Raw genomic sequence first — 72,089 nt, 5'->3', positions numbered from 1 at the left:
GGTAAAATCCGCAACGTGTGAACATGGCCAAAAGGCTCCTGGATTCAGAGAGTTCATGGAATTCATAATATTCAGACATGATAGATCCTATCCGCATCGTAGGAAAAATGAGACACCTCCCTTGATGTGTCCTCACTGAGCAATTAAATAGATAAATAAATAAAACAATTAAAACCAACAAAATACAACACAAATAAAATTAAAAACAGGAATAAATGGGGATTTTAATTAAATAATAATAGGGACCCTCCATTTTTTATAGAAATGCATTAAAGCCCAAGGTTTCATTAAGGCCTTGCGGAGCCATAGTGCCTAGTAAATAAATCCATCTACTCTCTTTTTGGGCTAGAGCTTTCCGTGACCATGAGAACCGTGAAAACTAGAAATATCCTGATATCTTTAACCCCTTCACCCGGAAGCCTGTTTTCACCTAAGTGACAGGGCCAATTTTTACAATTCTGACCACTGTCACTTTATCAGGTCATAACTCTGAAACGCTTCAACGGATCCTGGTGATTCTGAGATTGTTTTCTCGTGACGTATTGCACTTTATGATAGTGGTAAAACTTCTTCGATATGACTTGCATTTATTTGTAAAAAAATGGAAATTTGGCGAAAATTGTGAAAATTTTGCAATTTTCAAACTTTCAGTTTTTATGCTCTTAAATTAGAGAGTTATATCACATAATATAGTTAATAAACAACATTTTCCACATGTCTGCTTTACATCAGCACAATTTGGGAAACAATTTTGGGAAACAATTTTTTTTTGTTAGGGAGTTATAAGGGTTAAAAGTTGACCAGCGATTTGTCATTTTTACAACAAAATTTGCAAAACCATTTTTTTAGGGACCACCTCACATTTGAAGTGAATTTGAGGGGCCTGTATGAAAGAAAATGCCCAAAAGTGACACCATTCTAAAAACTGCACCCCTCAGGGTGCTTAAAACCACATTCAAGAAGATTATTAACCCTTCAGGTGCTTCACAGGAATTTTTGGAATGTTAAAAAAAATGAACATTTAACTTTTTCTCACAAAAAATTTACTCCAGATCTAATTTGTTTTATTTTACCAAGGGTATCAGATGAAATTTGACCCAAAAAGTTGTTGTGCAATGTGTCCTGAGTACGCCGATACCCCATATGTGGGGGTAAACCACTGTTTGGGCGCATGTCAGAGCTCGGAAGGGAAGGAGCGCCGTTTGACTTTTCAATGCAAAATTGGCTGGAATTGAGATAGGACACCATGTCGCGTTTGGAGAGCCCCTGATGTGCCTAAACAGTGGAAACCCCCCACAAGTGACAACAATTTGGAAAGTAGACCCCCTAAGGAACTTATCTAGCTGTGTGGTGAGCACTTTGAACCCCCAAGTGCTCCACAAAAGTTTATAATGTAGAGCCAAAAAAATAATAATCATATTTTTTTCACAAAAATGATCTTTTTGCCCCCAATTTTTTATTGCCTAAACAGTGGAAAAAAGTGACACCATTTTGAAAAGTAGACCCCCTAAGGAACTTATCTAGATGTGAGGTGAGCACCGCCAAGTGCTTCACAGAAGTTTATAATGTAGAGCAGTAAAAATAAAAATATTATTTTCACAAAAATGATCTTTTTGCCCCCAATTTTTTATTTTCCCAAGGGTAACAGGAGAAATTGGACCTCAAAAGTTGTTTTGCAATTTGTCCTGAGTATGCTGATAGCCCATATGTGGGGGGCAACCATTGTTTGGGCACATGGCAGAGCTCGGAAGGGAAGGAGTGCCGTTTTGGAATGAAGACTATGATGGAATGGTCTGCGGGCGTCACGTTGCGTTTGCAGAGACCATGATGTACCTAAACAGTAGAAACCCCCCACAAGTGACCCTATATTGGAAATTAGACCCCCCAAGGAACTTATCTAGATATGTTGTGAGAAGTTTGAACCCCCAAGTGTTTCACTAAAGTTTATAACGCAGAGCCGTGAAAATAAAAAATATTTTTTTTTCCACAAAAATGATTTTTAGCCCCCAATTTTTTATTTTCACAAGAGTAACAGAAGAAATTGGACCAAAAAAGTTGTTGTGCAATTTGTTCTGAGTACTCTGATACCTCATATGTGGGGGTAATCCACTGTTTGGGTGCATGGCAGAGCTCGGAAGGGAAGGAGCACCGTTTTACTTTTTCAACGCAGAATTGGCTGGAATTGAGATCGGACACCATGTCACGTTTGGAGAGCCCCTGATGTGCCTAAACAGTGGAAACCTCCCAATTCTAACTCCAACCCTAACTCCAACACACCCCTAAACCCAACCCTAACCACACCCCTAGCCTGAACATGCCCCTAACCCCAATCCTAACCACACTCCTAACCCTGACACACCCCTAACACTAATCCCAACCGTAAATGTAATCCAAACCCTATCTCCAACTCTAGCCCCAACCCTAACCCTAACTTTAGCCCCAACCCTAACCCTAACTTTATCCCCAACCCTAACTTTAGCCCCCACCCTAACCCTAACTTTAGCCCCAACCCTAACTTTAGCCCTAACCCGAATGGGAAAATGGAAACAAATGCATTTTAAATTTTATTGTTTTCCCCTAAGGGGGTGATAAAGGGGGGTTTGATTTATTATTTATAGCGGGTTTTTATATTTGGCTGCTGTCATACACTAAGGCTGGTTTTATACTTGCGTCTGTGTGCGCAGCGTACGATCCGCGTAGATCCGCATGCGTCATGCGTACCTATCTTTAACATGGTGTACGCATGGATATGCGTTCGCATGCTTTTACGTATGAATGCGTTTTTTCACGGTGTGCAGCTGGGCACGGCAAACGCACCATGTTGCATTTTCGGAGGCATCAAAAATCTGTCAAAAATGCGCAGACGTGCATGTGGATGAGTGCGTCAAAAAATGCATTACTGTCTATTGGAACGCTTGCGTATGCATGTGTTTGATGCGCTTGCGTACTTCGGACTGCGGAACTGTTTTGAGACACGCCCATTGAGACACACCCAGCTGGAAATATCGAACACATGCGCATAAAAAGTGCAAACGCATGCAAAAAAGTATGCAAACGCTGCGTTTTTTTGCTGTCATGCGCGGATAAAGAACGCTGCATTAGCATGCATTGCTGATGATAAGCTGCGCACAGACGCAAATGTGAAACTAGCCTAAAAGATGCTTTCTATTGCAAAAAATAGTTTTTGCATCACCACATTTTGAGAGCTATAATTTTTCCAGATTTTGACCCACAGAGTTATGTGAGGTCTTATTTTTTGCGGGACGAATTGACGTTTTTATTGGCACTGATTTCGGGCACATGACATTTTTTGATCGCTTTTAATTCCGATTTTTGGGAGGCAGAATGAACAAAAACCAGCAATTCAGAAATTGCATTTTTTTTTTTTAATACCGTTCCGCGTGTGGTAAAATTGATAAGGCAGCTTTATTCTTCGAGTCAGTATGATTACAGCGATACCTCACTTCTATCTTTTTTTTCATGTTTTGGCGCTTTTACACAAAAACTATTTTATAGAAAAAAGAATTATTTTTGCATCGCTTTATTCTGAGAGCTATAACTTTTTTATTTTTCTGCTGATGGAGCTGTATCGTAGCTTGTTTTTTTGCGGGACAAGATGACGTTTTCAGCGGTACCATCTTTATTTACATCATTGTTTTTGATTGCGTTTTATTGCACTTTTTGTTCGGCGGTATGATGATAAAGCATTGTTTTTTGCCTCTTTTTTTACGGTGTTCACTGAAGGGGTTAACTAGTGGGACAGTTTTATAGAGCGAGTCGTTACGGACACGGCGATACCAAATATGTGTACTTTTATTTTATTTTTTATTTACATAAATAAATGGATTTATTGGAAAAATATATTTATTTTTTTATTATTATTATTTGGGGATTTTAAAAAAAAAATATTTTTACACATTTTATTTTTTTTTTTTACTTTAGAATATTGTCCCAGGGTGGGACATCACTGTATCATGTCAGATCACAGATCTGACACTTTGCATAGCACTGTGTCAGTGCTTAAATGCCGTGTCAGGGGTTAAATGCCCGCGATCGGTGCTAGCACCGATCGCGGGCATTGCGGCGGGGTGTCAGCTGTCACATACAGCTGACACCTGCACCCGATCACCGCGGTGCTCAGCGCGAGACCGCGGTGATCGGTGCGCTGTACTAGTACTGCGGCTGGCACAATTGCAGTTGCCGTAGCGCCATACTAGTACGGCGCATGGCACGAAGGGGTTAATCATAGGAAAACGATTAGGCGACACGAAACATCCAAGGTAATTAACCTATCTAATCATGTCTTAAGTGATACGCAAATAAAATTGTTGGAAAAAGGTTTGACATTCTCCCCCTCCTCACATCTAGATAAATTCCAAATAGTGAAGGATTTACACTTATTTGCACGCAAAAGTATCTTGCAAAAGTTACAGCATAAAAGTGAGGTGGGCCACTCATTCCATACTGCGGTTGAAATGGAATTCCCTTGCCTTGTTTTATTTTTATGTCAAATAAACTGATGTTTTTATAATACATTTATCTGCCTATGCCTCTTTTTCACCTGCAATGGGCATGGTGTATGTGAGAAGTAAAATGTTCAGTTTGCCTGATTTCTTTATAGGTATATTTTTGAGTAAAATTGAAATTGTTCTTTTATTCTATAAACTACTGTCAATATGTCTCCGAAGTTCCAAGCAATACATTTTGTATTTATTTTCTAAAAATGAGAAATGGTCAAAATTTTAAAAAAATTGCTTGCAGACCTCAAATAATGCAAAAAAAAAATTCAAGTTCATAATCATTTAGAAACAACAATACTAATGTTTTAACTCAGGAACAGTTCAGAAATCAATATTTTGTGGAATAACCATGATTTTTAATCACAGCTTTCATGCGTCTTAGCATGCTTTCCCTCAGGCTTTCACACTGCTTTTGAGTGACCTTATGCCACTCCTGGTACAAAAATGTAAGCAGTTCTTCTTTGTTTGATGGCTTGTAACTATCGATCTTCCTCTTGATTACATTCCAGAGGTTTTCAATGGGGTTCAGGTCTGGAGATTGGGCTGCCCATGACAGTGATTTGATGTGGTGATCCTTTATCCACACCTTGATTGACCTATCTGTGTGGCATGGCGCATTGCCCTGCTGGAGAACCCAGTCCTCAGAGTTGGGGAACATTGTGTGAGCAGAAGGAATCAACTGTTTTTCCAGGATAACCTTGTATGCGGTTTGATTCATACGTCTTTCGCAAAGAACAACGTGCCCAACTCCATCCTTTCTGAAGCATCCTTAGATCATCACCGATCCTGCACCAAATTTCACAGTGGGTGCAAGACACTGTGGCTTGTACACCTCTCCAGGTCTCCGTCTAACCATTAGGCGACCAGGTGTTGGGCAAAGCTGAAAATGTCCCCAATATCTGCTGCTTGACCTTGGACTGTCGTCTTAGGAATTTTAAAGATGGAGGCAACATGACACTCACTGTGTACCTCTGCTAGCAAAGTCAGAATTGAGCCCTTCTTTTCCTCACTCAAGACTTTTCTTTTCAACTCCTTTGGCATGGATAACATTTATTTTTTCATTCCTATTACTTTTGGGATATTACTAGCACTTGCTTTGCTATCCAGCGTGTGCTATTGCAAGAGGATTGTGAACACCACAGCAGTGTTTTTTTTACACTTTCCTTCGTTAAATAAGATTTGGTTCAGGTGATCACCTAATCAGAAGCACATAAAGTAGAATGCGGTGTCCTCTGGTTGGAATTCAACTGACTCTGGAATGGAATGGCTGTCAGACATGTAGAGAAGCTGATTTTTATAAAACTGTGCAGTTGTCTCTTAATTTTTGCCAGAGCTGTATGTAAAATGTTATGTATTAACTATTGTATGTGACATAACTCTCTGGTTTAGGGGCATAAAAATTAAAAGTTTGAAAATTGCTAAATTTTCCAAATTTTAGCCAAATTTCTGATATTTTCACAAATAAATGCAAGTCGTTTCAAACAAATTTTACCACTATCATGAAGTACAATATGTTAAAAGAGAACAATCTCAGAATCGCTAGGATCCGTTGAAGCGTTCCAGAGTTATTACCTCATAAATAACACTGCTCAGAATTGTAAAATGTGGCCTGGTCAGGAAGGTGAAAACAGACTTTGAGGTCTGTGTTTATTTCTTTTGACTAGGGTGTTAGTAATAAGGGTGTCTGACAGACATTTCTCCATCACCAACCCCTGAGCTCGATGTCTGCAGACATTACATACCTGACTTCAATCCAGAGGAGTAGCTAGGGTTTTGGTTCAGGGGGGGAGAAACTTCCAGGTACAACTGGGTGACGCACACTAAGGCCCCTTTCACACGTGTCTCCAGTACGTGTGGTGACAGTTCCCACACATACCGGAGACACGTACACACGTAGAGCCATTCAAACGAATAGGTCTGTGCACATGTCAGTGTCTTTACACGGACCGTGTGTCAGTGGCCAAAACACGCAGACATGTCCGTTTTTTGCCGACATCACGGACGGCAAAACGCCCCGCACGCGTCCACACGGAAAACACACATTGATGTTCTCCATGTGACTTGGACGGCTGCCGGGGGAGAAGTGTTACAGTAAGCGCTGTTCTCCGGCGGCGGGTGCTGAAGCCGGCTTTCATTTTCCTCTGCTCTGCTGGCGAGCAGAGAATGATGAGCGTTATATTAAAGTCTGAACGACAGCAGGTAGGGGATTTTGGGACAGTTATCCCCATCATCCACACCTGCGGCCGCTAAGGGTATGTTTCCACTGGCCAGATTACATCCAGATTAGTTGCGGATTGAATGCCGCAGCGTCCAGATGTTACAGCATAGTAGTGGGGATTTTATGAAATCCTGTCTCCACTATGCGTGCGAACACGCATCCGGTGCCCACAACTGCCCAGAAAAGGCGCATCTATTAGATGCGCCTTTTCTGGCTTTCCACTTGCCCTGTAGCAGTGGCAAGTGGGGTAATATTTGTGGGGTTGATGTCATCTTTCAGGTGACATCAAGCCCCCACGGCTTAGTAATGGCGAGGCGTAGGTAAGACACCTATCCATTACTAATCATATAGTTGTAATGTTAAATAAAGACACGGCCAGAATAAAGTCTTTTATTTGAAAAAATTACACGGACACCTTAAAGGGACTCTGTCACCTGAATTTGGAGGGAACAATCTTCAGCCATAGGGGCGTGGTTTTTGGGTGTTTGATTCACCCTTTCCTTACCCGCTGGCTGCAATATTGAAGTTCATTCTCTGTCCTTCATAGTACACGCCTGCGCAAGGCAAGATTGCTTTGTGCAGGCATGTACTACGGAGGACAGAGAATGAACTTCAATCCAATATTGCAGCCAGCGGGTAAGGAAAGGGTGAATCAAACACCCGAAAACCCCGCCCCTATGGCTGAAGATTGTTCCCTCCAAATTCAGGTGACAGAGTCCCTTTAATATTCTAAATTAAACCATACTTACTGCCACACCTAATTCCCCAACGCCATCGATCTCCTGTAATAAAAATGAAATAATAAACCAACACTATACCACACCTGTCCGTCGTTGTGTCCCACGCCGTAATCCATATCTGGCATATAGTTTTCAACCAGGACGGTGCTACGATGTGACCGTTCCGGGTGAAAACCACTGGCGAATGGGCTGCTGAGAGCGCAGCATCATTACCAGCCGCAACATCATCACAGCCGGGCTGAACTGCGGTGACCTCAGGACCGTGGGAAAAGCCGGTGATGATGTCACGTCACTTTCTTTTGAAGGTTTGCAGTCAGGGCAACTACGCCTGTGGACCCAAAGTAACGGTCCAAATGTTACATTGTGGAGTGTGAACACCACGTCTAAGACCCCTTAAATAACTTAAATGCCAACCAGTAAGTAGCAGACACGTAGTTTCTCAGCCAGCACAGCACAGCACACAACTGCGCCCAATATACCGCGTCCAAATACTCCGCGACGTCCGCGTACAACAAATACACCGCGTCACACACACAACCCCACCCCCCTTAGGAACGATGCATTATGGGCAATGTAGTCTCTCAGTGTGCGCGACCGCTACTCTTTGGACTCTTAAAACTACACTTCCCAAAATGCAGTGGTCCGCAGAGTAATGGCCGTCGGCTGATAGCTGGGAATATGCTTAGCTCGTGCTTGCTGCTATAAGGCGGGTGAGTGACGGCCGGGTGACTGCTCGGTGTTGTATGGGGGAGGCTGAATGATCTGATAGAGCAGAGTGGGGCAATAACTGGGGACCATTTCTGCATCAGAGAGCGCTGCTCCGGAGGATCCACATGTAAGTAGTGCAGTCCTGGAAACAGCAGTGGTGAATGGAGGGCTTCGTGCTCCACTGTCAGGAATGGGAAGGCCTGATATGTAAGGAGTTATGGACTTATTGTCCTGCAAGATGCTACAGTCAGTGGTCAAAAAAAATAAAATACCAGGAGAGTGGAAAAGTCCGACACGTAAATATGTGCAATACAGAGGCGAGATACGGGGCTGCGACAGGGAGGCGGGATACGGGGCTGCGACTGGGAGGCGGGATACGGGGCTGCGACTGGGAGGCGGGATACGGGGCTGCGACAGGGAGGCGGGATACGGGGCAGCGACGGGGAGGCGGGATACGGGGCTGCGACAGGGAGGCGGGATAGGGGGCTGCGACAGGGAGGCGGGATACGGGGCTGCGACTGGGAGGCGGGATACGGGGCTGCGACAGGGAGGCGTGATAAGGGTCTGCGACAGGGAGGCGGGATACGGGGCTGCGACAGGGAGGCGGGATACGGGCCTGCGACAGGGAGGCGGGACACGGGGCTGCGACAGGGAGGCGGGATACGGGGCTGCGACAGGGAGGCGGGATACGGGCCTGCGACAGGGAGGCGGGATACGGGCCTGCGACAGGGAGGCGGGATAGGGGGCTGCGACAGGGAGGCGGGATACGGGTCTGCGACAGGGAGGCGGGTTACGGGGCTGCGACAGGGAGGCGGGATACGGGGCTGCGACAGGGAGGCGGGACACGGGGCTGCGACAGGGAGGCGGGATACGGGGCTGCGACAGGGAGGCGGGATACGGGCCTGCGACAGGGAGGCGGGATACGGGGCTGCGACAGGGAGGCGGGATACGGGCCTGCGACAGGGAGGCGTGATAAGGGTCTGCGACAGGGAGGCGGGATATGGGGCTGCGACAGGGAGGCGGGATACGGGCCTGCGACAGGGAGGCGGGATACGGGCCTGCGACAGGGAGGCGGGATACGGGGCTGCGACAGGGAGGCGGGATACGGGTCTGCGACAGGGAGGCGGGATACGGGTCTGCGACAGGGAGGCGGGATACGGGTCTGCGACAGGGAGGCGGGATACGGGTCTGCGACAGGGAGGCGGGATACGGGTCTGCGACAGGGAGGCGGGATACGAGGCTGCGACAGGGAGGCGGGATACGGGCCTGCGACAGGGAGGCGGGATACGGGCCTGCGACAGGGAGGCGGGATACGGGCCTGCGACAGGGAGGCGGGATACGGGCCTGCGACAGGGAGGCGGGATACGGGGCTGCGACAGGGAGGCGGGATACGGGGCTGCGACAGGGAGGCGGGATACGGGGCTGCGACAGGGAGGCGGGATACGGGGCTGCGACAGGGAGGCGGGATGCGGTGCTGTGACAAGGAGGCGGAACACGTGGCTGTGACAGGGAGGCGGGACACGGGGCTGCAACAGGGAGGTGCAACACTGCATATGTGAAAAATGGAAAAAGCAACGTCTGAACGAGGCTTTAAATGGGTTTCGTCCCTGGGACTTGACGAGTATTGTAGCCATTCTTGTTCTAGCCATTCTGTGGTATCTATAAATACATAAAATATGCTGCAGTAGGGATGCCCATACCCTGTAATGTATTTCAGTTGCTGGTTTTCTGTACAGATAAATCATATTTTCTTGGTACCGACTTGTGACTGCTGCAGTGGTGAGGCGTTGTTCGTCTATGCGCGCACAGATGGGCTGCAGCGGTCACATGATATCCCCACAATTAAATAACGTTTGGATAATATAGTCGTAGATCTAACTTAAAAACCTCTGGATGGACTGTTGCCACTTATCAATAATGCGTCACACATTCCAGATTTGGTGCCTCTTTATTTGAATCAAGATTCCTGATTTTATTTTTGTTAGTTTTCTTTCTCATTTTTCTAATTTTTTGTTGCTTTTTCTACAGCTAATTATGCCTCTTTCTTCTTCAAATATTGATTGATGTTCATCATGAAGCCTGTTCAGCTATTCGGTAGAAACTGCAAAAGACTAGTAAATGTCTTGCCCCAACAACTCTACTTGCCGGTTTTCTTGTCCACATCCTGTAGTTTCCTTAGCAGAAAGAAAAAGGTAAATGGCTATGAAGATGTCAGCCAGCAAAAATATGCAGATTTGGTGCGGACAGTAACCACCTCCAAGACTAGTTCTCAGACGCCAGAGAGGATATTTGAAGAAGACCGTTTCTTGTACGGTAAAGTGTTGAAGTCAAAGGATCAATCCCAAGGATCTGAACTGAAGGTCCTTCAGAATCATGTCCCATTGGCCAATCCCAATAAAGTGCTTTCATCTGTGGTGAGCACAGATCCCAACATCCCGGTGAAATTTGGCCTCCCAGGCAAGAGTCAAATAACCAATGGTAGACTACCAAGTGTCACCCGAATCCTTCAGCAGACCATGCCCATGGAGCAGGCATTTTATTTGGAAAGATGGAAACAAAGGATGATCATGGAGCTGGGAGAGGAAGGCTTCATAGAGTACACAGCAGGTACACTTGCGTATATTGGATTATTTTGGGTAATGACACTCTTTAGCTTTAATCGGTCTGGAACAGTGCCTGTAGGTTACATTGTCCTCTGATTTGGTAGAAGGGAGGTTTCTCATGTTGAGTATGTAGTTAAAGGATGTTCCCTGGATTAGAATATTGGTGGCCTATCCTTAGGGCTGTGCACAGACTGGATTGCAATTAAGTTCAATGGACTTTTCTTAAAAAACATAATAGAAAGTGGCCAACCCCTTAAGTTTTGGAGCTGGCATGTATACGTTGCCTGTATCTTAATTATCTATTTAACTCTTTCCAAGCCGTGTTCTCACAGGGAAAGCTCTTCCATGCTCAGATAGAGGATCTGCTTTTGTCCGAGGAACAGTATACCCAGAAAGCGGAGGATACGGACGCCCTGGTGGGTTATATGAACAGTGTGGAGCACTTGCTGTCTGATGTTGGAGGAGTCAGGACTCTGGAAAGCGCCGTCGTTCATTCGGTGCTGCAGTACTCGGGCTTTGTAGACTGTGTGGCTAAATATCGGTGAGACATCTGTTCCATCTTCTTTGCATGTATGTAGATAAGAGGATAACTGATTATTGCTCCATGTACAATCTGCTGAAGGATCATGTAAGGGGCCATGTATGGCTTTTCATCAAGTTTTTTTTAAAAAATTGTTTTTTTATGCAGCAGATATATAGCAGGGTCATGGAAGCCATGACACCAAGCATGTATGTTATCCCACATGGTTTTCTAGAGTCTGATATACAATATATTAGACATTTTTGTCTTGCAGCAGTAGATTTGACGATGAATCCTGCCCTTTTGAGCAAGGCTGTGCCCTTCAGTTATTTAAAAAAAAAACAACAAAACGTTAACTTTCTCTCTTGAGAAAGAATTTGTGCCCAATATTGATCATTGGGGAGAGCCCAGAGGCCTTAACCACATTAGGTTGTTGGCCAGTCGCACCAAAATCAGCAGGTCTGGACTAAATTGTGTATAGACACCTTAAGGCGGGATTTTCGATTTCAGAACACCCCTCTCTCCTAGCGCAGCATGTGTTTTACTTTTTGTTGTTTTTTAAGGTGAGCTTTACTTGCCCTTCTCGGGTCCTCAAATGGTTTCCGCTGCTCCCGGTATCTATTATTGTGTGTAGCAGTGATATCGCATTGACAGCGCTGCAGTTAATCGAAAAGCGCAATGGCCCTGAGAGGCTTGTCCTCCCTACTCCGGCAGACACTGGGCTCACTAATTGTCTGCAGCGCTGCTGATTGATGTTAGCGTTGCCCACAATAACAGACAGAGATTCCGAATTTCAATACAAGTTTTATGGGTGTTTGGGGTCGAAATGCTAAAATGCATCAATGTGGTCTCCTTACTGATTTCACCCTGTACCAGTCATTTACCCGCCTGATTGGCCACTGCTCATTTTAGTAAGCAGCCAGGAGCATTAGGAGGTGCAGGTGCCGGGAAGGGTATAAGATTATTTTTGTTTTTCAAATCCTTTTCAAAAATCTCTTTTAGATAAGTCTGTCCCCGAAAGTGGGGGAGCATATGTGTACATGTGCACCCAGGATCTCAGAGGTGAAGGGTCGTAATGATCCAGAGCAACTATCTGCAGTGTGTAGTTTGCTTAGAGGAAGAAGAACGCTGGTTGCTATCATTTAAGATATTGATTCTTTTTTTTTTTTGCAGGGGGAAGTTGTGTGTAATAGACTGGAAAACCTCAGAAAAACAGAAAGCGCACTTAAAGAACACCTTTGATAATCCTCTGCAGGTAGCTGCGTATATCGGAGCAATAAATCATGACAATAATTATAACTTTCAAGTAAGTAAATTGGATTGTGTTTATCTGCAGCGTAAATAAAACAATGCTGATGACAATGGATTTATTATACATTCACATATTTGATTCGTAAATAGAGTATTGTTAGAATTTCTCGGTTTTATCAGTAGAAGCATTCAAATAGAGCGGCCCAACCTGGAAAAGATAAAGGGCTTCTCCAGTGAAAACAAGTTATTACCTATCCACTGGATAAGGGATAACTTCCTGATCGTTGGGGGTCCGCCCACTGGAACACTTGCTGGTCGGTGAGGGTCCACCCACTGGAACACTTGCTGATTGGTGGGGGCCCACTGGAACTCTTGATGATCAGCATAACGGGGAATTTTATCCCCGTTTCAAGATGCAGCCGTAGGTAAAAGTCCGACCCCCACTCCATTCATTTTCTGTGGAGCTGCCAGCAAAAGCCTTGTACATGGATCAGTGCCCCCATAGGGAATGAATGGTCAAGAATGTGCACTGCAGCTCTTTTCTAATCGGAATAAAAGTTCCCTGTTCTGACAACCTCTGCAGGTACCAGCGGTCTGCCACCCACTTACCAGTAAGTTATCCCCAGACAGATCCTTCAAGGGGAACCTGTCATGTAACAAAACGCTTTTAACCTGCAGATATGGGGTTAATCTGCATCTTAAAAGCATTCTGAAGTCGTGCGGACGGCGCGCTACAAACCTGGCATCCTGGAGAAAATTAACTTTATTACTCACGACAGCCTTGGTCTTTCAGTCATGGAGGCACCGCTTCAGTCACTGCTCAGTATACAGTGAGGAGCAGCTGTAACCACACTGCAGCACTGACTAACAGCCGGCTAAGCAGTACATCAGTACAGAGCCTGCTGTCAGTCAGTGCCGGGGCGCAGTTACAGCCGACACTCACTGATCGGTGGCCGCATCTCTATGACTGAAAGCCCAAGTCTGCCAGGGGGAGAATAAAGTTAATTTCCTCCCTGTAGCCGTGCTCACGTGCGGCAGCTGCACGGCTTCAGAGTGCTGTTAACCCCATATCTACAGGTTGATAGCATTTTTTCACATCAGTTTTCTCTTTAATATTACCTTTCCCGCTGCATGTGCTAGTTTCTAATGGTGAGTGCACTTGCTGGAGGCCACCGATGAACGTGTGTGGTCACATACCCTTTTATCAGTGGTCATGTTCCAGACTGGCGTGACATAGTTACGGGGTGGCACTTTTGAATTGAATACATTGTCACTGCTGTAGTAATCTCATTATATAAATCACTGGATGAAATTTATGCTTCTTGGACTTTTCGTAATAAAATAATGGATAATGGCCAACCTCCTTTATGTTTTGGAGCTGGATCCGTTACTGGCTACATTTATTCTGGCCTGAAGTTAAATCGCTATAATGTTTTGTTTTTAAGCAGAAAGGTTATTGGTGGCCTCTTTTTTTTGTTTTACAGGTTGATTGCGGACTTATAGTCATTGCTTATAAAGATGGCTCCCCTGCTCATGCCCATTTTATGGACTCGGAAATATGTTTGCACTACTGGGACAAATGGCTTTTACGACTAGAAGAGTTCAAAGAGAAAAAGGAGAAGCAATAAGATAACTATGGAAAATGTACCGTCACATTTATAAATAAAAACATTTTAATTCCTCGTATTGGACATGAATTCAGGATCACAAAAAAAGAAGTCACTGCCGAAAAAGCCAGCTGTTCATTACAGTAATATGTGGATCACTGATTCTGTAGTTGATTTGGGGACCGCTGATAATCCTTTCTTCTGATATTCCTAACTTTTAGCAATCTTACCTGTAAATTTGCTGGTTACATATTTTTGTACATTAAAATGACCATGTTTTTAGGTGGATGTTAGCTTGTCTTTTCAGTGTAAGCCCAGTTCTTTCTACTATCATCACATATTAATATATATTTTGGGTGCAATATTGATCATTAAACTGTGCGCAAACATCTACTGATCTGTCATAGAGAATCATAACCTCTATGACGTGATCTTGGTGCGGAGAACCCCACTGATGGCAAGTAGAAGGAGCTACAGCACTCGTCTCCATCATCTATTCTGTGTATACATCACTGGAGAAAAGCATAAGGCTATAGACTTCATAGGAAAGGTGATTGGTTATTTTTATCCGATGGGTGGGAGGTTCGACACCTGGCACTGTCAACAATCGGCTGTTATTACCTCTGGTGGTGGCCGGATGGAACATGTAACAGCTGCTGCTGGCTACTGCAGATCAGCTCCTATTCTCATGATAAAGATAGGTCATCAATAGCAAATGGCTGGTCAATCCCTGTAAAGACGAATATACACACTGACACATCAGAAAAATATATACAGCCTGCCTCCGCCAAGAATATGAACCTATCGATATTGGGATCTAACACGTGGCAAAAAAGAAAAAAAACATACTCTGTTGTAAAGCACTTTTGTATCCAGCCATATATCTCACACATCAGAAGTATAATAAAGTACTAGTGTATGTCACAACTATCTTTTATGTGAGGGTCACATTTTAAAAGGGACTTTCCTGGTACTTAAAAATGTGCAATAGACCAAGCGGTAAAAAATAAATCTATGCAATAGAAACATTAAAAGCTAAAAAAAAACCTTTTTTTGCCATTTGTTATATATAAACAATACAACAGTAAACGTAATTGGTATCATCAAGGGAAGCGGTCAGGACCTTGTACGACACTGAAGCGCTAATACTGGTTAAAGATTTTGAAATGTGGTAAGGCATAAAAAGCAGAAAGTATTCACCAATTACAGAACTTTTGTAGCTTGGCAACAATTTAGAAAAGAAAAAAAATAAAACGATGGTTACTCTATTTCACAAATCAATAGCACAGCTGAAAATACACAACTTTGTAATAGATCTTATCAGAGAAATCTGCCTTTTTCTCTGCCAAAATTGGTCATTCTCAAAATTCTCAATTCTGAAGTAAAAAGTATTCAGTGAAGACAGACTTTCCCATTACTGAGATACCGGGAAGATGGCAGTTGCTATGGATACAATTCTATGTGAACAGGAGGGAGGAGATAGAGGCAGAGCTCTTCCTTTCTTCCCCTCCTATCTACATAGAATCTTATCAGCACCAACTGCTGTCTCCTAGCTCAGTAATGTAACAATCTGTCTTCACTGAATACAGATTTTTACCTCAGAATTGAGAATTTTGATAATGATTGATCAATTATGGCAGAGTAAAGGTACCCTCACACTGAACGATATCGCTAGCGATCCGTGACGTTGCAGCGTCCTGGCTAGCGATATCGTTCAGTTTGACACGCAGCAGCGATCGGGATCCTGCTGTGATATCGTTGGTCGGAGCAGAAAGTCCAGCACTTTATTTAGTCGCTGGACTCCCTGCAGACATCACTGAATCGGCGTGTGTGACGCCGATTCAGCGATGTCTTCACTGGTAACCAGGGTAAACATCGGGTTACTAAGTGCAGGGCCGCGCTTAGTAACCCGATGTTTACCCTGGTTACCAGCGTAAAAGTAAAAAAAAACACTACATACTTACCTTCCGCTGTCTGTCCCCCGCTGTGCTTCTCTTCTGTGCTTCTGAGCGCCGGCCAGCCGGAAAGCAGAGCACAGCGGTGACGTCACCCCTCACCGTTCTGCTTTCCGGCCGCTGTGCTTACACAGTGCAGGAAAGCACAGCGCCGGGGGACAGACAGCGGAAGGTAAGTATGAAGTGTTTTTTTTTTTTTACTTTTACGCTGGTAACAAGGGTAAACATCGGGTTACTAAGCGCGGCCCTGCACTTAGTAACCCGATGTTTACCCTGGTTACCGGTATCGTTGGTCGCTGGAGAGCTGTCTGTGTGACAGCTCTCCAGCGACCAAACAGCGACGCTGCAGCGATCGGGATCGTTGTCTGGATCGCTGTATCGTCGCTCAGTGTGAAGGTACCTAAAGAAATGGGTTTCTCTGATAAGATACAGGTTCTTCTCACAAAAGCATTAAGTTACTTACGTAACGGCTAAGTATGGGATAATCAAATCAAGATGTCTGAATCTTGAAAATGGGCCATAACTTCAGAGATTAGTTTCGTAAAGACCAGTGGTGCTGCTGAAAGGACAAAGGGGAGAGCTCTATACTGGAAATGCCAGACTATGCCATCTATGGAAACAGCTACTCTCAAGAAGCGTTGATAATCTGAGTGAATAGGTACATGGTATTACACGTCTTTTAAAACAAAACCACCATAGAACAGTTTTAAAACAACATTTTTATTGCTGAGCCAATGGTTTCCATTTTAAAGGGTCAAGCGACCAGAAATCTATTAAGGGACCAAAGATTAATGATGGTCCTATAAGATTTGTCCGGCTTCTGGACCAAGAACAGGGGAGAGTAAAAACCTCTACCCTCCTCAGAAGCCAGAACCTCCACCAGGACCCTTTTTTGGCACAATTTGACAACCTCAGACTCTAAGGCAGACTGTTCTATCAGGGAGGAACGGACAGGAGTCATCTTGAAATTATCCCCTGGGGTCGAAAGGAACTCAAGTTTAAGTCCTGTGGATATCACGCCCTGCACCCAACTGCTGTTGGTGATAAGAGACCAGGATGGATAAAAGGCGGACAATCTACCTCCCACAGGAATCGCTAGTCAATGGGATGGTTTTTTCCTGCGATGAACGCCTAAACATGAAGCCAGTACCTCTCTTCTTCTTGTCATCCCATTTAGAGTGGTCCCTTGACGGTCTTTGACCGAATATTCTCATGCTAAAAGGACATCGGCAGGAGGAGGATGATGGATTAGGAAATCTTTTTCTCTTCCCCTGCTTTATACAGTAATTCTTCCAGGACAGAACCAGAGAGGTATTCCCCTTCACACAGGATGGCACAGAGCTTAGACCTTGCTTGGATATCGCCTGGCCAGCATTTTAACCACAGCGCTCTGTGGGCTGCGTTGGAGAGACCCGCTGCCCTTGCCACTATCCTGACTGACTCAATTGAGGCATCTGAAAAGAAAGCTGCGGTGTCCTGAATTGTTGGAAGGGCTCCCAAGATCATCTCTCGAGGTGTTCCTTCTTTAAGCTGAGACTCAAGTTGGTCCAGCCACACCATCATAGATCAGGCTGCGCAAGTGGATGCCACTGCTGGCCTCAGAGATCCGGCAGCCATCTCCCAGGTTCCTTTAAGGAAAATGTCCGCCTTTCTATCTAGGGGATCTTTAAGGGAGCCCATATCAAAGGGCAAGGAAGATTTTTTAGATGTCTTTGAGATTGCTGCGTTTAGTATAGGGGCTTTATCCCAAAGATTAACAGCTGGGTCAGCAAAGGGGTACCTCCGCTTGAGGGCCCTTCTTTCCCCCCTTTTCCATTCGTGGAGAATCAGACCCTGAATCTTCTCATTCAAGGGAATGGAACTACGCCTCTTTTGATCTAGACCCTTAAACATGACATCCTGTATGGACATTTCAGGTCTAGGTTCAACTATCCCAGACTTAAGGTGAAGTTAGGAGTCTCCTCCGCCACTGTCTGTTTGATACGGGGAGGGGGGCATAATCTCTTTGGACAAGAGTCCGGTAGGGAGCATCCTTCGAGGGCGCCTTGCCTTATCTGTGCACTTCTTCCCCTAAGAATAAAAACAAGGGGGAGGCTGCATCACTGAATGAACATTCACAAAGGGGGGAAATTTTTCAGCCAATGTTATTCGCCTGGAAGAAGTCCTACTGCTGGATTGGTCACTCAGCTGGCCACCTGCATCCCGACTTTTCCGTGGGGCCTGAGGCTTGCCTGTAGTCTGCTGGACTGCAGCTTTCACTGGCTGCAAAAGGTGCAGTTGCTCATCCTCCATTGTGAGAAAAATGGGCCAGAAGCAGGGATCTCTCCATCTGATGGCCCTATATACCCCCCTCTGGATCCGGGTCGGCAGGTGAATCCGCGCCTCTCCCCAGCATCCTCGCCCCCGCAAGTGGTAATCAGTTCCATTAGGAACTGGACTCTGGTCTCCGGTCCCTCTATGGCGGCCGCCATTTTCCTAGTGCCCGAAACCCCCACACATGTGCAGAAGGGAGCCGATGCTGGTGACCTGGAAGTACACGCCGGTCCCGCCACGCGGCGGCATTGAGTGTGCCAGAGGCTGCTCCGGGACTCCCGGGAGAGACGCACGTGCCCCTACACCAAAAATCACCGCCGCCCAGGACACATAGAGACCCTGCACCACTGTAGCCTCAGGGAGCCTGGGAGGATACTTACCTCAGCGCTGGCCACTTTCGGAGACAGCGATCCTCCGGACCCTGCTCCCTGCTGCTCGCTCACTGCCGTGCCGCCATCGAGGAGCACCGTTGCGCTTCCAGGACCCCCGTACCGGTCGAGGTAGGGGACCCCCCCACTACCTGAGTTGGCCAGCCGGGCCTGGGATCCTAAATCCTGTAGGCATCTGTAGGGACCCTTCCCATCAGGAATAGGAAACCAACTGATGCATGAGAGAGGTGCCGCCCTTTTGTATCTGTAGGTTTCCTGTTCCTGAAGAGCGGATCCCCTCTCTCGTGGTGCTGTCATGGTAGTCCGAATAAATTAGAATATCAACAAAAAGTTAATGTATTTCAGTTCTTCAATACAGAAAGTGAAACTCATATAGAGTCATTACACACAGAGTGATGTATTTCATGTGTTTATTTCTGTTAATGTTGATGATTATGGCTAACAGCCAATGAAAACCCAAAAGTCATTATCTCAGTAAATTAGAATACTTAATAACACCAGCTTGAAAAATGATTTTAAAATCCGAAATGTTGTCTTACTGTTCAGTAAACGCACCCAATACTTGGTCGGGGCTCCTTTTGAATCAATTACTGCATCAATGCGGCGTGGCATGGAGGCAATCAGCCTGTGACACTGCTGAGGTGTTATGGAGGCCCAGGTTGCTTTGATAGGAGCCTTCAGCTCCTCTGCATTGTTGGGTCTGGTGTCTCTCATCTTCCTCTTGACAATACCCCATAGATTCACTATGGGGTTAAGGTTAGGCAAGTTTGGTGGCCAATCAAGCACAATGATACTATTGTTTGTAAACCAGGTATTGGTACTTTTGGCAGTGTGGACAGGTGCCAAGTCTTGATGGAGAATGACATTTCCATCTCCATCAAGCTTGTCGGCAAAGGGAAGCATGAAGTGCTCTAAAATTTCTTGGTAGACGGCTGCGCTGACTTTGGTCTTGATAAAACACAGTTGACCTACACCAGCAGATGACACTAGACCTCAAGCAGCTTGGATTGTGTGCCTCTCCACTCTTCCTCCAGACTCTGAGACCTTGATTTCCAAATAAATGCAAAATTTACTTTCATCTGAAAACAACACCTTGGACCACTGAGCAACAGTCCAGTTCTTTTTCTCATTGACCCAGGTAAGACGCTTCTGGGGTTGTCTACTGGTCATGACTGGCGTGACACAAGGAATGCAACACTTGTAGCCCATGTCCTGGATACATCTGTGTGTGGTGGCTCTTGAAGCAATGACTCCAGCAGCAGTCCACTCCTTATGAATCGACCCCAATTTTTTGAACGGCCTTTTCTTAGTAATCCTTTCAAGGCTGTGGTTATCCCGGTTGCTTGTGCACCTTTTTCTACCACACTTTTTCCTTCCACCCAACTTTCCAATATGCTTGGATACAGCACTCTGTGAAGAGCCAGCTTCTTTAGCAATGACCTTTTGTGGCTTACCCTCCTTGTGGAGTGTGTGAATAACTGCCTTCTGAACATCTGTGAAGTCAGCAGTCTTCCCCATGATTGTGGAGCCTACTGAAACAGACTAAGGGAAATTTTTAGTGCTTTGGAAGCCTTAGCATTATTCTAATTTACTGAGATAATGACTTTTGGGTTTTCATTGGCTGTAAGCCATAATCATCAACATTAACAGAAATAAACACTTGAAATAGATCACTCTGTTTATAATGACTCTATATATGAGTTTCACTTTTTGTATTGAAAAACCGAAATAAATTAACTTTTTGTTCATATTCTAATTTTGTGAAAAGCACCTATATATTACAAAGTTTCTTATTTTCCTGTGTACTATTGATTTATTAAATAAAAATTAAAACAATGGTTACTCTTTAGTTACCATTTCTATTTTAAACCTTAATGACAAAGGAGGGAGCACATGTGCTATTAAACTGCATGTGAATCTTTACCTACTGGTGTGCTGCCTTCAATTTTTTGGATTTATTTTTTAGGTTTGGTACAATGCCTGGGAGGCTTTTGCACCCAACAATTCTTTTTTTGTGCTGCTTTTTGTCTTTTTTTTTCTAAGGAGTGAGGGGATGGAATTAAATCCACAACAATATAGTAATGGCACTTCTCAAAGGCAAGGAATCTGAAAAGTAGTATTTGTCTTAAAGACAAGCTTTCACCACATTTTGCATGTTGAACTGACAAGATGTAATAGTGTCTGCAGAATAGAATACATTTTTTTTAGTTTTTTTTTAATTATGCTCTGTTGTGGCAATATTCTCAAAGCATTTGGCACCTAATGAGCTGACTTTTTTTTTGTCCAAGTTATAAAAATTTTCAATGGGGTCGAGTACTTCTTCCCTGTATGATACTGACCAATGATAAGCGGGCAGGAACACAAAGGAAAGAACATGCCCCCACTGTATCTTAGAGAAGACTTTTCAGTGTCTTAGATGCAATGATACAGCCCTGATCTCACCTCCTGCATGGGTCAGTGTGTGGGAGGGGTAGTACAGCTGAGTTTAGGTGTGTCACATTATGATCCCTTCTATCTGGTCTCCTCTCCTAGAATGGTCGCTTCTGCTGTACTTCCCGCTCCTCTCACAATGCCTGTCCAGAGATGTTAGTAATCACACTTATGACTGCTGTGCTCAGTCAATACCATCAGAGCAGGGTCTCATTTCATCTCACACAGTATCCATCTACAATAGGCAGGTTACGGCTGTGTGAGATGTAACGACTGCCCTGATCTTACTGCAGAGCTATTACTACTTGCTTGAGCACAGCCGTCCTCCGTGTAATTACTGGCACACTGTTGATTTCTGTACTTGAAAAACAAGTACTGGTGAGATCCGTGGTCCGTTTACTATTCGTGTGACAGCAGTACAGGTAGCTGTTCCCAGGAGCCGGGTGCTGAAGACCGCTCTCATAATTGTTGCCTGGTCTCCCTGAGATCAGTGCGACCAGGCAACAATGACTGTGCCACTGGCACTTAAATCCACAATGTTTTTCATAGATCATTGCTCAAAAAAAAATATGTACCTTTACCTCCAGTCACGGTAAATGGCAATTTAGAATTTCAGGTTGCTAGAATTGTCCATTCTCATTTTGTCTGTCGAGCACTACAGTAGCTGGTGCACTGGAAAGGTTATGGTCCGGAGGTGAGAACATGGGTAGCCACATCTGAAGTTAATGCCAGCCAATTCATTTGTGCTTTCCATATAGCACATCCAGATAAACCTGGTGCTGAGGCCACTCATTGAAGGGGAGGGGATACTGTCATTAATGTGCCACAATCTGCTGAGATCTGTGGTACATCTGAGATTAGAAGATCGGGACAAAAGAGGTGAACTTTAACATGGGCTGAGAGGGTTTTTTTCGTTTGTTCTTAATGGGCCCATATTTGGGGTCTGGGGTTTAGGGAACGGCTTAAAGAGCTAGGTGGAACTAGCCATTTCCATACCTAAAGTTTCAGACTCTGGAAAGGCCTATTTAGGCAGTGCAGCTGCCTCATTCAGTGGCTAGGTATGGAAGTTGGAAAAACATTTGTGTTTAGTCTTAGGCTGTAGACTCTGTACTAGTGTATGGACTGTTTTGTTTCTTTGCCAACTTATACTTTTATGGTGTGTGTGTGTGTTCACATTAGGAGTGCTGGTTGTATTTTAGTTCTTTAGTTATTATAGTTGGATGCTGGCTGCCTCCAGACTGATCTTGCACTCCTCCCATTGACCTTGCAGGTGGCCGTAATCATCTCTACCTGCCCATAAATTGTAGGCTTTTGCCCGAGAGAGACATATTTTGTCCATAGTTGTAGGCTGGTGGCCCAAAAATGGCATGTTCAGTAGAGTAGGACCCATCAGACCACATTGCCGTGGTTGATGGGCACACATGAATTGCCCAATTATGCGCTAAGAACCTTCATTTTCATCTATAACTAAGTTTTATGAAAAAAAAAACTTGAAAAAAATTGTGAAAAACACGGATATTACATACCTGGTAATGTGTTTTTTCATGAGACATGACGGTACCACGAGAGGGGATCTGCCCATCAAGGACAGGAAACCTTCAAGATAAAAGGGGCGGCTCCTCTCTCCACAGCAGTTGTTTTACAGAGTACGAGAGGAACTCTGCTGTTAGTGTACACATAAATAATACATCCTATACGATTCTATTCACTGACACCCGAGGGAGTGTATAATACAAATAATGCTAATAATGCACCCAACTAATGGCGTGATCAAAAGGGTGGGAATATAAGGGTGCCGTCATGTCTCATGAAAAAACACATTACCAGGTATGTAATACCCATGTTTTTCCATCATACATGACGGCACCATGAGAGAGTTACAGAGATTTGTATTCTCTTTTTGGGAGGGATCACTGCTTGTAACACTCTTCTCCCAAATGTGAGATCAGAGATAGCAGATAGGTCTAGCCTATAATGTTTAAAAAATGTAGACGGAGAGGACCAAGTGGCCACCTTACAGATTTGGTCGATGGTAGCATCTGCTCTCTCCGCCCACAACGTCGCCATGGCCCTCGTGGAGTGGGCTTTCAGACCCTGTGGAACAACCCTGCCTGCACTACTATACGCTAGAATAATGGCCTCTCTCACGCATCTAGCTATAGTCTGTTTTGAGGCTTTAAGGCCCTTCCTTGACCCCTGGAATGAAACAAATAAAGACCTCTGTTTCCTCCAGGACTTTGTCATTTCTAAATACTGTAGGATACATCTCCTGACATCTAGGCAATGGAGTCCTCCTTCTTGTTACTAGGATTGGGACAAAAAGAGGGTAGGGTTATATCCTGAGCCCTATGGAATCTTGATACCACTTTGGGGAGATATGCCGGATCTAATTTTAATACGACCCTATCGTCCATAATTTGTGTGTAAGGGGGGTCAGCTGACAACGCGTGTAAATCCCCAACCCTACGGGCCGATGTAAGTGCCACTAACAAAGCTGTTTTTAATGTTAGTACTTTATCTGAAGTTGTATTTAACGGCTCAAAGGGGCTTTCTGTCAGAGTTGTCAACACTAAATTTAGATCCCATGGTGGAGGAGTAGGGGATGGAACAGAGTCAGCTCTACTACAGGCTCGGACAAACCTCATCACCAACCTATTGCTTGCCAGGTCACAGTTGAATAAGGCTGCTAAAGCTGAAATGTGTACTTTGAGGGTACTAACAGCTAATCCCAGATCTAAGCCCTTTTGCAGGAACTCCAGTATTGCCACTATCGGGACCTCCCCTTCCCGTATTGGCCCTGAGCTGGAGAGGAATTTCTTCCATATTCTCCCATAGATCTTGGTCGTTACTGGTTTCCTGCTACTGAGCAAGGTGGATATTAAACCAGCTGAGAACCCTTCTTTCTCCAACAACGACCGTTCAAATGCCAGGATGTCAAATGTAGCCCGGAATTCTGCGGGTGGTTGAAGGGACCCTGTGTTAGAAGGTCCTGGTCTTCCGGGAGTACCCACGGGTCCGTCACTGACATCACTCTCAGCCAGTAAAACCATGGTCTTTTTGGCCAGAAGGAAGCTATTACAATAACCCTGGCCTTGTCCTCCCTGACCTTCTTCAGAACTGCTGGCATTAGACATATCGGGGAAGGCATACAAGAGACCTGACGTCCATTCTATACTGAAGGTGTCTACTGCCAACGGTCTGTCTGCTGGGTTCAGGGAGCAGAACGTTTGAACTTTTTTGTTGACTTTTGAGGCAAAGAGGTCTACACTGGGTGTTCCCCACATGTGCACTATCCGTTGAAAAATTGACTTTTTTAGGGACCATTCCCATTGCCTTAAGTGGTTCCTGCTCAAAAAGTCTGCCTTTATATTGTCCACACCTCGAATATGCAGGGCCGATCATCAGAGGAAATGCCTTTCGGCTAGAGTCATGAGTCTTTCGGCTATGTGAATCAGTGACCGAGAATGGGTGCCCCCTTGGTGGTTCACGTATGCGACCGCTGTTCGGATGTCTGATAGGACTCTCACATGATGCCCTGTCAAGTGTGGATGTAACTTCCTTAGCGCTCTTTCGATTGCCAGGAGTTCCCACTCGTTTGAGGATAGATTTTTCTCCTCTTGAGCCCAGGGGTCTTGGACCCATAGTGTGTCTGAGTGTGTCTGAGTGAGCTCCCCACCCCCATGCACTGGCATCCGTTGTGATTACTTTGGAGGCTGTGTATGTCCAGGGAACTCCTCATTTGTTTGACTTTTTCCTCTGGGAGGCAACACTCCTGCGCCACGGAGTCTACCGTTATCCCCAGGAAATTTTTGACCATTGCTGGCTCTAGTTTGGATTTCTTGAGGTTCAGTTGCCAACCTAGTGTCTGTAGTGTCCATCACTATTCTGACCTGTTCCCGACAGTGAAAAAATGTTTTCCCCACTATCAGGAAGTCGTCTAAGTAGGGTATTATCAAAGTGTCTTTTTCTCTGAGATGCGCTGTGACCTCTGCAATCAGTTTTGTAAATACCCGTGGGGCTGTTGCTATCCCAAAGGGCAGAGCCCTGTACTGAAAATGATGCAACTGGGACCCCATCTGACCTGCCACTCTGAGGAACGGACGATCTTGTTGTCTGATTGGGACGTGGTAATAAGCGTCCTTTAGGTCTAGGACCGCCATGTAACACCGAGGATATAGGAGGTTCACTGCAGATTCTGTCTCCATCTTGAACGATGGAATTATTAGGTATTTGTTGAGGCCTTTTAAATTTATTATTGTCCTCCAAGAATTGTCCGGTTTTTTTTTTATGAGAAAAAGGGGGGAATAAAATCCTTCCGTCCTTTCCTCTTTTGGAACTTCTTCCAAGACGTGCTTGTCTAGGAGTGATGTTACTTCGCCTTCCAGACTGTCTTGTTTCTCTTGGGAGGACTGTACCGGGGTCTGCATGTATCTTCTTGGAGGCCAGTGGTCGAATTTTAATTTTAATATAAAAGTCTCGCACTCAACTTTAGTCTCATGGATTAGTGAATTTTATTGGTGCAAGGTAGCACTGGAATTTTAATTTTAGGCCTGATCCTATGATCTGACGGATCCATATGCTGGAGGAGATCCTCTCCCAGGCTAGAAGGAAGTGAGAGAGCCTCCCTCCCACCTGAGAAGGACCGTCACTGGGAGGGTTTCTTGGTGTCCCTGGGGGACTTGCCAAAATAGAAGCCTCTTCCTCTCCTGGGTCGCTTGTCCAAGTTGCTCCTGTCTCGGTCTCTAAACTGCTGGCTTTGGAATTTTCGGCCTCTCTGAAAGGAGCGCCGAAAGGGCTGAAATGGCTGCTTTGGAAAGTTTTTCTTTTTGTCACCGGCTTTTTCTAATACCTCGTCTAATGCCGGTCCAAACAGGAAGTTCCCCTCACATGGCAAAGAGCAAAGCTTAATCTTTGCCGGAGTATCTCCTGGCCAGCATTTAAGCCATATGGCACGGTGCCCTGTGTTGGCTAAAGCTGCTGATTTTGTTGCCAGTCTAGCCGAGTCTGCTGATGCTTCAGCTAGAAACACTGCCGCTGCTCTCATGGTTGGTATTGCCTCCAGGATAGTTTCTCTGGGAACTTTTTGTTCTACCTGTTTCTCCAGGTTGTCTATCCAGATTTTTAGGGATCTGGCTACACAAGTGGCCGCGATAGCTGGCCTTAGTGCTCCTGCTGAGACTTCCCATGCTGTTTTCAGGGAACCGTCCACCTTTCTATCCAGAGGTTCTTTTAGAGAACCTAAATCCTCGAATGGCCGGGAGGATTTTCTGGCAACTTTTGAAATTGCCACATCAATTTTTGGGGCTCTATCCCAAGATGAGGATGCCTCCTCTTCAAAAGGATACCTTCTCTTTAGGGAGGTGGTTATTTAGGACCTTTTTTTCCGGTTTTTGCCATTCTCTTTTAATCAATTCTTGTAGTTGTTCATTAATAGGGAATGACCTCCGTTTTTTCTTTTGTAGACCACTGAACATAAGTTCTTGGGCCGTCTTTTTTTACTTCTCGTCTACCAGCCCCATGGTAGAGCGAACAGCTTTTATAAGCTTATCCGTAGCCTCCGCTGGAAAAGCATCTTCCACCTCTGAGCTATTATCTGAGCAGCGGGCTGTATCCGAGTCCTCCTCTGACTCTGAGGAATCCCTTTGGGATGCTACTGAGGGGCTGGATCTGTCCCTAGATCTGGCATCTGTGTCGGCTGTCTGTAGCGCTTTTACAGACCTAGAGACCTCGGACTGGATCAGAGATCTTAGGCTCTCCGTAAAGGAGGGTGTTTCCTCTGCCACTGTCTTGTTGATACACTCCTGACACAGTCTTTTACCCCAAGATGTCTTTAAAGGCTTTTTACACAAGGGACATTCCTTATTTTTAGTTTTTCCCTTATACTTTTTGGGGACCTCCTATACTCCCCCCCGCAATGTATGTAAGAAAAGAGGGGAGAGACGGAGATAAGAGAAGAGAAAATAACAGACATTAGCGTGCTGGACTTTCTCGTAGTTCACTCACCACTCGGACGCTTTCAAAGTACGGGTACCGGATCCGGGGGTTGGCTGGTTTTCTCAGTGTCTCCCAATGAGACCAGGGACCCCTCCTTGGTATGCCGATCCGTCCGTACGCTGTCCGAGCGGCTTCTGCTGCTGCCATGTCGGATCTGGCTCTTTTCACTTGAGCGAGACCATCTCTCCTGTACCTCTTGCTGTGGCATTAAATGTTCTGGTGAAAAGCTCTCCATCATACACACCACCACGTAACAAGAGTAGTCACCTTCAACCTGGCCTGGTTTAGTGACACAGGGCAGCACTTCTGGCTCGTTTAAACAGATTCACTTTTTTTTTTTTAATGGATCACCTGGTTGATCCTGCCTTTTACTGGCCCTCAGCACTTTGTGCTACAATCAGGTGTATGCGCACACCTGCATGCCTTTACTGGCTGCTCAGCATCCTGGCCTGCTAATTTTATTAATTACCTGGCAGATCGTGCCTACACCACTTCCAGCGCATGTGATGCAATCAATCACCTGGTTGATTCTGCATCTGTCTGCTTCCAGCCACTATCCCTCATGCATGAGCGCGCATCCGGCAACCACTTCCGGTGCGCGCTTTTTAATTCACCTGGTTGATCGTGCCGCCGCGTCCTGCGTGTGCACCCGGCCCTTACTTCCGGTGCGCGCTGCTGTACTGTGCTCCAGACGCACCTCCGGTTACCACTTCCGGTGCGCGCCGCCTTTATCGGTCACCCTGCCCCTTAGCTCCTGCACAAGGGTTCCGAGTGCTGCAGTCGGGTATTGTGCGTATGCGCGTACCCACAATTTCCGGTACCCAGCGTCGGCTGAGAAGGAGATCGCAGCACCGGGAATATCCACGCCACGGAACTCCAGGAGGCAGCGCAGCACTCACCCCCAACGTCCTAATGCCAGTGCCCCGGACACCGACACCGCTCCATATTCCTTGCAGGTACCAGAGAGGAGGGAGGAAGGGGGGAGACCTGCTTTCAAATACTCAACAGGGAGGGCCCCAAAACCTCCGAGGAGCTTACCTAGCCCGGGCACCGATGTGCCTTACGAGCTGCATGGCCACCTTAGGTCAACAGAGGGGCACCATAACAGTGACCCCCGTGGTCAGCAGGATTTCACATCAATGGGGGGAGGGGGAATGCCTCCTTCGGCCCCCGTGGATAATTTTCACCCGGGCAATGCCTCACGGGCTGTGGCCATGCTTCGCTCAGGGGGGGCATGGATATACATGGCCCCCCCGAGGCGACTACCTTTACCTGGTGACGGGTGCAGCAGACCAGCGCCTGCCCAAATCCACCCGACCCAGACCTAGGCATCCTCTTCTGTCTTCATCAGAAGTGTTCATCTTGAGGGTCCCCCGTCAAGGATAGGAAACCAACTGATGTGGAGAGAGGAGCCACCCCTTTTATCTTGAAGGTTTCCTGTCCTTGATGGGCGGATCTCCTCTCTTGTGGTGCAGTCATGTATGATGGAAAAAATATTTTTGAGAAGTGTTATCTGTATTGAATGTTTGTCTGCGTTCTCACATGGCCTAGATTCATGCACATGTGCTGATAGATATATATATTAGTGCTGCTAGAAAGAGCGGATCCCTACAGCAGGTACCCGTCAACCAATGTAGAGTTTTTGGTTACAGATTTTACTTTAGCATTCCAGTTTAACTAAATGTAAGCTGGTAATTATACAGCCCACAACTATACTGTGAACTGTTGCGGCAATTGTTAGGTCTTCCTTTTTGATCAGTGTAGTTTGACTCTCCAGAGGATCACTTGCTGTTGCTGTCACGTGAGCCCTGAGCCCAATCAGCAGTGGCATCACTGTCCCCTCCTTCAGACAAATAATTAACAGGAAGTGAGTGGTCAGCTGCAGCTCTCATTTCCTCTGGATTACTTATACGAATGATGGAGGGGATAGTGACATCAGCTCTGATTGGGCAGATGGGTCATGTAAGCCCCAGAAGAGTAAATGCAGACACTGCTGGGCATGGGCGCCAGCACAGGAGGACAGTATAAGTTGTTTTTGTTTTTTTTTGTTTTTTTTAAGTTTTAACGGGGCCCAACGTGGGGAAAAAGAAGGGGGTTTCCTTGTAGTAGACAACCTCTGAGTGCATGTATGTAATGTAGTGTAGTGTACTCACCCACCATGAGCAATTGATAAATTAAGTGAATAATTTAATTGCATCCACTGATATATTTCTACTGTTCAGTAGTTAACTACTACATTTTGAATGTAAAGTGTAAGTGTGATCACACAACAGAACTGATTAGTAAAGAAGAACAGTCTCATTTTTATAGATTAATGATTTTCAATTGAAACATACCATATTAAGAGTTTTGCTAAAAAATTGTGGGAGTCACAACCTGTACACCATTACACCACTTGTGCAATAGTGCATACTAAAAAAAAAAAAAAAAAAAAAAAAAAAAAAAAAAAGACAAAACAATGTAAACCTTACATTTATTAAAAGGCACCAGCACCCATTATATAAAGTACAGTATTTAAAAAAATTTAGTATTCAAAGTGGAATGTATTTTTTTTTTACAATTGTTGGCATGGAGACACGTTATAGAGCTTTACATCTATTATATCATAATATGTACACACTGTTCTTGTCTCAACACCAAACGCAGGGCATTAAATAATAGAGATAAAAAATGCAGCTTTTTATTTAAGCTACAAGTCAGTAGTCTTCCTCTATGACAATTGTATCTTGTATTAAAATGTAGGTATCCCTCTACCTTAGTAAAAATAATAAAATTAGCAGTAAAAATATATAAAAGTTCATATAACTTGTAAACATCTGAACAAAAAGTTCACGTGCGTCTCACTCCACCTCTTCTTCTGGTTTAGGACTTCCATGGAGAACAGATGCGATTTTGTTTTGTAGAAGAGCGTTCAGTTTTTTTGTGGTCTTCTTAAGGAAGGCGCTGCCAGGGTGCAGATTGTATACGTGCAAATATAAATCCTCCTGGGACGGCCCGGTGTACCCGCATTCCTCGCAGACAAACAGCTTGTCCCTCCTCTGCTTGTAGGCATAACCTTGCTGCACCCCGTGGATTTTCTTCAGATGAGATTCCAGTGAGCAGCGCTGAGTAAATGCTTTGTTGCAGACGTCACATTTATATGGGCGGATTCCTGAAAGTACGATAAATTTAAAATTAATGCTTAATAATTACATACATACTCATGCTGCATGTGTGCACCATGAAAAAAAAATATTCTAAAAAAAATACATATTTTATTAGTATCACATTTACCTTTGTTTTATCATCATTTTATTTTAGAAAACAGCACAAATTTAAAAAAAAAAAAAAAAAAAAAATCAGTTCATCTGGGTAGAGTGTAATGAACCTCGCCTATGTCTCATGTCGGCCACTTATAACTAGTACAGGTGTAGCCCATATTCTGGTAGAGCCAACATAGTAACGGCTGACTTGTCGAACCTGATTCGTTCGGAGACATAATCAATTGTGTCCGTTAATCTAGTACTATGGATCATCAGATCATTATTTGTTTGAATGTATCTACCATAATTTCCAACCCAAATCATGACCAGAAGTCACACTTGTAGCTCTCAAGTGTGGAATGAACTTCAAATAAAGCGACACTCCAGCATTTTTACATAGTAACATAGTAACATAGTTAGTAAGGCCGAAAAAAGACATTTGTCCATCCAGTTCAGCCTATATTCCATCATAATAAATCCCCAGATCTACGTCCTTCTACAGAACCTAATAATTGTATGATACAATATTGTTCTGCTCCAGGAAGACATCCAGGCCTCTCTTGAACCCCTCGACTGAGTTCGCCATCACCACCTCCTCAGGCAAGCAATTCCAGATTCTCACTGCCCTAACAGTAAAGAATCCTCTTCTATGTTGGTGGAAAAACCTTCTCTCCTCCAGACGCAAAGAATGCCCCCTTGTGCCCGTCACCTTCCTTGGTATAAACAGATCCTCAGCGAGATATTTGTATTGTCCCCTTATATACTTATACATGGTTATTAGATCGCCCCTCAGTCGTCTTTTTTCTAGACTAAATAATCCTAATTTTGCTAATCTATCTGGGTATTGTAGTTCTCCCATCCCCTTTATTAATTTTGTTGCCCTCCTTTGTACTCTCTCTAGTTCCATTATATCCTTCCTGAGCACCGGTTCCCAAAACTGGACACAGTACTCCATGTGCGGTCTAACTAGGGATTTGTACAGAGGCAGTATAATGCTCTCATCATGTGTATCCAGACCTCTTTTAATGCACCCCATGATCCTGTTTGCCTTGGCAGCTGCTGCCTGGCACTGGCTGCTCCAGGTAAGTTTATCATTAACTAGGATCCCCAAGTTCTTCTCCCTGTCAGATTTACCCAGTGGTTTCCCATTCAGTGTGTAATGGTGATATTGATTCCTTCTTCCCATGTGTATAACCTTACATTTATCATTGTTAAACCTCATCTGCCACCTTTCACCCCAAGTTTCCAACTTATCCAGATCCATCTGTAGCAGAATACTATCTTCTCTTGTATTAACTGCTTTACATAGTTTTGTATCATCTGCAAATATCGATATTTTACTGTGTAAACCTTCTACCAGATCATTAATGAATATGTTGAAGAGAACAGGTCCCAATACTGACCCCTGCGGTACCCCACTGGTCACAGCGACCCAGTTAGAGACTATACATTTATTACCACCCTTTGCTTTCTATCACTAAGCCAGTTACTAACCCATTTACACACATTTTCCCCCAGACCAAGCATTTTTATTTAATTTTATTGCAGTACTGGAGTGGTGCAACTTACCAAGTCCCCTACACTTAAGGTACCTTTACACTGAACGATATCGCTAGCAATCCGTGACGTTGCAGCGTCCTCGCTAGCGATATCGTTGAGTTTGACACGCAGCAGCGATCAGGATCCTGCTGTGACATCGTTGGTCGGAGCAGAAAGTCCAGAACTTTATTTCGTCGCTGGATCTCCCGCAGACATCGCTGAATCGGCGTGTGTGACGCCGATTCAGCGATGTCTTCACTGGTAACCAGGGTAAACATCGGGTTACTAAGCGCAGGGCCGCGCTTAGTAACCCGATGTTTACCCTGGTTACCAGCGTAAACGTAAAAAAAAAAAAAACCACTACCTACTTACATTCAGGTGTCTGTCCCCCGGCGCTGTGCTTCTCTGCACTGTGAGCGCACTGTGAGACGTCACCGCTGTGCTTTCCGGCTGGTGCTCACAGTCAGTGCAGAGAAGCACAGCGCTGGGGGACAGACACCGGAATGTAAGTATGTAGTGTATGTTTTTTTTTTATGTTTACGCTGGTAACCAGGGTAAACAACAGGTTACTAAGCACGACCCTGCGCTTAGAACCCGATGTTTACCCTGGTTACCAGGGGACTTCACATAGTTGGTCGCTGGAGAGCTGTCTGTGTGACGGCTCTCCAGCGACCACACAGCGACGCTGCAGCGATCGGGATCGTTGTCTAGATCGCTGCAGCGTCGCTAAATGTCACGGTACCTTTAGTAATACACTTGCCAGTCTTTTAGTGGAGCTGCTCCAGTCCGTCTTCTGCAGGTTGTGACCTGCCAGATCATTCCACTGTTTGCTGGGTGATCCAAAAGTCACTACTCATTGTACAGTGCCTACAAGTAGTATTCAACCCCCTGCAGATTTAGCAGGCTTACACATTTGGAATTAACTTGGAATTGTGACATTTGGACTGTAGATCAGCCTGGAAGTGTGAAATGCACTGCAGCAAAAAAGAATGTTATTTCTTTGTTTATTTTTTTTTTTAAATTGTGAAAAGTCTTTTCAGAGGGTCATTTATTATTCAACCCCTCAACCCACCAGAATTCTGTTTGGTTCCCCTAAAGTATTAAGAAGTAGTTCAGGCACAAAGAACAATGAGCTTCACATGTTTGGATTAATTATCTCTTTTTCCAGCCTTTTCTGACTATTTAAGACCCTCCCCAAACTTGTGAACAGCACTCATACATGGTCAACATGGGAAAGACAAAGGAGCATTCCAAGGCCATCAGAGACAAGATCGTGGAGGGTCACAAGGCTGGCAAGGGGTACAAACCCCTTTCCAAGGAGTTGGGCCTACCTGTCTCCACTGTTGGGAGCATCATCCGGAAGTGGAAGGCTTATGGAACTACTGTTAGCCTTCCACGGCCTGGACAGCCTTTGAAAGTTTCCTCCCGTGCCGAGGCCTGGCTTGTCCGAAGAGTCAAGGCTAACCCAAGGACAACAAGGAAGGAGCTCCGGGAAGATCTCATGGCAGTGGGGACATTGGTTTCAGTCAATACCATAAGTAACGTACTCCACCTCAATGGTCTCCGTTCCAGACGAGCCTGTAAGGTTCCTTCACTTTCAAAGCGTCATGTCAAGGCTCGTCTACAGTTTGCTCATGATCACTTGGAGGACTCTGAGACTGACTGGTTCAAGGTTCTCTGGTCTGATGAGACCAAGATCGAGATCTTTGGTGCCAACCACACACGTGACGTTTGGAGACTGGATGGCACTGCATACGACCCCAAGAATACCATCCCTACAGTCAAGCATGGTGGTGGCAGCATCATGCTGTAGGGCTGTTTCTCAGCCAAGGGGCCTGGCCATCTGGTCCGCATCCATGGGAAGATGGATAGCACTGCCTACCTGGAGATTTTGGCCAAGAACCTCCTCTCCTCCATCAAGGATCTTAAGATGGGTCGTCATTTCATCTTCCAACAAGACAACGACCCAAAGCACACAGCCAAGAAAACCAAGGCCTGGTTCAAGAAGCAAAAAATCAAGGTGTTGCAGTGGCCTAGTCAGTCTCCTGACCTTAACCCAATTGAAAACTTGTGGAAGGAGCTCAAGATTAAAGTCCACATGAGACACCCAAAGAACCTAGATAACTTGGAGAAGATCTGCATGGAGGAGTGGGCCAAGATAACTCCAGAGACCTGTGCCGGCCTGATCAGGTCTTATAAAAGACGATTATTAGCTGTAATTGCAAACAAAGGTTATTCCACAAAATATTAAACCTAGGGGTTGAATAATAATTGACCCACACTTTTATGTTTAAAATTTATAAAAATTTAACTGAGCAACAAAACTTTTTGGTTTGTAAGATTTATGCATCTGTTAATAAATCCTGCTCTTGTTTGAAGGCTCTAACTTATTTGCATCTTATTAAACCTGCTAAATCTGGGGGGGTTGAATACTACTTGTAGGCACTGTATGTCTGAGAGTCAGAACGAAGCCTGATCGAGGCGGTCATAGATTTATGTTGAGAGCTTGTGACCTTTACCTCTGACTTCCGTTCCCTTAGTCAAAACTTGCGGTCACAAGATGGTGGCGTGGCACCGGGAGCAGCTGATGACAGCGGCTGGTAAATACAATACAAAACTAAGGCAGGGAACTTGGATTACTTGCACCACTCCAGCTCTGAAATAAATAAACACTGGAGTGGTGCTATAATGATTGATCTCATACAGGTACAGTGAAGTGTTTGTACTTTGTATCAGGGATTATACAGTAGCATCTGAACCATGAAACAAGCTAGGTAGTTTACTCACACACAGACTATTATGCAAATAGATGTAAAATATTCACAGTATAATAGATAATTGATTAAAGACTGCACTGGGATTTGGGAGGGAATGTTACCAGCAGAGTTGATATGAAAATTGTGATCATGGTTTTTAGATACAATTATTTATACATTTATCTGTTTGCCTGTGCACGGAGTTAAAAGGTTGCAGTGGGTCTACTAAGCCCATGGCTGCCGCCTTAGTCCTCTAAGTGAAACGATAAAGTTTTAAAAATAGTTTTAAACACGTCCTCTTTCTCAATTTAAAAATAAAAGATGAATCAGTGTAAAAAGTTTGCGGTGTCTGTAAAAGTCTGATATAACAAAATATAAAACAAAGTTTAAACTATACATTAAATGCTGAAAAAAAAATGCAGTTAAAACATTGTATGTACCCCAATCCACACTATAAAATAAAAACTACAGCTCATGATGCAAAAAAAAAAAACAAGTCCTAACACAGGGCAATCAATGGAATAATACAAAAAAAAAGAAAAAGAAAGTTAAGGAAGGATCTTAAAAAAAAAAAAAATGGAAACACCAACAAGTTTATTTTTTTTTATAACACGGGAAAATAAGTACAGAATTTTTTGGACTATAAGACACACCTAGGTTTTAGAGGAGGAAATTAGAAAAAGAAAAATTGAAGCAAAAAAAAAAAAAAAAAATGTGTTCAATTCTGTATTTTATATCCCCCATCCTGGTATGCATAGCCCCCTCATCCCCATCCTGGTATGCATGGCCCCCTCATCCCCATCCTGGTATGCATGGCCCCCTCATCCTGGTATGCACGGCCCCCTCATCCTGGTATGCACGGCCCCCTCATCCCCATCCTGGTATGCATGGCCCCCTCATCCCCAACCTGGTTATGCATGGCCCCCTCATCCCCAACCTGGTTATGCATGGCCCCCTCATCCCCAACCTGGTTATGCATGGCCCCCTTATCGCTAGCCTGGCAGGTATGGCCCCCTCATCCCTATCCTGGTATGCAGGGCCACCATTTCAGTCCTGATATGCATGGCCCAATCCTGGTATGCATGGCCCCATCAGAAAAAAAAAAAGGAAAAACCCGAACCATTACACTTACCTTCCTGCGCTCCCTCATAGCGTCTAGTTCCGATGCCAGCAGCTGCTTTATGCGTGTAAGAAGCGCAATGCAGGGACGTCATGCACTGCTTACAAGCCGTGGACAGCTGCCGGAATACTCCCTGCTCTGCACGCCGGGACTATGCGCGTGTAGAGCAGTCAATATTCATTGCTATTTAGTAGATCGCATAGTGTCAACCGCCGGCTTCCGGCAGCTGCCGAGCCTCAACGTGTGCTGCTACTAAAGGGAATGCATATTCACTACATTCTACACTCATGGGAGTGCAGAGCAGTGAATATTCATTCCTTTTAGTAGCGGCACACGCGAAAGCCGGCAACTGCAGGAAGTCAGCTGCTGCAGCTGACACTGTGCTCGCTATTAAAGAGCAATGAATACTCAATGCCCTTCACGCACATAGTCCCGGCGTGAAGAGCTATGAGTATTCCGGCAGCTGTCTTTGGCTTGTAAGCAGCGCATGACGTCCCTACAATGTGCTGCTTACAAGCATAAAGCAGCTGCTGGCATTGAAACAAGACGTAGCGAGGGAACGCAGAAAGGTAAGTAACTTTTTTTTTTCTTATAGTTTTTCTGATGGAGCCATGCATACCAGGATGCTATTAGAGAGAAATGAATATTCACTGCCCTCCACGCCTATGGGCGTGGAATGCAATGAATATTAATTTCTCTTTAGCAGTGGGCACAGGAGTTAGCCGCAGCAGCTGATTCCTGTGACTCCGCTGCTCTGCCGCTCCACCACCTCAGCCAGAGCAGGTACATCAAACTCTAAGATGCATACATTTTTGGAGGGGAAAAAAAATTGTGTCTTATAATCCGAAAAATATGTTATTTGATACACTGCCGATTGTGCAAGTTATCCCACCTACAAAGACTGGAGAGGTTTGTAATTTTTATTATAAGTACACTTCAACTGTGAGAATCTAAAAATAAAAACCAGAAAATCACATTGTATGATTTTTAAATAATTAAATTGCATTTTATTGCATGAAATAAGTATTTGATCACCAACCAGCAAGAATTCTGGCTCTCACAGACCAGTTAGTTTTCCTTAAGAAACCCTCCTACTGTGCACTCATTACCTGTATTAATTGCACCTGTTTGAACTTACTACTTGTATAAAAGACACCTGTCCACACAATCACACGCCATCCACTCCACCATGGTGAAGACCAAAGATATGTATATGGACACCAGGGACAAAATTGTAGACCTGCACAAGGCTGGGATGGGCTACAGGACAACAGGCAAGCAGCTTGTTGAGAACGCAACAACTGTTGGCACAATTATTAGGAAATGGAAGAAACAAGATGACTGTCAATCTTCCACTGTCTGGGGCTCCATGTGTAGTAAGAATGATTCTTAGAAAAGTCAGGAATCAGCCCAGAACTACACGGCAGGACCTGGTCAATAACCTGAAGAGAGCTGGGGCCACAGTCTCAAACATTACCATTAGTAACACACTATGCAGTCATGGATTAAAATCCTGCAGGGCACACAAGGTCCCTTGCTCACGAAAGCACATATCCAGGCCCGTATGAAGTTCGCCAATGACCATCTGGATGATATAGAGGAGGCATAAGAGAAGGTCATGTGGCCAGATGAGACCAAAATAGAACTTTTTGGTATCAACTCCATCACTGTGTCTGGAGGAAGAGCATGAGTACAACCCCAGGAACACAGTCCCTACCATGAATCATGGCGGGGGAAATATCATACTTTGATTTGCTTTTCTGCAAAGGGGACAAGACGACTGCACCATATTGAAGGGAGGATGGATGAATGGGGTTCTGTATTGAGAGATTTTGGCCAACAACCTCCTTCCCTCAGTAAGAGCATTGAAGATGGGTCGTGGCTGGGTCATCCAGCATGACAATGACCGGAAACACACAGCCAAGGCAACTAAGGAGCATTTCAAGGTCCTGGAGTGGCCTAGCCAGTCTCCAGACCTGAACCTCAATGTTGCCCAGGGACATCCCAAAACCTGAAAGATCTTGAGAAGCTATGTATGGAGGAGTGGGCCATAATCTCTGCTGCAGTGTGTGCAAACTTAGTCAAGAACTAGAGGAAACTTCTGACCTCTCTAATTGAAATCAAATGTTTCTGTACCAAATATTAAGTTCTGTTTTTCTATTGTATCAAATACGGTACTTATTTCATGCAATAAAATAATGTAAAAATCACACAACGTGATTTTCTGGATTTGTTTTTAGATTCTGTCACTCACAGTTGAAGTGTACCTACGATAAAAATTACAGACCTCTCCATTCTTTGTAGGTAGGAGAACTTCCAAATTGCCAGTGTATCAAATATTTATATACCCCACTGGAATACTTATAAAAATTGTGGAACTACATTTCATGTCTAACATTTTACCCCATTTGGAACTTTTTTTTATTTATTTTTTATTAAAGACATTAATTAGTAAACTGGATGGGGTCACTTGTCCTGCAAAATAAAACAAAAAAAAAAAAAACAACTCAATCATCGCTATGTTGGAGAGAAAAAAACAAAACAAAAAACGGCTATTGAATGAATAGAAGGAAGATAGAGATAGATATACCAGATCTTGAAAATGTTGACTAGATCACATTGTGATGGCATGATCCTGTTCAGCAGATGACCTGCAGATGGCAGCAGTGGCCCTTAGAGCGAGTGCAGTGTGCATACCTGTGTGAGTCCTCACGTGTCTTTTCAGATCAAACGTATCGTTGAATCCTTTGCCACAGAAGGTGCAGAGGTGTCTTTTAACCTGGTTATGGCATTTGAGATGACGATTGAGCATGCGCTGCAAACGGAAGCCTTTACCACACATGTCACAGCTATAAATCTCCTCGCTCAGTGATCCAGTGGTGACCTAAGAAAATGCACAATGCGCCTCAGTTAGAACAAACACACCGGTAAACAAGCAATCAAGATAGACGCTGTTGTAAGAACGGTTGCAGACGTAAAGAAAAAAAAAAAAAAAACTGGTGTGACCTGTCCTACACATTTTCCTCTCCCATGAGATTAAATACAGACTTTGATAAAATATGAAGTGTTGGCAGCAACAGACAGACGCAGGCTCGGACTGGCCCACCGGAGGATTCTCCGGTGGGCCCAGGCACTGACACCTGCTGGCATACTGGCCAGCAGCTGCCTAGGGCCCCCACTGCTCCAGGGGCCCCTTGCCAGTGGCTATAGGGCCCCTGAGTCAAGGGGGCCAGTAGCAGCAGCGGGAGACAGGATCCTGCCCCCGCTGCTAAAGCCAAATGAATATTCACGCTTCCCCACGCCCCTATGGGCGTGGAAGAGGCGTGAATACCATTTCTCTTTAATAGCGGGCAGCGTTAGCCGCAGGGTGCAGCTAACACTGCCTGCATGGATATCAAAAACATTTAACCTACTGATGTCTCAAAATCATTTTCACTTTTATTGGTATCTATTTTTATTTTTGAAATTTACCGGTAGCTGCTGCATTTCCCACCCTAGGCTTATACTGTACTAGAGTCAATAAGTTTTCCCAGTTTTTTGTGGCAAAATTAGGGGTCTCGGCTTATACTCGGGTATATACGGTAATTCTCATGTTTTTATTTGTTAGGAACAGTAAAGGGGATGTCCAGGTTTGTAATGAGTCTGCAGTCATTCTTTGTGATTGCAGACTTCGACTTCTCACAGTGCGCACTGCACGCTGTCAGGATTCTCTCGTGCTGGCGATTTACATACATGCAGTCACATGCTGATTAGACATGTGTGGCCTCACTCAAAGAAAATGAACTAAGTGAGGCCGGGCACGTCTAGTCGGAATGTGGTCAGAAGTATACAAATCACATGCTTGTGCTGACATGACCGTCCACCGGCAAGGGAGAATCCTAAAAGTGTGCAGTGCATTAGTTGTGAGAAATCAGAAGCTGCGATGTCAGGATTCAGCTCTGCAGGTTCCAGTAGTCGTCACATGGACACTTCACCCATGTGTGACTTTCATACTTATGGTCCTGTGACATCGAGCTTCTCTTCTGCTTTTCTCAGTTTTTCACTCAACATTGAGAGCATTAGGGAGAGGAGCTCGTGGGCACATGACTAAGTGTGAAAATCACATATGTCCTTGGCGGGGGGGAGGGGGGAGTCGCCAAAATGAATTCTTGCCCCGGGTGCCAGAAACCCTAGATGCACCGCTGCCGGTATGCTACTGCGAGCGGCGATTACCGGGTGCGGTGGAGGGAGGTCTGTGCACAGGCAGTGAGGCAGGGACTGAGGGTGTGCACTGAGAGAGAATGGAGACCCGGAGACTGCCCGTCCCTGTCTACGCCATAGCCTGGAGCCCTCATTATCGTAGGAATATGTCAGATAATAGTTTTTCTAAAGCTTTATAGTGTCGTTTTAGGTCAGAGAGGGATGGTTAGAGATGAGCTAGCAAGGTGCAGGGACAAGTAGTGATGGCAACTTGCGGACATGTGCGGCACTTGCGGTTTTGCACTTGCAGTGAGACAAAAAAAAAAAAGTTGTTTTTTTTCATTGCTGCAAGTACCGCATTTGCGGGATCGCGACAAAACCGCAAGTGCCACACATGTCCGGAAATCCCATAGGGAATGAATGAGCCCGAACGCAAAAAGTGATAAAAACACAAGTAACCTTATTTAGCCAATATGTACAGAAATGCTGTCACATCAGAAACTCACCAAATACTGATCATGGGAACGGAGCCTAAAAAAGGAGTGGTCTCAGGGAAATCTCTTTTAATGAACGCTAGAGTCTCTAACCTCCGCCAATCATCTGGTATTGTAGGACGAGCCAGTGCTGGTCAGACATTAGCATTACATGGTGGAGGGACGTGAGGCTTCTATACACAGGGTTGTCTTCAAGAGAAAACTGGTGGTGTACTCACACAGGATGCTAATGGGGTCACAACTTTATGATACAGTGGTTCTCCGCCATACCATCACTGCTAAAGTAGACACTATAGTATATAAGAGAGAGAATATATATATATATATATATATATATATATATATATATATATATATATATATATATATATATATATATATATATATATATATATATATATATATATATATATATATATATATATCAAAGAGGTGGATGTCTTGGTGCCTCATAGGAACTATTGCCAAAATGCTTGACAAGGTTACACATTTACACCTTAGATATGGAACAGGTGATAAACATATTCTCGCGGATGGTCCAAGTGCTTTTGGGGCCAGCTGTGAATGGTGCAGAATATGCAGGCACTATATAAATATTTAAAAAAAATCAGACATTAAATCATATGGACAGTTTGTTAGGCTTTTTTTTTATAAAATCTATGCATTTTGAGCTAAAATGTTATTTGAAATTGGATTTCAATAATAAAAAAATCTTCATACTTTACTGTAGTCTGTGCTGCATTGTCTATTGTTGGCTGCAGAATGAGTTATCTAAGAAGCTGTCAGGTACATGCTCACACACTCACATGGGTAACAGAAGAGGGAAATAACTATCAAAAGAGAGAAGCCGCACTTGTATCCAACTGGTCCCTGTACAGACTGGAAAAGTCCCTAGCCGTACAACCAAATACAGCTCCTTGGACCTGGCTCTCTAAAAGGCCGTCAAGAGGATTCTCGTATGTTTTGAGTAACCAGAGGTGAGGGCGCAACACAAATCCAACAAAAGTAGAGGAAAGTTTGCAGCAATACATGAGAACCCAGGGCGATAAAATAAAAACATTCATAAAAGGATAGACAGGGATGGATAAGGAAAGGAAAAAAAAAAACGAAAAAAAAAAAAAAACGGATACGTGAAACCTCCCAGACCCCCAAACATCAAGAAAGGAAAGGTGAAAACAGTGGCTTGCCAGAAAAGGTAAATCCCTAGCTGAGGAGCTAGAATGCCAAACACCAATCTACATAGAAGTATAACCAGCAAGTGAGGCAAGTGAAAGGCCAACATATAAAGCCCATCCCAAAATGTGATAGGACAAAGCCAAAAAAGGTAAAATGGAAAACACCTGGAGAACAGGCAACCAAGAAAGTAAAAGCAAGACAAAAAAAGAAGCCATCAACATTTGAACACAGACAAAAACAAATGTAGCTCAGCAGGAAACCAATCACACAGGATAAGGTCACCGGATCAAATCCCGAAACGGAGCCTTGAAAGAATTCCTCAGTCAGCTTATGCTGAAAACTCTTGGGGGAGATGGTAACTATCTTTTTCTAATCTCCTCTATGCTCATTTGTGGCTACAGTCCACAAAGTCAAACTGTTCTCTGTGGTCATAATTCAGCTGAGGAGAGCTCAGAACAAGACAGATAAAGAGTTACAAACTTTTCCGTCAGAACCAGTTGACCGAGATATTCTCTGTTAAATCATTCAGCAACATGCATGTAAACAAAGCCAGAAATAATTTTTACAGTAAAATATATGAATTTAGGTAAATAAAAAAAAAAAAATTCCCCAAAACGTGTCTCGGCCTTTATGGATTAGACAAATGTTAATATAAAGCTTACATCTTCTTGTGTATGTTAAAATAGTGATTAAAACAACAATATATTAAATTCTCACCAAATAATATTCTGCTCTAAAAGGAATGCATCATATAAAACGTATTATCAGGTTTTTGTATAAAGTATATATTTTTTTTTACATTTTGGCAATTTTTAACCTTAACTATCACAATCTTTGTTAAAAATCAAAATGAGAAATAATTGGAATTTTCACACTGGCACTTTTTTCTGTTTCAGAAAATTCAAATGTAACTTAGCAGCAATGTACAGTATCAGACTATCTTTTGTATGAAACATCTATTGAGCATGTGCAAAGGTCACTAACGGGAAGGAGAGCAGGGTCAGCTGTGACAGACTGTGATTGGCGAGACCTGTCTTATTAGCTGTGCATAGGGTTTTAGCAGTCATTGCAATCCTGCCTCTGATGATCACGAGCTTGATGAAAACTCTTCCTGAAAAGACAGGAAGTACGCGTCTACAATAGTCCCAGTGACCTATGTGAAAACTGCAAGATTACTAATTTTGCTTTCTAATACAGATTGTGAAAAAAAACCATTGCCAGGTTTATTTATTTTTTTAATACATGTAATACAAAAGGCTGATTTAACCCCCTTCCCAACATATGAAGTACAGGTACGTCACATGTCGTGTCATGTCGGGTCCCCCTCTTTGATGCGGGCTCAGCAATTGAGTCTGCTTCTTTCCCAACAGCTATTGCTTGTGTTATTCAGCCATCATCTTCCTGTTAAATGCTGCTGTTAACCTCTGACTGCTGCATTTATAATCTACAGTTTAAAAAAGAAAAAAAAAAAAAAAAAAAAAAAAAGGGCAATTCAGAGATCTCATTTATTTATTTTGCAGCAATTGTGTTTTTATTTTTAATTTTTAACAAAATCACTGTGTGTGAATAAGCCTCAAATGCTACATCGGGGCTGCCCATCACAGAGACAACTAGATTGTGTCTATGGCAGCTTTAGATTCCTTCAGTTCAGTGATTTTGGTAAAATTATTGATCTCCGGTGAAACAACAGAGGTGAACTGACTGCAGATTATAGGCTTTTAATTTACACTCGCCTTTAATTTATCTGCTTCCTATATGTAATTAGGAAGAAACCTCGCGCATCACTGATCAAAGGCTCCGATGCTGGGGCAATATAGAACTACAATCAGAAGCATTGCCCCTGGAAATGTGCTAAGTGGGATGTGACCAGCTAGAACACTCTGCAGATTATTATATCACTGTCCTCTGCTTAACCCTAATCAAAATATAAAACACAAATAAGAAGAACTAGAACTCAGTAAATCATCATTATAACTGGAAGAATTAAACATTGTGAAGTATTTTCCACACTCTTCTAGGCATAGACGGCTCTAAATCCCCTGATTCCCTAAGGGCTCTTTCGCACACATAAAGAAAATCATTTTAAAAGATATAGATATATATATATAGATATATAGATATATATCTCTCTCTCTCTCTCTCTCTATATATAGAGAGAGAGATATAGATAGATATATATATATATATATATATATATAGATAGATAGATAGATAGATAGATAGATAGATAGATAGATAGATATATATATATATATATATATATATATATATATATATATCTATGTGTATGTATATATACAGTGGGGCAAAAAAGTATTTAGTCAGTCAGCAATAGTGCAAGTTCCACCACTTAAAAAGATGAGAGGCGTCTGTAATTTACATCATAGGTAGACCTCAACTATGGGAGACAAACTGAGAAAAAAAAATCCAGAAAATCACATTGTCTGTTTTTTTAACATTTTATTTGCATATTATGGTGGAAAATAAGTATTTGGTCAGAAACAAAATTTCATCTCAATACTTTGTAATATATCCTTTGTTGTCAATGACAGAGGTCAAACGTTTTCTGTAAGTCTTCACAAGGTTGCCACACACTGTTGTTGGTATGTTGGCCCATTCCTCCATGCAGATCTCCTCTAGAGCAGTGATGTTTTTGGCTTTTCGCTTGGCAACACGGACTTTCAACTCCCTCCAAAGGTTTTCTATAGGGTTGAGATCTGGAGACTGGCTAGGCCACTCCAGGACCTTGAAATGCTTCTTACGAAGCCACTCCTTCGTTGCCCTGGCGGTGTGCTTTGGATCATTGTCATGTTGAAAGACCCAGCCACGTTTCATCTTCAATGCCCTTGCTGATGGAAGGAGGTTTGCACTCAAAATCTCACGATACATGGCCCTATTCATTCTTTCATGTACCCGGATCAGTCGTCCTGGCCCCTTTGCAGAGAAACAGCACCAAAGTATGATGTTTCCACCACCATGCTTTACAGTAGGTATGCTGTTTGATGGATGCAACTCAGTATTCTTTTTCCTCCAAACACGACAAGTTGTGTTTCTACCAAACAGTTCCAGTTTGGTTTCATCAGACCATAGGACATTCTCCCAAAACTCCTCTGGATCATCCAAATGCTCTCTCGCAAGCTTCAGACGGGCCCGGACATGTACTGGTTTAAGCAGTGGGACACGTCTGGCACTGCAGGATCTGAGTCCATGGTGGCGTAGTGTGTTACTTATGGTAGGCCTTGTTACATTGGTCCCAGCTCTCTGCAGTTCATTCACTAGGTCCCCCCGCGTGGTTCTGGGATTTTTGCTCACCGTTCTTGTGATCATTCTGACCCCACGGGGTGGGATTTTGCGTGGAGCCCCAGATCGAGGGAGATTATCAGTGGTCTTGTATGTCTTCCATTTTCTAATTATTGCTCCCACTGTTGATTTCTTCACTCCAAGCTGGTTGGCTATTGCAGATTCAGTCTTCCCAGCCTGGTGCAGGGCTACAATTTTGTTTCTGGTGTCCTTTGACAGCTCTTTGGTCTTCACCATAGTGGAGTTTGGAGTCAGACTGTTTGAGGGTGTGCACAGGTGTATTTTTATACTGATAACAAGTTTAAACAGGTGCCATTACTACAGGTAATGAGTGGAGGAAAGAGGAGACTCTTAAAGAAGAAGTTACAGGTCTGTGAGAGCCAGAAATCTTGATTGTTTGTTTCTGACCAAATACTTATTTTCCACCATAATATGCAAATAAATTGTTAAAAAAACAGACAATGATTTTCTGGATTTTTTTTTCTCAGTTTGTCTCCCATAGTTGAGGTCTACCTATGATGTAAATTACAGACGCCTCTCATCTTTTTAAGTGGTGGAACTTGCACTATTGCTGACTGACTAAATACTTTTTTGCCCCACTGTATATATACACACTAGCTATTGAACCCGCTCTACGCCCGGGTGGCGAGCATTTATATTAGTGTATGGTCTCCATCCTGGTATGTGCTGCTCCATCCTGCGTCCCCATCCTGTCATGTGCTGCTCCATCCTGCGTCCCCATCCTGTCATGAGCTGCTCCATCCTGCGCCCCCATCCTGTCATGTGCTGCTCCATCGTGCGCCCCCATTCTGTCATGTGCTGCTCCCATCCTGCGCCCCCATTCTGACATGTGCTGCACCCATCCTGCGCCCCCATTCTGACATGTGCTGCACCCATCCTGCGCCTCCATTCTGACATGTGCTGCACCCATCCTGCGTCCCCATCCTGTCATGTGCTGCTCCCATCCTGCGCCCCCGTTCTGTCATGTGCTGCTGCCATCCTGCACCCCCGTTCTGTCATGTGCTGCTGCCATCCTGCACCCCCGTTCTGTCATGTGCTGCTGCCATCCTGCACCCCCGTTCTGTCATGTGCTGCTGCCATCCTGCGCCCCCGTTCTGTCATGTGCTGCTCCCATCCTGCACCCCCATTCTGTCATGTGCTGCTTCCATCCTGCACCCCCGTTCTATCATGTGCTGCTCCCATCCATATGCCCCATACGCTGCTCCATAAAGGTTTATGACCCCCATCAGGTGGCGTAAGTAACAAATAGCTGTGGCATGAAGTGCCACAGCCTCATGGCACAGCAATTTGTTACTTACGCTACCTGATTCTTTTCCGGCGCCATCGTCTTGCTCCTCCCGATGCCGGAATCGGCGCCTGCGCAGTCCGCGCTTTCCGGCGCCATTTTCTTGAAGACACACAGCAAAGTGTCTTCAAGAAAATGGCGCCGGAAATCGCGGACTGCGCAGGCGCCGATTCCGGCACCAGGAAGAGCAAGACAATGGCGCCCGAAACGAATAGCGTAAGTAAAAAGTTACTATGGCGGCGGATTATTTGCATAATCAGGGCGCACATATGTAGACGGCGTCCCCGTGCTCCCGACCCCCTGCTCTCGGCGGCATTTTTTCTATAATGTAACGCTAGGAGCGTCGCGCCTGCGCAGTCTATTAAGGCTTCGGACAGAGTGACGCTCCCAGCGTTATATTATAGAGAATATATATCTAATATATAATTGCCTAGAATACTACTTCCTGCAATTTGTGCCAACTTCCGTGGCTTTGTCCGGAGCTAATGTCCGGAGCTAATGTCCGGAGATAAGTGACGTCAACAGTGTCCAGTGTCTGATTGGTTGCCGCCTGCTGCGAGCGACCAATCAGAAACGTGCTGTACTGTGACACACTCCGCCCGCCATTTTGGTGTGATTTTTGAATTTTTACCTCACAGCAAGTTTCTACTGCGTGGAGGCGGGCCCAGTGACGTTGCTCTTCAAGCTCCTGCCGAATTTCGTCAAAAAAATGATAATACCATTTACCAAAACTATATATATTTAGTTGTGAAGTGGTTCAGTGACATTTTCACACCAATTTTGAACTTTTGTTTGGTGTTTTCTCCATATACTGCCTATTATTTTTGTTCTTTCTTACTATTATTTATTAATTGTATTATTCTTACATTTGAATAAATAAAGTATATATGGATTCTAGACTCCCGATTCTTTAGAATCGGGTTGCCATCTAGTATATATATATATTCATATACACACACTCCCATAGGGCTGATGTTGGGTTTTCTCCTCTTAACCCCTTCATGACCCAGCCTATTTTGACCTTAAAGACCTTGCCGTTTTTTGCAATTCTGACCAGTGTCCCTTTATGAGGTAATAACTCAGGAACGCTTCAACGGATCCTAGCGGTTCTGAGATTGTTTTTTCGTGACATATTGGGCTTCATGTTAGTGGTAAATTTAGGTCAATAAATTCTGCGTTTATTTGTGATAAAAACGGAAATTTGGCGAAAATTTTGAAAATTTCGCAATTTTCACATTTTGAATTTTTATTCTGTTAAACCAGAGAGATATGTGACACAAAATAGTTAATAAATAACATTTCACACATGTTTACTTTACATCAGCACAATTTTGGAAACAAAATTTTTTTTTGTTAGGAAGTTATAAGGGTTAAAATTTGACCAGCGATTTGTCATTTTTACAACGAAATTTACAAAACCATTTTTTTTTAGGGACCACCTCACATTTGAAGTCAGTTTGAGGGGTCTATATGGCTGAAAATACCCAAAAGTGACACCATTCTAAAAACTGCACCCCTCAAGGTACTCAAAACCACATTCAAGAAGTTTATTAACCCTTCAGGTGCTTCACAGCAGCAGAAGCAACATGGAAGGAAAAAATGAACATTTAACTTTTTAGTCACAAAAATTATCTTTTAGCAACAATTTTTTTATTTTCCCAATGGTAAAAGGAGAAACTGAACCACGAAAGTTGTTGTCCAATTTGTCCTGAGTACGCTGATACCTCATATGTGGGGGTAAACCACTGTTTGGGCGCACGGCAGGGCTTGGAAGGGAAGGAGCGCCATTTGACTTTTTGAATCAAAAATTGGCTCCACTCTTTAGCGGACACCATGTCACGTTTGGAGAGCCCCCGTGTGCCTAAAAATTGGAGCTCCCCCACAAGTGACCCCATTTTGGAAACTAGACGCCCCAAGGAACTTATCTAGATGCATAGTGAGCACTTTGAACCCCCAGGTGCTTCACAAATTAATCCGTAAAAATGAAAAAGTACTTTTTTTTTCACAAAAAAATTCTTTTAGCCTCAATTTTTTCATTTTCACATGGGCAACAGGATAAAATGGATCCTAAAATGTGTTGGGCAATTTCTCCTGAGTACACCAATACCTCACATGTGGGGGTAAACCACTGTTTGGGCACATGGTAAGGCTCGGAAGGGAAGGAGCGCCATTTGACTTTTTGAATGAAAAATTATTTCCATCGTTAGCGGACACCATGTCGCGTTTGGAGAGCTCCTGTGTGCCTAAACATTGGCGCTCCCCCACAAGTGACCCCATTTTGGAAACTAGACCCCCCAAGGAACTTATTTAGATGCCTAGTGAGCACTTTAAACCCTCAGGTGCTTCACAAATTAATCCGTAAAAATGAAAAAGTACTTTTTTTTCACAAAAAAATTCTTTTCGCCTCAATTTTTTCATTTTCACATGGGCAGTAGGGTAAAATGGATCATAAAATTTGTTGGGCAATTTCTCCCGAGTACGTCGATACCTCATATGTGGGGGTAAACCACTGTTTGGGCACTCGGCAGGGCTCGGAAGGGAAGGCGCGCCATTTGACTTTTTGAATGGAAAATTAGCTCCAATTGTTAGCGGACACCATGTCGCGTTTGGAGAGCCCCTGTGTGCCTAAACATTGGAGCTCCCCCACAAGTGACCCCATTTTGGAAACTAGACCCCCCAAGGAACTTATCTAGATGCATATTGAGCACTTTAAACCCCCAGGTGCTTCACAGAAGTTTATAACGCAGAGCCATGAAAAAAAAAAATAATTTTTCTTTCCTCAAAAATGATTTTTTAGCCTGGAATTTCCTATTTTGCCAAGGATAATAGGAGAAATTGGACCCCAAATATTGTTGTCCTGTTTGTCCTGAGTACGCAGATACCCAATATGTGGGGGTAAACCACTGTTTGGGCGCACGGCAGGGCTCGGAAGGGATGGCACGCCATTTGGCTTTTTAAATGGAAAATTAGCTCCAATCATTAGCGGACACCATGTCACGTTTGGAGAGCCCCTGTGTGCCTAAACATTGGAGATCCCCCAGAAATGACACCATTTTGGAAACTAGACCCCCAAAGGAACTAATCTAGATGTGTGGTGAGGACTTTGAACCCCCAAGTGCTTCACAGAAGTTTATAACGCAGAGCCATGAAAAAAAAAAAAAAATTATTTTCTCAAAAATGATCTTTTAGCCTGCAATTTTTTATTTTCCCAAGGGTAACAGGAGAAATTTGACCCCAAAAGTGGTTGTCCAGTTTCTCCTGAGTACGCTGATACCCCATATGTGGGGGTAAATCACTGTTTGGGCACATGCCGGGGCTCGGAAGTGAAGTAGTGACGTTTTGAAATGCAGACTTTGATGGAATGCTCTGTGGGCGTCACGTTGCGTTTGCAGAGCCCCTGATGTGGCTTAACAGTAGAAACCCCCCACAAGTGACCCCATTTTGGAAACTAGACCCCGAAAGGAACTTATCTAGATGTGTGGTGAGCACTTTGAACCCCCAAGTGCTTCATAGAAGTTTATAATGCAGAGCCGTGAAAATAATAAATACGTTTTCTTTCCTCAAAAATAATTATTTAGCCCAGAATTTTTTAATTTTCCCAAGGGTAACAGGAGAAATTTGACCCCAATATTTGTTGTCCAGTTTCTCCTGAGTATGGTGATACCCCATATGTGGGGGTAAACTACTGTTTGGGCACATGCCGGGGCTTGGAATTGAAGTAGTGACGTTTTGAAATGCAGACTTTGATGGAATGCTCTGCGGGCGTCACGTTGCGTTTGCAGAGCCCCTGATGTGCCTAAACAGTAGAAACCCCCCACAAGTGACCCCATTTTGGAAACTAGACCCCGAAAGGAACTTATCTAGATGTGTGGTGAGCACTTTGAACCCCCAAGTGCTTCATAGAAGTTTATAATGCAGAGCCGTGAAAATAAAAAATCATTTTTCTTTCCTCAAAAATTATGTTTTAGCAAGCATTTTTTTTGATTCACAAGGGTAACAGGAGAAATTGGACACCAGTAATTGTTGCGCAGTTTGTCCTGAGTATGCTGGTACCCCATATGTGGGGGTAAACCACTGTTTGGGCACACGTCAGGGCTCGGAAGTGAGGGAGCACCATTTGACTTTTTGAATACGAGATTGGCTGGAATCAATGGTGGCGCCATGTTGCGTTTGGAGACCCCTGATGTGCCTAAACAGTGGTAACCCCTCAATTCTACCTCCAACACTAACCCCAACACACCCCTAACCCTAATCCCAACTGTAGCCATAACCCTAAACACAACCCTAACCGCAACACACCCCTAACCATAACCACAACCCTAATTCCAACCCTAACCCTAAGGCTATGTGCCCACGTTGCGGATTCGTGTGAGATATTTTCGCACCATTTTTGAAAAATCCGCGGGTAAAAGGCACTGCGTTTTACCTGCGGATTTTCCGCGGATTTCCAGTGTTTTTTGTGCGGATTTCACCTGCGCATTCCTATTGAGGAACAGGTGTAAAACGCTGCGGAATCCGCACAAAGAATTGACATGCTGCGGAAAATACAACGCAGCGTTTCTGCGTGGTATTTTCTGCACCATGGGCACAGCGGATTTGGTTTCCATATGTTTACATGGTACTGTAAACCTGATGGAACACTGCTGCGAATCCGCAGCCAAATCCGCACCGTGTGCACATAGCCTAATTCTAAAGGTATGTGTACACGCTGCGGAAAACGCTGCGGATCCGCAGCAGTTTCCCATGAGTTTACAGTTCAATGTAAACCTACGGGAAACAAAAATCGCTGTGCCCATGCTGCGGAAAAACTGCACGGAAACGCAGCGGTTTACATTCCGCAGCATGTCACTTCTTTGTGCGGATTCCGCAGCGGTTTTACAACTGCTCAAATAGAAAATCGCAGTTGTAAAACCGCAGTGAAATGCGCAGAAAAACCGCGGTAAATCCGCCATAAATCCGCAGCGGTTTAGCACTGCGGATTTATCAAATCCGCAGCGGAAAAATCTGCAGAGGACCAGAATACGTGTGCACATACCGAAACCCTAACCCTAGCCCTAACCCTACCCCTACCCCTAACCCTAACCCTACCCCTACCCCTAGCCCTAACCCTAACCCTACCCCTAACCCTATTCTAACATTAGTGGAAAAAAAAAAATTTCTTTATTTTTTTATTGTCCCTACCTATGGGGGTGACAAAGGGGGGGGGGGGTCATTTATTATTTTTTTTATTTTGATCACTGAGATAGATTATATCTCAGTGATCAAAATGCACTTTGGAACGAATCTGCCGGCCGGCAGATTCGGCGGGCGCACTGCGTATGCGCCCGCCATTTTGGAAGATGGCGGCGCCCAGGGAGAAGACGGACGGGACCCCGGCTGGATCGGTAAGTATGATGGGGGGGGGGGGATCGGAGCACGGGGGGGGGGGATCGGAGCACGGGGGGGGGGAAATCGGAGTGCGGGAGGGGTGGAACGGAGCACGGGGGGCGTGGAACGGAGCACGGGGGGGCTGGAATGGAGCACGGGGGGGTGGAACGGAGCACCGGGGGGGGGTGGATCGGAGTGCAGGGGGGGTGATTGGAGCACGGGGGGGTGATTGGAGCACGGGGGGAGCGGACAAGAGCAAGGGGGGGAGCGGAGCACTGGACGGAGGGGAGCCGGAGCAGTGTACCGGCCAGATCGGAGGGCTGGGGGGGCGATCGGAGGGGTGGGGTGGGGGCACACTAGTATTTCCAGCCATGGCCGATGATATTTCAGCATCGGCCATGGCTGGATTGTAATATTTCACCCGTTATAATGGGTGAAATATTACAAATCGCTCTGATTGGCAGTTTCACTTTCAACAGCCAATCAGAGCGATCGTAGCCACGAGGGGGTGAAGCCACCCCCCCTGGGCTAAACTACCACTCCCCCTGTCCCTGCAGATCGGGTGAAATGGGAGTTAACCCTTTCACCCGATCTGCAGGGACGCGATCTTTCCATGACGCCGCATAGGCGTCATGGGTCGGAATGGCACCGACTTTCATGACGCCTACGTGGCGTCAAAGGTCGGGAAGGGGTTAAAAGGGATCATTAGGGTGACACCACGAGGAGACCCTTTTCCAAATTTTGTTATATATGGCATTAGTAATAGGTTTCCTAGATTTTTGCAGAGTGGAGATCACTGATTCTGAGTCCTTTAGCTCTCAATACTTGGGCTTCGGTAGCCAGGCAGCCAAGTTGAATTTCCGGGGATTTGGGTGATGAAAAGGACGCTGATGAAGAAGATCGTCTGATATTGGTGGAAAGACTGGACCATCCACCTGCAGCTCTATGATGACATGGTACCAGCTCCCTTTCAGCCATACTGGCACTATCAGGATAGTCGGGACCCAGTCGTCTCGTATCTTTCGGAGGGTCTTTGCCAGCAACGGTATTAGAGGAAATTCATATGCCAACCGGAACTTCCATGCGTGGGTAAAGGCGTCTATTCCCTGAGAAGCGTCTCTGTGATCTAAGGAGAAATAAGTCTCGACCTGTGTATTCCGACTTGAGGCTAACATCTATCTCAGGTAGACCCAATCTGATCATCAACATGTTGAAGACTTCCGTTTTCAGGCTCCATTCTCCTGGTTGTAAGTCATGACGGCTTAGGAGATCTGCTTGAATATTTACAGACCCCTTCAGGTGTATTGCTGACAATGAGAGGAGATGTTTCTCTGCCCAGCAGAAGATTCTGCTTGATACCACCTTCAGATAGTTGAATTTCGGGCTCCCTTGATGCTTGACATGGGCTACAGTCGTCATATTGTCCGAGTATACTCGGACATGATGACCTGTGATTAGACTGCTCGCTGCCAGAAGGGCCTTCTCCACCGCCCTTAACTCTCTGAAATTGGAGGATTTGGTACTCTCTTTTTGATTCCAGTGTCCCTGGAATGGAACCTTTAACACTATAGCCCCCCCAGCCTCTTCTGCTGGCGTCCGTCACTGTCACCAGGGGAGCTTGTATCCAGTCTACACCTCTGAGAAGATTCGCTTGATTTAGCCACCAGGTTAAGGAGGCTTTCACTCTCCCTGGTGTGTGGATCCTTCTGTTTAAGAAGTTTGAGTTTCCATTCCAGTTTTCCAGAATGTGTGCCTGCAGGACTCTGGAGTGGGTTTGGGCCCAAGAGACTGACTGTATGCAGGCCGTCATAGACCCTAGGAGGGACATAGCTGTCCATAGGGTAGGGGATCTATGCTTCTTGAAGTTTAGAACTTTGGCTATCAGGTTTAGCTAATGATCTTCTGGTAGGAGAGACTTGACGAGTCTAGGAGGACCCCCAAAACTCTTATTGTTTTTGATGGGTGAAGTTGGGATTTTCTCAGATTGGGCACCCAACCTAGGTGTTGTAGAATGCTCAGAGTTTTGGATACCCTCTGTTCGAGGATCTCGGCGGAAGGACCAATGATAAGCAGGTCGTCTAGGTAGGGCACTATGGCGATGTCCATGCCTTCGAATATGTGACACTGCTTCCGCCATGACTCTGGAGAAGACCCTTGGGGCCGAGGAGATCCCGACGGGAAGTACATTGTACTGGAAATGTAAAACTCTCTGATTCAGCTGGACCGCAAACCTTAGGTACTTACTGTGGCAAGGATGTATAGGGATATGAAAGTAGGCGTCTTTGAGATCTATAGTGGCCATATACGAGTGTGCGCCTATCAGTGGAATGGCTGATTTTATGGATTCCATCTTGAATTTGCGGTAGGTGATGTAATGATTGAGAGACTTTAGTTTTATTATAATTCGGGCCTGTCCCAAGGGTTTTTTCACCATAAATATACAGGAATAATGGCCCCTTCCCTGATCGTTTGCTGGAACCATAGAGATTGCTCTTGAGGCTACCAGCTCCCGTAGTCCTGACATCATCAAATTTGGAGTCTATCGCGATGACGGGGAGGTGACTCTTAGGATCCTGGGAGGGTGGGGCTTCGAATTCTATTAAAAGACCTTCCTGAATAACATTTATGACCCAGGAGTTGTTGGAAATACTCTGCCAACTGTGAACAAACTTCGAAAGCCTCCCCCCACCGGATCGGAGTCATTGCTTTTCTTGCTGTGACTGCTGGGGGGATAAGAATATTCTTAGGTTTCCCCTTGGCATAGCTCCATCTACCAGTTTTTCCCTAAAGGTACCTTCACACATAACGATATCGTTAACGATATCGTTTTTTTTTGTGACGTAGCAACGATATCGTTAAGGAAATCGTTCTGTGTGACAGCGACCAACGATCAGGCACCTGCTGGGAGATCGTTGGTCGCTGAGGAAAGTCCAGAACTTTATTTGGTCGCTGGACTCCCTGCAGACATCGCTGAATCGGCGTGTGTGACACCGATCCAGCGATGTCTTCACTGGTAACCAGGGTAAACATCGGGTTACTAAGTGCAGAGCCGCGCTTAGTAACCCGATGTTTACCCTGGTTACCAGCGTAAAAGTAAAAAAAAAAACACACACCACATACTTACCTACCGCTGTCTGTCCCTGGCGCTCTGCTTCTCTGCACTCCTCCTGCACTGGCTGTGAGCGTCGGTCAGCCGGAAAGTACAGCGGTGACGTCACCGCTCTGCTTTCCGGCAGCTGTGCTCACAGTCAGTGCAGGAGGAGTGCAGAGAAGCAGAGCGCCGGGGACAGACAGCGGTAGGTAAGTATGTGGTGTTTGTTTTTTTTTACTTTTACGCTGGTAACCAGGTTTAACATCGGGTTACTAAGTGCGGCCCTGCGCTTAGTAACCCGATGTTTACCCTGGTTACCCGGGGACCTCGGGATCGTTGGTCACTGGAGAGCGGTCTGTGTGACAGCTCTCCAGCAACCAAACAGCGACGCTGCAGCGATCGACATCGTTGTCGGTATCGCTGCAGCGTCGCTGAGTGTGAAGGTACCTTTTTAGGGTACCGTCACACAGTGGCATTTTGATCGCTACGACGGCACGATTCGTGACGTTCCAGCGATATATCCGTGACGTTCCAGCGATCTCGCTGTGTCTGACACACTCCTGCGATCAGGGACCCCGCTGAGAATCGTACGTCGTAGCAGATCGTTTGAAACTTTCTTTCGTCGTCTAGTGTCCTGCTGTGGCGGCATGATCGCATGGTGTAACAAAGGTGTGCACGATATTGTATACGATGTGCGCATAGTAACCAACAGCTTCTACATCGCACATACTTCATGAAATTATCGCTCCAGCGTCGTACATTGCAAAGTGTGACAGCAGTCTACGACGCTGGAGCGATATTGTTACGATGCTGGAGCGTCACGGATCGTGCCGTCGTAGCGATCAAAATGCCACTGTGTGACGGTACCCTTACCCTTAGACTGGGAAGGCTGAAAAAAACGCTTCCTGGGAGGTCTCTGTTCAGGAAAAGCCTTTTTCCTATCTGTGGCCTTCTCCAGGATATCATCTAAAGATGGTCCGAACACAGTCTCCTTTAAAGGGGATGGAGCACAATTTTATTTTAGAAGATACATCTCCACTGCACATTTTGAGCCAGATGGCTCTTCTGGCTGAATTAGACTGGACTAGGAATCTAGTGGCGACACGGATTGACTCCATGGAGGCGTCAGCAAGGAAACCAGTCACCCTTTGGAGAATAGGCAAAGAGTCCAACACATCATCTCTCGGAGTTCCCTGAGAGATGTGATTCTCTAAGGGTACCGTCACACTGAAACGACGCTGCAGCGATACGACAACGATGTCGATCGCTGCAGCGTCGCTGTTTGGTCGCTGGAGAGCTGTCACACAGACCGCTCTCCAGCGACCAATGATCCCGAGGTCCCCGGTAACCAGGGTAAACATCGGGTTACTAAGCGCAGGGCCGCACTTAGTAACCCGATGTTTACCCTGGTTACCAGCGTAAACGTAAAAAAAACAAACACTACATACTTACCTTTCGTGTCTGTCCTCCGGCGCTGTGCTTTCCTCTGCACTGTCAGCGCCGGTCAGCCGTAAAGCAGAGCGGTGACGTCACCGCTGTGCTTTCCGGCTGGCCGGTGCTGACACAGGATGCAGGAGTGCAGAGAAGCAGAGCGCCGGGGACAGACAGCTGAAGGTAAGTATGTAATGTTTGGGTTTTTTTACGTTTACGCTGGTAACCAGGGTAAACATCGGGTTACTAAGGCTGGGTTCCCATTGCGTTATGGGATCGCGTTTAACGGACAGCGTTGCACGGCGAAATTAACGCCGTGCAACGCGTCCGTTAGCGCGCCCATTCAAGGCAATGGGAACGCGCATCGCTAGCGCGTGCCATTTTCGGCACGCGCTAGCGATGTGCCGGTGTTTTGTAGCGCGCCGCGGACGCTGCTTGCAGCGTCCGCGGCGCGCCCGAGGTCCGTTCCCCGCTCTCGCAGCTCAGGGATCTGCGAGAGCGGGGACGTTAAACGTGACCCCGAAAATCACATTGCGTTAGCGCAACCCGCTAGCGCTTAGCGCTAAACGGATTGCTCTAACGCAATCTGAACCCGCCCTGTGCTTAGTAACCTGATGTTTACCCTGGTTACCAGTGAAGACATCGCTGAATCTGCGTCACACAAGCAGATTCAGCGATGTCAGCGGGAGATCCAGCGACGAAATAAAGTTTCAGACGATCTGCTATGACGTACGATTCTCAGCAGGGTCCCTGATCGCAGTAGCATGTCAGACACAGCGAGATCGTAACGATATCGCTGGAACGTCACGGATCGTGCCGTCCTAGCGATCAAAGTGCCACTGTGTGACGGTACCCTAAGGCAGCCATCACACTGGCAGTATTTGGTCAGTATTTACATCAGTATTTGTTTTTTGTAAGCCAAAACCAGGAGTGGTTGATAAATGCAGAAGTGGTGCATATGTTTGTATTATACTTTTCCTCTAATTGTTCCACTCCTGGTTTTGGCTTACAAATACTGATGTAAACTACTAACCAAATACTGCTAGTGTGACGGCAGCCTGACTCTTCCATCCAGCGAAAGAGAGATGTGGCTACATAGGTAGATGCTATATTAAACCTAAGAGACGAAGTGGAGGTTTCCCAGGATTTTTTAAGCAGACTTTAGATTTTATTTTTTTTTCGATCCAGGGGATCTTTTAATTGGGATGAGTCTTCAAACGGTAGGGCAGTCTTTTTCGCCACCTGAACATCTATCTTTGGAATACCCCACTTTATTAGATCCACATCCAGGGAGAACCTGTGTTTAAAATCTGAGGGGGTGGTCAGCCATTTTTCTGGAAGTTCCCATTCCCGATTAATCAAACCCAATTTGTTTGTCTGTATGCATAGCAAATAACTCATCCTGTATGGTCTGAGGGACAGGTTCCTCTTTTAACCCCATAGTATTCCGCACAGCACACACCAACTCTTCTATATGTTCAGAAGAAAAAAGATATTTCCTGATCTCAGGAGTCTTGTGGGGTAGAGAATCTTCCCATTTAGCTGAGGATGACCCATAAGAGACGTCCGATTCTGAATCAGAAAATACCTGGAATTTCCTTTTCTTGGGAAGCGATTAACCAGGTGAATGTGGTGGAGGGGGAAGGGTGAGAGTAGCTAATGAGGTTTGGATCTTCTGCTTAACCAATGAACGTATCTCCTCAATTAGTGAGGCATGTTCAGCTCTGACCACTTTGTCCATACAGGATTGGCATAACTTTTTCTCCCATTTTAAGGGTAGCTTCTCATTATATATGGCACATTTGCGTCTGTTGGCGGTTTTATGGGTAGACTTGTCTCCCTGAAAATAGAGGGAGAGAAGTATGAGAAGGTATTCTAAGACCCAAACCTTAGATGGGACCCATCCCTGCCACACTTACAGGGGCTTGGGGAGCACCGGGCTCTGCAGCTGCAGGGCAAGACGTATTCTCCATGCTGGAACAGTCTTACCTTAGAGACATCTTCAGGCAGGTTTATATAGAAAATAAACGCTGCCCCAGCGCTAGGCAATTAGCCTTCCCCTCCCCCTCTGCAGTCCCAGGCAGGCATGCAGGTGTGCAGTGTGCCTCGCACACCGTTAGGAGGTCCCGGGATCCCGGAAGTGAGAGTGCTCCTATGCAGGAGCGCTAGACCCGGAAGTGAAGCGCCGCAGCACCACGTGACTTTCGCGTCATCGGACAGCGTGCCAGGAGGGGGAGACGCTGGAGAGCTCAGGGAGGCCTCCGGGAGGGAATCGCTGGTCCGCTTTACCCCCGCAAATGGGGACGCAGGTGGACCAGGAGAGCGGTCCCAGAATCCAAAGGAGACGGGAGCAGAAAGGAGGAGAAAGCCCAGGGCCCGACCACCACTGCCCGGCAACAAGATTTAACAGGTACCACTGCCAAAAGCGTGTACTCCAGCTCCTAAAATCTTGAAATTCTTTATTGGCGCATATAAATATAGCGTGATAAAAATCCTTGCCCACAGGTGGACGTAGTCATGAGGATAGACAACGTGTTTCGATCTATAGGATCTTAATCATGATTAAGATCCTATAGATCGAAACGCTTTGTCTATCCTCATGACTACATCCACCTGTGGCCAAGGATTTTTATCACGCTATATTTATATGCGCCAATTAAGAATTTCAAGATTTTAGGAGCTGGAGTACACGCTTTTTCCTCATCCTCCATTGTTGCATGTCTTGGTCGGGACAAAATCTCCGTGCTCCTTCGGTCTGTCGGTGAGCTGGCTGTGGCTTATAGCCTTATTTTCTATATATACCACTGCCAAAGCCGGCCACACAGCATACCAGGAACCTCTCCATGCCCCATGGGGGACAGGAAAGATACTGGTTAATGGGAGGTGGGAGGGGTTTTTAACCTCTTGTGCTTCCTGTCCCCCATTAGGGTATGGAGACAACCTCCTGGGCTGTCGTGGAAGGCAACTAGAGAAAACAAGATATATTATACTCACCCAGGTGCGGTCCCAATGCGGTCCGGTGGGCGTCGCGGTCCGTGTCCGGAGCCTCCTATTTTCTTACGATGACGTCCTCTTTGCTTCCTGCCACGGCTTTGGCGCAGGCGTACTTTGCCTGCCCTGCTGAGGGCAGAGCAAAGTACTGCAGTGCACAGGGCCTCTCTGACCTTTCCTGGCGCCAGCGCACTGCAGTACTTTGCTCTGCCCTCAACAGAGCAGACAAAGTACGCCTGCGCCAGAGCCGTGGCAGGAAAACAAGAAGGGGATGTCATCGTATGTAGATGGGAGGCGCTGGACCCAGACTGCGACGCCCATCGGAACGCCCCTGGGTGAGTATAATATAACTTGTTTTTCTTATCTTTCATGCTACATCAGGGGCTTATCTACAGCCTTACAGAAGGCTGTAGATAAGCCCCTGATGGTGGTGGCCACAGTTTATAGGGCAAAATTGAGGTGACTGATTCCCTTTAATTTATGTGCAGAAATCGGCTGTGTATCACAGAGGCATCTTGCAGAACATCTCACAAAATGTGAGCACAGAACAAATTTTATGAATGCAAACCTGCAAAAGAAAAAAAAATAAATAAATAAAAAATAAAATAAAAATAAATCAGCTTAAATAGCTGGTGGAAATTTTTTTTTTAATAATTGTATACCATTTAAAACATCCAAGTCCTACAAAGAATTATATGTGGGAAAACAAAAGAAAACATTCTCCTGATATGCTGCGTTTATTTATTTATTTTTTTTTGGGGGGTGGGGAAAACACCTAAAACTAAACCAAAAATGTTTTTTTATGTAGGCATTTTAGACTTTAAAATGACATTTGGCTGCAGTGACTGTTGTTTGAAAAAAAAAAAAAAAGAGAACACGTTACAAATGTACACCATGAAAAATGCTGCGTGTGAATCCCACCCAAGAGTAAATTCTCATGCACCAGAACTTTGTGACTCTGTCACATTGAAGTAAATAATATCTGATATAGCGTCCGTCAGTGGTGCGTACGTTCAGTGGCTACATCTGGGCTTACGTCCAAACCCACTGTAGAATGGGATTCGGGTGTGTGCACCGGCGGAGCCATATACTACAATGATGCAGCCGGCTGTATACGCCATAGTTGAGACGGCAGCACGGCGCGGTCTACTACGGCTTTGTGTCCTTCTCCAATAGACGAAAACGATGCACAACACACCCCAATAGTGTTTGCAAATTTGTTTCTAATGAAAAGTTTCTTATAAATAAAGCAACAATGTAGATTGTCGTTTACAGGTATAAATTCATGACCCGTGTTACTCTTCACAATGACACTAGACCGCATCAGGTCGTCTACAAAAAGGACCCCGGCATGTCAACAAAGACTGGGCTCAGGGCAGAAAGGCATGGCTGGAGCGAAAGAGATCAAGTAACAGATTTTCATATTCTAGGCTATGTTAACGGCGTTTTTTTTGCTGCATTTTTTCCCCTGCAACCAAAACCTGCTTTCTTATGTTTAGTAGTAAAAACACTGCATTCACTATGCCTAATTTGAGGCATTTCTGCAGCATTTTTGGGGGGCGCAGATGACGTGAGATTTGTCCTACAGTACATTTTTAATAAAGTTAGTTTTATTCACCAAAAATGCTGCAAACAGATTTGATACATTTTTTTTTTTATTTACTTTCACATTGCTTTTTATAGGTGAAAAAACCCTAAGAGAATTGACATGCTGCAGATTCCAAAAATGCTGCAATTCTCAAATTCATTCAGGGGAGAAAAAAAAAAAAAAAGTGTGCACATTTCTGAAATCTCAGGTTTTTGCTAGCACTGTATAAAAAAAAAATATATATCTTTAAATTTGAATTTAAAAAATGTGGTATAGCCTTATACCGACCAGGCTGTTAGAGCACAAAAAAAGTTTAAAGCTGGAAAACCCCTTTAAGCTACATCCACACAATGCGTTTTTTGTCGCCGCATGCTTTCTCTTCATCAAAAATGCAGCATCTTACAGTTACAGGAAAGTGGATGGGATTTCTAGAGATCTCATGCTCACTGTGCTTCTTTATTAAGCAAAGTAAACTTAACCTGGGTTAAGTTTTTCAAGTCCACAGCACGTCAAGTTCTCTTGCGTGTGCGCTGAGTTTTATGTGCAGATTTTCCCGATATGCTTACATTAGATATAGAAAATCAGCTGGTAAAAAAAAAAAAAAAAAAAATCCCAAACCCCAATCTGCTACATCCAGATGAAGCGCTGAGCGGCGACATGATTAATGTGACCGCTCAGTACGGCAGCCAGGACACATTGACAGTAGCGTGAAAATGCTGCTGCAGTGGCAAGCGGTGACTGTAATTAAGGGTACCGCAGGTCACGGGTGGCGGTTCCCACAGTAACCTCCGGGTGAGCCAGCCTGTGAACTGCGGTAACCTTAATGACATCACCGCTTGCAGCTACTGTCAAGTGTGTCCTCGCTGCAGGTCCGGAGCAGTCATTACTCATGTCATAGTGCCATACTGCATCTGGATGTAGCAGAACTGGGGATTGTAGTGGGACCTGGGATGAATTTTATGGCGAACCACATTGGGTTATTTTTTTTGTATGGTAATAAAGGATGTGCCATTTCCGGGGTGGCTGAGGGTAGGTTATTAGTCTGGGAGGGGGCCAATATCCAATCGGCCCTTTCCCTGCCTATTAATTTCAGCCTACATCTGTCAGTTTACCCTTTGCTAGTTATGAAATCTAGCCGCCCCCCCCAATGTCTTTTTTTGGGTCCCCCCTTTGCAGACAGACAATGAGCTGTTATCAATAGAGTAGAAACCTTTATGGATATTGGCCCCTTCCCAGAACAACAACAGAGATAGATATATATATATATATATATATATATATATATATATATATATATATATATATATATATATATATATATTTATTTATCTTTCTCTATCATTGCACATCTAACACCTAAATGTCTGTCATTTGTATTCTTTATTCTATTCCAGTGTTGGGACACACGGACATACATTTTCCATACGGATGGTGACACCTCAAGAAAAAAAAACTAAACAAAAAAAACAAAACACAGCATTTCTGCACAGGGGAAGAAGGACTGTACAATCCCTGCCCCCAGGATTGATATACATTATGTCGCATATCTCTGAAACACGTCTGATAAACAGATGCAATGTATTGATAACTATTTCTGCAGGGGAAAAAGAAAGTTTGGCTGTCTGCCCTTAAATAACTCAAAATACCTTAATTTTGGATCTGACGGATGATTTCTTAAGATCCAGAGCCTGTTCCTCAGCATTCTCTTCGTTGCTTCCTTTTGCTTCAGGGGATAACTCATCCTCACACCGGTCAGCACTGTTGGGGGTGGTTAGGCTCCCGTTACACAGGCTGAAGTCGCTGCTGCCCCTCTCCGGACTGTCCCCCACAGGGTCACCATTGCTGCTGCTGTTACTCAGGCTGTCCTCAGTCACATACTGGAAGATGCAGTCGATGCTGTCTGGAGACAAACACAAGGGTGGAGGTGAGCGACGTGTAAGGAGAACATCACCTGCGGGGTTCAGGGAGGCAAAGTGAGGACTTTTTTTTTTTCTAAAGTGAACTGAAAGGCAAATATGTAAAGCTGATCCCTTTTCCCCAGAGCAACAATCTTCAGATTGGGAGGGAGTGGGGGAGGAGGCAGGTGAGGGCTGCGCTGTTTGAACTGAGGGTGTAGTCACAATGTAAGTCTCTCATTAACAAGTCAATGGCATAAAGCAAACACAGAGGAGCTGCGCTGATGGCGTGGACTTTCCGTTAGATTGTGAGAGAAGAAAGACAAACAGAGCAGTTAAGCGCCATCTCTCACCCCCCAAGTGTCAGCTAGGGACCCCCTGATTCCTAGACAGGTCGTTCCCCGCAGCCCAAGGCTAAACTATTCCCATTGTTCTTAGGACAAACACGAGATCACCAGCAGGGCACCTGCGCCACTTGTACAAACAGCACAGGTCCTGGAAACTTAACAATGGGGCTCACATGGACTCTGCTGCACTGCACAGCATCGCCGAGGATGGGATTAATGAGATTACTGCAGATTAATACAGGCCAAAAAGCGATTACTGCGGAGATAGATATTAAGGGCTCATTAGCGCCACACGATCTGCGGCACGAAATGATCACGGATCAGCTATAGGATTGGCGCTTGTTTAACGCCCTGTCTACACAACCTGACACATTATTACACAAAATTACTGGCTGCCACTGTTCTCGACAGCACGTGTCCGGTTTATACGAGACCACGTGCTCCCGAAAATGAGGGTTTTTAGGTACAAAAACAAGTTTCACCGGATTGAGTGTTTAGCTCATACATCCGGTGATCAGCAGCCTGTCTACACTGCTCAAATAGCGCCAAGAACGCTCGACCCCAATAATCGTGCGGTGTAAGGAAGAATATATGTGTCTGCACATGAGAGGTGTATTTACAAAGTCTGTATAAATTGGCATGGAAAAAAAAGTATATATTATATACATACACACTTGCCATGCTTAATCCATACAGACTTTAAATAATAAGTGTAAATATGAAGAGTACATGCATTATAGAGGCACATATAAAAAGCGTGTGTGAGAAGTGTATATATTATGGCAGTATTGTAAGGAGGTGCATAGGTGAAGCCTGTATAGATTAGAGGGGTATATATGACAGGTGAAAAAAAAAAAATAAATGATATATTACACACACATAGATCATTCGGAGAGGCACATAGAGGTATTTATGGATTAGTGATTTACATTAGAGGAGGAGACCTGAAACCTGTATTGATTATCTGTTTGACAAGTGTATACATAGTGACTGGATAGATTATAGAGGTATTATACGAGGTGTATAGGTGCAGTCTGTATAGATTCAGAGGGGTTTGTATGGGAGAACTGTGAAAAAATGAAGAATAAAACTCAAACGTATCCAACATCCAAGGCCAAAATGGAAGATAGACAGGAACATCTCAGCTCCTCTATAGGGTCATCTTCAAGCTGTACCTAGGAGGCTGTATGGATCTGAGCAGCATGTATGAGGTGTATAATCTGTATACAGAGGTATGTACCAAAGGTGTGCACGGTCTATATAGATTACAGAGGTATGCACCGGAGGTGCACGTGGAGAGATTGGACAGATTAGCAAAGTATATATATATATATATATATATATATATATATATATATATATATATATATATTGGAAAGACTATGGAGTAGTGTAGGACATAATATACTGGCTCAAAAAATATATATATATTGGAAAGACTACGGCGTAGCGTAGGAGATATATATATATATATATATATATATATATATATACATATATATATATATATATATATACACCCCCTTCATATAGACCGACAGGTGGGGGGCGTCCGCACCCAGTGCATGCCGGCGTCCCTCACCTGGGATGTAGGTGTCCGCTCTCTCCTCGTCCGGCTGCTCGTCCCAGCTGCGGACTACAGGCGGCGGCGTCCTCCTCTTCACCAGGAAGGCTCTGGGCATGGTGGTGATCTGGTGGATCGCGGAGATCTTCCCGCGGCCGGCACGTCTCACCTCCACCTGGAGAAGTTGCTAGCGATGCGGTACCAGGGCGGATCCGCCCGGTGTGACGAGCCCGCGGGACGCAGCAGACCTCAGGTGTCCTCCGCTACTTCTATCCACTCTCCAAAAAACTTCCGAGAAAAGGAGCAATAGAAAACCGCACCAGGAACTGCACCAGTGCGCATGCGCACTGCAAACATAACGGTGTCAACAAGCTCCTTACCTGTCCGACCGGTTGGAGCAGCTCAGTCCCTGCCCTTCCTCATGGAGCGGCTGCTGAGTGTCTGCACAGGAATGTAACAAAGCCCCACCGCCACCAGGAGCCCATTCATTCCTGCAGACACTGAGCCCACCCTACACGTGTGATTACCTGACGAGGGAGGGTCCTGGCTACCAGGGATGAGTGGGTGGCCACCGATTTATGAGTGTGGAGTGTAGGAATAACAGACTGTGACATGATGATACAATTCTCTACAATAAAATCCCCGTCTCCATCCACACCCTGCACAATTACCTGTCCCTGCCCTTCATATGAAGCGTTTCTAGCAGTGACTGGCGGCAGCGGTCATGTGACATCACGATCGATGGCTAATAGTCATTACAGCGGGTGCCCGGCCTCCAGACAAATGTCTAATCTGTTCAATAGTATAAATCATAAAAAGAAGGCAGCACTCCAATCCAAAAAGACATCAAGTTGAAAAAAAGGGGAATTTATTAAAGGGACACTGTCACCTGAATTTGGAGGGAACAATCTTCAGCCATGGAGGCGGGGTTTTTGATTCACCCTTTCCTTACCCGCTGGCTGCATGCTGGCTGCAATATTGGATTGAAGTTCATTCTCTGTCCTCCATAGTACACGCCTGTGCAAGGCAAGATTGCGTTGTGCAGGCATGTACTACGGAGGACAGAGAATGAACTTCAATCTAATATTGCAGCCAGCATGCAGCCAGCGGGTAAGGAAAGGGTGAATCAAAAACCCCAAAACCCCGCCTCCGTGGCTGAAGATTGTTCCCTCCAAATTCAGGTGACAGTGTCCCTTTAAGCCCAAATGGTAACGTTTCTGTTCACAGAACCTTTCTCAAGCAAGGTAAAAGTGCAAATAGGGAAGTATATACAGTTGCAAATATTGATTAGTGCAATTACATTTTTTAAACCTCATTAACATTTTCAGAAACTCATAATACATGATATAATCATTTACATTCCATTATATAGTGAAAATACAATACATATATACGTATATAAAAAATCTAATCCAATAATGTATCTTAAAGTTCATATAAAGTGCATTATTGGTTAAATGATCAGAACTAATCTTAGGAATGCATGATAATTCGGGGGGTTACAACTCGCCCAACAATAATCAGATAAACGGAATATTACCGCACTGTCATCGGCGTCCCACTGCGCATGTCAGCCATGGTGAGCGTGTATTTCCGTTAACCTATGGGGAAGTCTGCTCTCATTACATCAGAATAGCGCATGTACGCTGCATTCATCGGTGTCATGATCCCCATCTTGGAGTAGGGAATCCTTATTCTTCTCAATCTATACACTCGGCCTGGGACAACTCATAAAGTCCCATGGATTCCAGTACCACCTCTATGCTGATGACATTCAGATCTACCTCTCTGGCCCAGACGTCACCTCTCTGCTGTCCAGAATCCCGGAGTGTCTATCAGCCATATCCTCCTCCTTCTCCTCTCGCTTCCTCAAACTCAATGTGGACAAAACCGAACTCATCATCTTTCCTCCATCTCATAGATCTTCCTTACCTGACCTATCTATCGCAATCAATGACATCATGCTTTCCCCCGCACCGGAAGTCCACTGCCTCGGAGTAACCCTTGACTCTGGCCTGTCCTTCAAACCTCACATCCAAGCTCTTTCCACCTCCTGTCGCCTCCAGCTCAAAAATATCTCCAGAATCCATCCTTTCCTCACCCCTAAATCTACTAAAATGCTTGTGCATGCCCTCATCATCTCCCGCCTTGACTACTGCAACATCCTTTTCTGTGGCCTCCCTGCTAACACCCTTGCACCTCTCCGGTCCATCTTTAACTCTGCTGCCCGACTAATTCATCTCTCTCCTCACTACTCCTCTGCTTCCCCCATCTGCAAATCTCTTCACTGGCTCCCATTCTCTCAGCGTATCCAGTTCAAATTACTAATACTGACCTACAAAGCCATGCACAACCTGTCTCCTCCATATATCTCTGAACTAATCTCCCGATATCTTCCCTCGCGTAATCTTCGGTCCTTCCAAGACCTCATTCTCTCCTCCACACTTATTCGCTCCTCACCCAACCGCCTCCAAGACTTCTCCTGAATATTCCCCATCCTCTGGAATTCTTTGCCCCAACCACATTCAGATCCTTCAGACACAACCTGAAAACCCACCTCTTCAGGAAAGCCTACAGCCTGCACTGACGCCGCTGCCGCCTCATCACTACCGAAGCTACTGCCTCACCAACACCGGAGCTCCTGGAACCCCCAACCTACTGTCTCCTTCCCCATAATCCTGTAGAATGTAAGCTCGCAAGGGCAGGGTCCTCGCCCCTCTGTATCAGTCTGTAATTGTTAGGCCGGCATCACACTGGCATATTGCATCCGATGCGAGAGCATCGGATGCAATATGCTAATGACCCTCGGCTCCTGCTCGCAGCAGAGCAGGAGCCGAGTGTCATGCGGCTGTGCTCCGATTCTCTCGCACCGGGAGGATCGGAGCACAGCTGCGGAGGAGGCGGAGAAATGAATTTCTCCATCTCCTCCATTGCTGGGGTCCGCTTATAGCGCACATCACTCGGATGATATCCGAGTGGTGTGCGCTGTCTCACTCGCACCCATAGGCTTATATGGGTGCGAGTGAGCCGAGAGTTTTCCTCGGTCCGAGACAATCGCAGCATGCTGCGATTGTCTCGGACCGAGAAAAACGGCCGACAAAAAGTCGGCTGCTTGGAGCGGCCCCATATGTTAACATTGGTCCGAGTGCAATGCGATTTTTTATCGCATTGCACTCGGCCGTTTTAAACGCCAGTGTGACGCCGGCCTTAGTTTGCTTACTGTAAGCGATTTCTGTAATTTGTACGTAACCCCTTCTCATGTACAGCACCATGGAATCAATGGTGCTATATAAATAAATAATAATAATAATAATAATTTGCAGCGGACCTTTACAAGATGAGCATACTGCCATCACTATTCATTTCCTAAAGATATCAGCACTATGGATCGATCTGTATTCTTCTCCATAGAACATCATATTATCAGCAGCATAGCCTCCTTTACGGCGGGTGATGTGCTGCCCGCAGCAATGATTTTTATGCCAGCGTAAATGGTCCACCCGATAGTGTTTTCCTTGTTCGTTCGGCTGATGTTATGTTCCTATGACTGCTCCATCTCCAATTATTAGCCCATTTAAAGGTCTGGGGGGGTTTTTGGAGTCAGTATGACACCAGACAGAAACCAAACGAGCTAATACAATATATAAATACTGTAGATTGTTTGTAGGAAGAAGAAGAAAGGTGTGATGTTAATCAGTCCAAGAGGGCCATTTTGCATCACACTCTTGTACTCAACAACTATTGAAACATAGATGGCTTTACAGCAAGACAACATTCATATTCGTCAAATCTAATGATCATGCAACAACTTCAAAAGTTGACACTTGTATGAGCGCTGTATTATGGCCCGGAGATTGTAGGAAGCTGTAAAACAAACACCACCTGAGCCCTTAGATAAGTGTCTCCAACCTTTGTGGCTGTAAAGGTAATGATCACATTGCTTGTAACTCTATTTTCAGCACAAAATCTTCTATTTAAAAGTGTATTTTTAATATACTTATTTTTATTTAGGAGGAAATTCTGTTAGTTTGAATCACCTGATAAATTCCATCTTGTAAACCCTGTTTGCTTCCTAGTATCTGTGCAGTGGTAAATAGTTATGTATTTGCTCTGGGACATGTTAGTACCAGGAAAGCTTGTTACCTGCTTTTTTACATGTCAAAATGTCAACCTATAAGGCAGTAAAATAGAGAAAAATAGTCCTTGCCGTAAATGTGCACAGTTTGGGTGGTGCCGTCTATGTCATTCTCTCTGCAGTCAGTCTTGTAATTTGTAAACTAGTCTGTTCACAGCAGATACCTTATAAAAATTAACTTTTGGGCTTGTACTGCCAGATATTAGCTTGGCCAAAACGTTATGAGCAATAGATATACAGACATACAGATACGGGACACTAAAGGTACCTTCACACATAACGATTTCGTTAACGATATCGTTGCAACGTCACGCTTTTTGTGACGTAGCAATGATCCCGCTAACGATCTCGTTATGTGTGACAGCGACCAACGATCCGGCCCCTGCTGGGAGATTGTTGGTCGCTGGGGAATGATCAGGACCTTTTTTTGGTCGCTGATCACCCACTGTCATCATTGGATCGGCGTGTGTGACGCCGATCCAGCGATGTGTTCACTTGTAACCAGGGTAAACATCGGCTTACTAAGCGCAGGGCCGCGCTTAGTAACCCGATATTTACCCTGGTTACCATTGTAAAAGTAAAAAAAAACACTACATACTCACATTCCGATGTCTGTCACGTCCCCGGCGTCAGCTTCCCTGCACTGACTGTCAGCGCCGGCCGTAAAGCAGAGCGCAGCGGTGACGTCACCACTGTGCTCTGCTTTACGGCCGGCGCTGACACAGTCAGTGCGGGAAGCTGACGCCGGGGGACGTGACAGACATCGGAATGTGAGTATGCAGTGTTTTGTTTTTACTTTTACAATGGTAACCAGGGTAAATATCTGGTTACTAAGCGTGGCCCTGCGCTTAGTAACCTGATATTTACCCTGGTTACCCCGGGACTTTGGCATCGTTGAAGACAGTTTCAACGATGCCGAAGTCTTTCCCCTGATCGTTGGTTGCTGGAGAGAGCTGTCTGTGTGACAGCTCTCCAGCGACCACACAACGACTTACCAACGATCACGGCCAGGTCGTATCGCTGGTCATGATCGTTGGTAAGTCGTTTAGTGTAACGGTACCTTAAGAGTCTTTGTATCATACTGTCTTATCTGTACCTTTGCTTTATAGGACTGATGGTTGCCAACTCTAGTGTTTGCCTTGGATGAGCCACTTTCAAATTTCCCCTAGCATGGACGAGAAAAACATTTACACTACACGACTATGGGGAACAAGTATTCCTAAAAACGCTCTTTTTCTACTATTCGTACAGTGCAAACAGATTACCTGACGAACAACCAAAATACTGGTTTGTAGGGTGAAATGATTTCTTAGCTTGCATAAAAGATCATCGTTCTCGGCAGTAAACAGAACATGTACTCCAGAAAAGAATGGTAGCATATGCGAACAGAAGTGTTACTCATCGTTCTGTGTGCATATTACTATGTTGTTTGCCTGCCTAAACAGGCTATTAAATGGCCAACAATTGGCAAATGTGCACTGATTCCTAGTCATTTAAAATGGCAGATCACATAATGAAAACGGACCCTTGGGTTGCAGTCAGACGGCCATATAACACGGACGACGATCGCATTGCAGTGCATGGACTGGCCGGCTGCTCTCCTGACAACTGCATAGAATTAAATGCTGTTACGCTTGGGTCAGGAGAACCGCTGGCCAGTCCGAGCATTGCGGCGCCATCATCGTCCATGTTATACGGCCCTTAGACTACCCAACCAGCAGCGTAAATTGCCGATTGGTACATTTTTCTCAATTAGTGGTCTGTTTAGACAGGCAGACCACATTTAATATGTACACAGAGCGATTAATAATAGATCATTCTGTGGCATAGGATGCTATTCTTCACAGTAGCACAGGTCCTGTTTAAACAGGACAATGTTTTGTTGAGAACAATGATCTTTTAAGCAAACCAAAAGATCCGTTCACAGGACAAAGGAGCATTTAGCTTAGGGTGCTTTCACATTGCATTTAGTACACGCTTGGTGGCCCCGTTGGGGCATAAGACGGAATTCCCTCCGTAAAACAAGATTCAGACTTATGCGCCAATGGGGCTACAGACTGTAACGGTGCAGACAGAGTGAACATGCTCTCTGTCATGCATAAAGGTACCTTCACACATAACGATATTGTTAACGATATCGTTGCTATTTGTGACGTAGCAACGATATCGTTAATGAAATCGTTTTGTGTGACAGCGACCAACGATCAGGCCCCTGCTGGGAGATCGTTGGTCGCTGAAGAAAGTCCAGAACTTTATTTCGTCGCTGGACTCCCTGGAGACATCGCTGGATCGGCGTGTGTGACACCGATCCAGCGATGTCTTCACTTGTAACCAGGGTAAACATCGGGTAACTAAGCGCAGGGCCGCGCTTAGTAACCCGATGTTTACCCTGGTTACCATGCTAAAAGTAAAAAAAAACAAACAGTACATACTTACCTACAGCTGTCTGTCCTCCAGCGCTGCGCTCTGCACTCCTCCTGTACTGGCTGTGAGCCGGAAAGCAGAGCGGTGACGTCACCGCTCTGCTTTCAGGCTCCCAGACAGTACAGGAGGAGTGCAGAGAAGCAGAGCGCAGCGCTGGAGGACAGACAGCTGTAGGTAAGTATGTACTGTTTGTTTTTTTTTACTTTTAGCATGGTAACCAGGGTAAACATCGGGTTACTAAGCGCGGCCCTGCGCTTAGTTACCCGATGTTTACCCTGGTTACCGGCATCGTTGGTCGCTGGAGAGCGGTCTGTGTGACAGATCTCCAGCGACCAAACAGCGACGCTGCAGCGATTCGGATCGTTGTCGGTATCGCTGCAGCGTCGCTAAATGTGAAGGGGCCTTAACTTTCAGGCATGTATGCCTAGTGGAGGTGCACACCCAGACGCAGTCTACTACATCTGGGTGTGCGCCTCCAGTAGGTGTACATGCTCAAAAATGATGCACGGTAGAGTGCACATTCGTTGTGCCAGCATCATTATAGTCTGTAGCCCCATCGGCGCATAAGTCCAAATCCCGATTTGTGGGGGATTCGGACATATGCCCCAACAGGGCCACCGACCGAACATGTACTAAAAGCAATGTGAAAGCACCCTTACTTGTCGGGTGAGCAGCCGCCTGTTTATACTGCACATATGCCATTATAGGGAAGAGCATACCTAATAATCTACCGTACTTATTCCTAGACTTATGCTACAGAGCTTGTCACTTCTAGTACAGATAGCAGCATCTTTGATGACCTACAGTGGGGCAAAAAAGTATTTAGTCAGTCAGCAATAGTGCAAGTTCCACCACTTAAAAAGATGAGAGGCATCTGTAATTTACATCATAGGTAG

At 45.0% G+C, this 72,089-nt stretch overlaps 2 protein-coding genes across 3 annotated transcripts; one reads left to right on the top strand and one right to left on the bottom strand.

Moving 5' to 3' along the window:
- The first annotated feature begins 8,080 nt into the window (after window positions 1-8,080).
- Window positions 8,081-14,455, top strand: MGME1 (mitochondrial genome maintenance exonuclease 1). 2 transcript variants are annotated; one of them, XM_069768956.1, is made up of 5 exons: window positions 8,081-8,188; window positions 10,215-10,793; window positions 11,108-11,330; window positions 12,483-12,615; window positions 14,045-14,455. In XM_069768956.1, the coding sequence occupies exons 2-5, from the start codon at window positions 10,250-10,252 to the stop codon at window positions 14,186-14,188; spliced, it is 1,044 nt and encodes a 347-aa protein (XP_069625057.1). In that variant the 5' UTR covers window positions 8,081-8,188; window positions 10,215-10,249; the 3' UTR covers window positions 14,189-14,455. The 2 variants fall into 2 exon arrangements, with proteins under 2 accessions (XP_069625057.1, XP_069625058.1); XM_069768957.1 differs by having other exon boundaries at window positions 8,118-8,313.
- A 15,249-nt stretch (window positions 14,456-29,704) lies between these two features.
- OVOL2 (ovo like zinc finger 2) lies at window positions 29,705-64,987 on the bottom strand. The gene is made up of 4 exons (XM_069768955.1): window positions 64,653-64,987; window positions 62,475-62,728; window positions 38,603-38,789; window positions 29,705-30,399 (listed from the first exon to the last, which is right to left on the bottom strand). The coding sequence occupies exons 1-4, from the start codon at window positions 64,750-64,752 to the stop codon at window positions 30,089-30,091; spliced, it is 852 nt and encodes a 283-aa protein (XP_069625056.1). The 5' UTR covers window positions 64,753-64,987; the 3' UTR covers window positions 29,705-30,088.
- Between the last annotated feature and the right edge of the window lie 7,102 nt (window positions 64,988-72,089).

Source organism: Ranitomeya imitator, chromosome 5 (genome assembly GCF_032444005.1).
Source record: "Ranitomeya imitator isolate aRanImi1 chromosome 5, aRanImi1.pri, whole genome shotgun sequence".
Classification (NCBI taxonomy): domain Eukaryota; kingdom Metazoa; phylum Chordata; class Amphibia; order Anura; family Dendrobatidae; genus Ranitomeya; species Ranitomeya imitator.
Note: the sequence above shows the minus strand (reverse complement) of the source record. Positions and strands in the feature narration are given on the sequence as shown.

Coding starts and splice junctions, on each gene's coding strand:
- MGME1 (XM_069768956.1), top strand. CDS start 10,250: ATGTTCATCATGAAGCCTGTTCAGCTATTCGGTAGAAACTGCAAAAGA. Junction 11,331..12,482: donor GACTGTGTGGCTAAATATCG/GTGAGACATCTG, acceptor TTTTTTTTGCAG/GGGGAAGTTGTGTGTAATAG. Junction 12,616..14,044: donor ACAATAATTATAACTTTCAA/GTAAGTAAATTG, acceptor TTTGTTTTACAG/GTTGATTGCGGACTTATAGT.
- OVOL2 (XM_069768955.1), bottom strand. CDS start 64,752: ATGCCCAGAGCCTTCCTGGTGAAGAGGAGGACGCCGCCGCCTGTAGTC. Junction 62,729..64,652: donor AGCGGACACCTACATCCCAG/GTGAGGGACGCC, acceptor GTTTGTCTCCAG/ACAGCATCGACTGCATCTTC. Junction 38,790..62,474: donor CCGTCAGATCCAAAATTAAG/GTATTTTGAGTT, acceptor GCATTTTCTTAG/GTCACCACTGGATCACTGAG.